At 44.4% G+C, this 72,089-nt stretch overlaps 2 protein-coding genes across 3 annotated transcripts; both read left to right on the top strand.

Annotated features, from left to right (window-relative positions):
• The first annotated feature begins 2,647 nt into the window (after positions 1-2,647).
• Positions 2,648-16,721, top strand: ANKRD66 (ankyrin repeat domain 66). 2 transcript variants are annotated; one of them, XM_073673915.1, is made up of 4 exons: positions 2,648-2,773; positions 6,363-6,521; positions 11,360-11,588; positions 14,414-16,721. In XM_073673915.1, exons 2-4 carry the CDS (start codon positions 6,374-6,376, stop codon positions 14,652-14,654), a joined length of 618 nt encoding a protein of 205 aa, XP_073530016.1. In that variant the 5' UTR covers positions 2,648-2,773; positions 6,363-6,373; the 3' UTR covers positions 14,655-16,721. The 2 variants fall into 2 exon arrangements, with proteins under 2 accessions (XP_073530016.1, XP_073530014.1); XM_073673913.1 differs by having other exon boundaries at positions 11,357-11,588.
• A 9,754-nt stretch (positions 16,722-26,475) lies between these two features.
• Positions 26,476-58,020, top strand: MEP1A (meprin A subunit alpha). The gene is made up of 14 exons (XM_073673912.1): positions 26,476-26,619; positions 26,889-26,913; positions 29,003-29,053; positions 32,671-32,705; positions 43,958-44,036; positions 44,511-44,628; positions 48,864-49,039; positions 49,356-49,577; positions 51,501-51,650; positions 52,464-52,679; positions 52,764-53,237; positions 54,655-54,825; positions 55,403-55,607; positions 57,854-58,020. The coding sequence occupies exons 1-14, from the start codon at positions 26,551-26,553 to the stop codon at positions 57,999-58,001; spliced, it is 2,139 nt and encodes a 712-aa protein (XP_073530013.1). The 5' UTR covers positions 26,476-26,550; the 3' UTR covers positions 58,002-58,020.
• Positions 58,021-72,089: the final 14,069 nt, after the last annotated feature.

Here is a 72,089-nt window from a genome sequence, read left to right as displayed (position 1 = left end):
ATAAGTATTTGATCACCTACCAACCAGCTACAATTCTGGCTCTCACAGACCTGTTAGTTTTTCTCCTACTCCACACTCATTATCTGTATTATTTGCACATGTTTGAATTTGTTACCGGTATAAAAGACACCTGTCCACACACTCAATCAATGACACTCCAACTTCTCCACAATGGCCAAGACCAAAGAGCTGTGTAAGGACAAAATTGTAGACCTGCACAAGGCTGAAATGGGCTACAGGACAATAGGCAAGCAGTTTGGTGAGAAGGCACAGTGATTAGAAAATGGAGGAAACACAAGATTACTGTCAATCTTCCTCTGTCTGGGGCTCCATGGCCGATCTCACATCGTGGGGTAAGGATGATTCTGAGAAAGATTAGGAATCAGCCCAGAACTACACAGAAAGACCTGGTCAATGACCTGAAGAAAGCTGGGACCACAGTCTCAAACATTACCGTTAGAAACACACTATCCACTGTCATGGATTAAAATCCTGCAGGGCATGCAAGGTCCCACTGCTCACGCCAGTACATGTCCATGCCCATTTGAAGTTCGCCAGTGACCATCTGGATAATCCAGAGGAGGCATGGAGGAAGGTCATGTGGTGAGATGAGACCAAAATAGAACTTTTTGGAATCAACTCCACTCGCTGTGTTTGGAGGAAGAAGAAGGATGAGTACAACCTCAAGAACACCGCCCCAACCGTGAAGCATGGTGGAGGAAACTTCATACTTTGGGGGTGCTTTTCTGCAAAGGGGACAGGATGCCTGCACCATATTGAAGGGAGGATGGATGGGGACATATATCGCGAGATTTTGGCCAATAACCTCCTTCCCTCAGTAAGAGCATTGAAGATGGATCATGGCTGGGTCTTCCAGCATGACAGTTAACCTGGCTGTGTGTTTCGGTCATTAATGAGTGGCTACGTAAGAAGCATTTCAAGGTCCTGGAGTGGCCAAACCAGTCTCCAGACCTGAACCCAATAGAAAATATTTGGCAGGAGCTAAAACTCAATGTTGCCCAGCGACAGCCCCAAAACCTGAAAGATCTGGAGAAGATCTTTTTGGAGGAGGGGGCCAAAATCCCTGCTGCAGCGTGAGCAAACTTGTTCAAGAACTACAGGAAACGTCTGACCTCTGTAATTGCAAACAAAGGTTTCTGGACCAAATATTAAGTTCTGTTTTTTTATTATATCAAATACTTATTTCATACAATAAAATGCTAATAAATTATGTAAAATCATGCAATGTGATTTTTTTTTTTTTTTCAAAGATTCTGTCTCTCACAGGTGAAGTGTACCTACGATAAAAATTACAGCCCTCTCCATTCTTTGTAGGTGGGAAAACTTGCAAAATCAGCAGTGTATGAAATACTAATTTTTCTCACTGTATGTGTGCAGAATTATTGGGCAACTATTAGTGTGCCCGGTTGAGTGTGAGCCTTCATGGGCAGAGCCCTCTCCCTCTTGCAAAATGGGCAGTGTATCAAATACTTATTTTCCCCACTGTAGATATTTTCCTAACAAACACAAAACCTCACTTTTTGTTAAACATTCAGGTTTGGAATGACCGACAGGACTGCAGTTGTGCAATAGTAAAATTAATCATCAAAATTACAAATTGCCTAATAATTCTGCAATCAGTGTAAACTCAGTGATGTTACAGTACAGGGAAAATGTAGTGTGATCATAATGTCTGCATTACAGTATCATGATTTATGTATGGTCTATATTAAGCACATCTGTTCCTACTATTGATCAGCTTTTGTAGCCCATATACGTATATAATATGTGAGCCATATCTATAGCTATAAAAATATACACTCACTATGATAGACAAATACCACGGAAGTTGTCACAAGAACGTTTTCAACTTACTGCTATGGTATGTGGTCACAACCTTACATCTGAATTTCTCCTTACAGTTCTTGCATAAACTTCTTATACTGAAATACTGAAGTCATTTCAGGTCATTGCTTCTGGACAGAGAGCGTAAAGGGGCTATCTGCTTTTCTGATAAAAGTCTGCAGTCACTGTATATGCAGTGTTGGCATTGAGCGCGCCACATGACCCCAAATATTTGATTTGCACAGTTTCGGCCACATTCAACTAGACGTGCTCGGCTTCGCTCAATGCACATGTATTGAGTGAGGCCGAGTATGTCTAGTCAGAATGTGACCGGAAGCAGCAAATTCGAATATTTGTGGTCCATGACTGCCCGCTCTCCCCGGCAATACCGGCGAACACTGACATCGCACGGTGTGCACACTGTAAGAAAGTCTGCAGTCACATAGAATTACTTCTTTAAGGCCAGGTTTAATGAAAAAACATTTTTTGCAGAACTGTCTCCACTTTTTTTTTCCACAGGAAAACCCCTTGTGGAGGAGGGGAGTAATTTCAGAAATTTCCTGCCGCATGTAGAATTTTGTCTAACCCCTGTCTAGATAAACTATTAGGGAATTGGGATAGGGTCATCATAGAGGACATTATGTGGACTGCCAGGAAAAATCTGGATGTATAGTCTTATTTCTAATAATCTCGGATTATCTGATCTAGCAGTTACCAAGTTTCCTTAACATGGAAGTTTATGCAATTGTTAACAGAGATTTTCACAAGCACGGAGCAGCAATGAGAGGCGGCAGTCACACAACGGGGAGGAGAGAGTTTCCATGGTGGCCTCCAACAACAAAAGACGCCCTTCCTGAACTTCTGTAATGTTCTCCTCTGAAGATCTGGGTGGAAACATCATAATGCTTCTCTACGACTGCAGGACACAGTAAGGAACAACTTTCGTTGCAAGTTTTCTGAATCACTGTGTTGCTGTATCTATGTAATAATCATCATTCTAATCACCTAGAAACTAGAAAATAGAAACGATTATTGTGTAAGGCTGTGTGCCCATGATGCGTTTTTAATGCGTTTCTGCAGCATTTTTGCAGCTGCAGAAACGCTGCGGAAACGCATTAAAAACGCATGGTAGAAGGGCAGCAATGTTCCCCAATGATAATCCGCATGTGCTGTGCACATGCTGCGGAAATTAATTTCCGCTGCGGATTATCATTGCGGAAAAAAACACAGCACTACCAATTATTTTGCGGAAATGCTGCGTTTTCGCCACCATTGACTTGCATTAGAACGCGCCAATTCCGCAAGACTGCATCTGTACTTGCGTAATTGGCATGTTCTAATGTGCAGATGGTACCCGGGTGTAGAGGAGAGGAGAGTCTCATCCACACCCAGGTACCATTAAAAAATCTGTAAAAAAAAGAATAAAATAAAAATAAATGTATAATAACCTTCCGGCGGCCCGCACTGTGCTGCTCCTTGCTTCCCGGTGGATTGAAGGACCTGCGCTGACGTCAGAGTCATGTGACGGGTCACGCGACGCTGACGTCGGCAGGTCTTTCAATCCACCGCTGTCGGCAAGGGAGAACGGAGTGTAAAGCAGGTGTAAGGCAGCGCTAGTCATCATACTGGGGGATACTCGCTGCACCGGGTCAATTAAAGCACACCAGCCACGTTTTTCAGTTTTCACACTTCAGCAGTTTATTGCACTTCATAACTTCTTATCACACAGTCCATCTTAGAGGCTCACCGGCATATTACACACACAACATTCGGGAGCCTTTCCAGCGACAGACACATCCACTTGGCTCCAGTTACAGCCCTCAGCTAGGCAACAACATAAATGTTCATATAACGCAGTGTTTTTACCTTTGGCGGGTTTTAGCTGCTTCAGGTTTATTCTGCCACTGCTGTGGCCTTTACGGCTTCCCAGATGGGGGTCTCCAGCCCTCGTACCATCCAAGGCTACTGGTATGTTTACACAGCCAACATCCAGCCTCCGCCTTTCAGGCTCTTGCTTTCCAAGCCTCTGGCCCTCCAAGGCTACTGGGATCGCTTACACAGCTAAGGATCCAGCCTCCGCCTTTCAGGCTCCACCAGGCTTCAATAGGCCTCACTAGGCCTCACACTCTAGCGGTGTCCCACACGGGAACAGGCCTCACGCCTTACACACCCTGTCTCAAGACTACCAGGGTTTATATATCCTGTAGTACACACACACAGGACCTGTGCTATGTCACAGTCATGTGACCAGACATTCTGTGTGCACAGTACCTGTCCTATGTCACAGTCATGTGACCAATCACCTGAGGGGGAGGTACATGGTCAGCCAAAACACATCCTGTTCCATTACCGTAATGCCGCAGGTCGCTGCATTACACAGGACACCGGGGGCCATCGGAGGGTAAGTATACATTTATTTTTTTATTTTTAACCACTCTCTCGGGTCACACTATATAAATCCATGCCCTTTGCATGGATTTATATAGTGTGACCTAGTTGTCACAAGCACTTTCCAAGTGATGCTAATCGCTTGGAAAGCACTTGTCAATCCGCATGCGGAAATGTCAGTGAATAACGCTCCATTTCCGCATGTCCCTGGCAGAAAAACACATGTACAATCCGCATGCGTTTTTTTCTGCCAGGGAGATGCAGAAACGCTCAGGAAAAATTCCTGAGCATGTCTGCATCGTGGGCACATAGCCTAAATGGAATTTAAAGTGGGCACTAGGTATATAATTGCTGCGGTCCAAATACTGGGACCCCAGCTCATCATGAGAACAGGGGATCCAAAGCCTGTGTGAGAGGCTCAGTACTGAGCATGTGCGACCTCTGCTCCATTTGCTGCCTACAGGAATGGTGGTCGCACATGCTCATCACCATTCAATGCAGTATTTTTTTTCTCATACTTGTGATCAATGAGGATCTCAGCCTCCACACCCTCATAGATCCATATATCAGTGACATATGCTGTTTATGGAACAACCTTCTTAAATTGTATTTCCTACTGAGTTTTACAAAGCTATGACCCTTTTATAAATGGTTGCTTACGTTGCATCTTCCAACTTAAACGGGTTGTCTGGTTACAAGTATCAGTTCTCTCAATGTCAGATCGGTGGGATCCAACAACCGGCACCTCTATCGATCAGCTGATGCGAGCTTCGACGACGGCCAACGTTAAACAGATTGATCAGAGCTGCATTGCGCAGCTACATATAATGTGTAGCAGTCACTGCTGGGTACTGCAGGTGAACTCCTATTCTCTTGATAATAACCTGTTCTGCAGTACTCAGAAGCGGCTGCTACACACTGAATTGAGCTGCGCGGTGCAGATGTGTTCAGTTCATAAAGTAAGGAAACGTCTGAAACGTCTTCATAAAGTCTGAAACGCGTAAGAAATTCGTTAGTTATACTTTGGATGTACCAGAGGATATCATCTTTTTAACTTTGCTGGAATTAAATCTTATTTTAATTGGGACCTTCAGAAGGACTTTCTTACTTGGATTTACCTGTTGCCATGTTGGGCAGAAGTGGATTCTTCCGTGCCGAAGACTATCATAGTCTTTTGTTGGGTGAGCTGGCTTTGTTCTCACAGCTAAGTTCAGTGTTTACACCTGCCACTGGAGCTCAGAACATCTTATTGGAGGGTAAGCCAGGAGACGGATCCTCGCCAATCTAATATTGCTGGTAAGATATCAACATCTGGTGACCGGACAACCATTTTAAGTTGTTTTTCATTGGCACCAGTGTTGACAGTCCCATGTGCCCACATCATGCATTTTTTTTTATAAAGTTTTAATAGTTCTAGTGGTGGTTAAAAAAAAGCATCCCTCCAGTCATGATGTGGTTAGTAGGTGCATACGACAGCTACCAATGTGCTGGGGCAGGGGTGAAATTCATGTTTTCAGATTGTTGATATTGTTCAACAATTTTGGTTCTCAAGTCCTCAGTCCTTCTCCTCTTTCTGTTCTCCATGCTTAGTGTGGCACACACTGACACACAACACAAAGATTGAGTCAACTTCTCCCCTTTTTATCTGGTGTCAGGTGTGATTTTCATATTTCCCACACCTGTTACTTGCCACAGGTGAGTTTGAACAAACATCACATGAAACAAAGTTGTTTACCCACAAGTTTGGAAAGGTGGCAACAATTTTGTCTGACCCATTTTTGGGGTGGTCTGTGAAATTATGTCCAATTTGCCTTTTTTTTCCAGTTTTTTGTGTTGTTTCAATACACACAAAGGAAATAAACAATATAGTAAAACATGTGTAATTGCAATAATTTTCTGGGAGAAATACTTCAGTTTCTGAAACAATTTCAAGGGTGCAAACACTTTCGGCCATGACTGTTCCCAGAAGAGTGGGAGCTGAGGGACCTACTCCATATTGATGTCTATGGATGGGAGGTCAGAAAAGCTTCTTTAGGTGTAATGTGGAGGGGGCACAATAGTTTTGTCAATATAGTGTATCTCTATGTACTAATGTTTTTATTACATTTATGTTTTCTCTTTACAACCAGAAATTTACAAGATGGCAGACGTCACTGAACTCCACCAAGCGGCTGCTCTCGGGGATTATGATTTGGTCTCTGAAATCTTGAAGAAAGGTCTTCATGACCCAAATCACAAAGATATTGACTGGAACGACAGGACCGCACTGCACTGGGCAGCAGCCAAAGGTAGGTCCACATTATACAGTAGTCCCAAGCACATTAAGGAAATGATGAAACATGGAACTTTACCCTAAACCATCATGGTCCCAGGCTTCAGGATCCCAATAAAGCCATTTTGGTGTCCCCCTCTAACGTTCAGTAGTATGAAAGGAAACTGGCACGTGCAACGAGTCCAGTACATCGATAGGAACACCCTAATAAAATAAACCCCTAGAGGAGAAAAATGATCTGAGGGGGAAAATGATTCTTAATTTTAGCCGCACTGAAGACCCATTTCCTTTTTAACAAGTTATAAAAGTAAGCTTCATTAGGTGTTAGTTAAGTAACACACTCTAAAGTAACAGATATTACGTACTATTATTAGTGTTAGTATTAGCAGTAAAGGGAATCTAAATGAAGGAATAAAAAATTTAGCTGGCACTGTTGTGGGTGTACTGGCAATGTTATAGGGTCACTGTTGTATAAATATTAAGCATGCTCTTTAACATTGTTCTGAGTACACTGATGCTGATATTGTCACGGGGGCACTTTGGTTAACACTGTTTTGAGAGTATTATAATATACATAAAGGAACTGTGGCTGGTAATATGATGGTACTGTTATGGGGACACTACAGCTATTGTAGATGCCTTGTGACTATACTGTTATGGGTGCACTATTGCTAGCATTGCTGTAGTAGCTGATACTGTTATGGGTGCACTATAGCTGGCACTGTTGTAGAAGCTGATACTGTTATGAGTGCACTGTGGCTGGCACTGCTGTAGAAGTTGATACTGTTATGGGTGCACTATGACTGGCACTGGTATAGAAGCTGATACTCTTATGGGTGCACGGTGGTTGGCACTGTCATACAAGCTGATACTGTTATGGGTGCACGGTGGCTGGCACTGTTATAGAAGCTGATACTGTTATGGGTGCACTCTGGCTGGTACTGTTATAGAAGTGGATACTGTTATGGGTGCATTATGTTGTAGAATCTGATACTGTTATGGATACACTAAGACTGGAACTGCTGTAGAAGCTGATACTGTTATGGATTCACTGTGACTTGCACTGTTATAGAAGCTGATACTGTTATGGGTGCACTGTGGCTGGCACTGTTGTAGAAGCCGATACTGTTATGGGTGCAGTATGACTGGCACTGTTGTAGAAGCTGATACTGTTATGGGTGCACTGTGGCTGGCATTGCTGTCGATGTTGATACTATTATGGGTGCACTAACACTGGCACTGTTATAGAAGCTGATACTGTTATGGGTGCACTGTGACTGGCACTGTTATAGAAGCTGATAATGTTATGGGAGCACTGCGGCTGGCACTGTTATAGAAGCTGATACTGTTATGGCTATCCTGTGGCTGGCATTGTTGTAGAAGCTGATACTGTTATGGATGCACTGTGGCTGGCACTGTTATAGAAGCTGATACTGTTATGGCTGCACTGTGGCTGGCACTGTTGTAGAAGCTGATACAGTTATGGGTGCACTGTGGCTGGCACTGTTGTAGAAGCTGATACTGTTTTGGGTGCACTAAGACTGGCACTGTTATAGAAGTTGATACTGTTATAGGTGTACTATGACTGGCACTGTTATAGAAGCTGATACTGTTATGGGTGCACTATAACTGGCACTGTTGTAGAAGCTGATACTGTTATGGCTGCCCTGTGGCTGGCTCTGTTATAGAAGCTGATACTGTTATGGGTGCACTGTGGCTGGCACTGTTGTAGAAGCCGATACTGTTATGGGTGCAGTATGACTGGCACTGTTGTAGAAGCTGATACTGTTATTGGTGCACTGTGGCTGGCATTGCTGTAGAAGCTGATACTGTTATGGGTGCACTGTGGCTGGCACTGTTATAGAAGCTGATACTGTTATGGCTGCCCTGTGGCTGGCTCTGTTATAGAAGCTGATACTGTTATGGGTGCACTGTGGCTGGCACTGTTGTAGAAGCCGATACTGTTATGGGTGCAGTATGACTGGCACTGTTGTAGAAGCTGATACTGTTATGGGTGCACTGTGGCTGGCATTGCTGTAGATGTTGATACTATTATGGGTGCACTAACACTGGCACTGTTATAGAAGCTGATACTGTTATGGGTGCACTGTGACTGGCACTGTTATAGAAGCTGATAATGTTATGGGAGCACTGCGGCTGGCACTGTTATGGCTGCCCTGTGGCTGGCATTGTTGTAGATGCTGATACTGTTATGGCTGCACTGTGGCTGGCACTGTTGTAGAAGCTGATACAGTTATGGGTGCACTGTGGCTGGCACTGTTGTAGAAGCTGATACTGTTATGGCTGCACTGTGGCTGGCACTGTTGTAGAAGCTGATACAGTTATGGCTGCACTGTGGCTGGCACTGTTGTAGAAGCTGATACTGTTATGGCTGCACTGTGGCTGGCACTGTTGTAGAAGCTGATACTGTTTTGGGTGCACTAAGACTGGCACTGGTATAGAAGTTGATACTGTTATAGGTGTACTATGACTGGCACTGTTATAGAAGCTGATACTGTTATGGGTGCACTATAACTGGCACTGTTGTAGAAGCTGATGCTGTTATGGGTGCACTGTGGCTGGCACTGTTATAGAAGCTGATACTGTTATGGCTGCCCTGTGGCTGGCACTGTTATAGAAGCTGATACTGTTATGGGTGCACTAAAACTGGCACTGTTGTAGAAGCTGATACGATTATGGGTGCACTAAGACTGGCACTGTTATAGAAGCTGATACTGTTATGGGTGCACTCTGACTGGCACTGTTATAGAATCTGATACTGTTATGGGTGCACTGTGGCTGGCACTGTTATAGAAGCTGATACTGTTATGGGTGCACTATAACTGGCACTGTTGTAGAAGCTGATACTGTTATGGGTGCACTGTGGCTGGCATTGCTATAGATGTTGATACTATTATGGGTGCACTAACACTGGCACTGTTATAGAAGCTGATACTGTTATGGGTGAACTGTGACTGGCACTGTTATAGAAGCTGATAATGTTATGGGAGCACTGCGGCTGGCACTGTTATAGAAGCTGATACTGTTATGGCTGCCCTGTGGCTGGCACTGTTGTAGAAGCTGATACAGTTATGGATGCACTGTGGCTGGCACTGTTATAGAAGCTGATATTGTTATGGCTGCACTGTGGCTGGCACTGTTGTAGAAGCTGATACAGTTATGGATGCACTGTGGCTGGCACTGTTGTAGAAGCTGATACAGTTATGGGTGCACTGTGGCTGGCATTGCTATAGATGTTGATACTATTATGGGTGCACTAACACTGGCACTGTTATAGAAGCTGATACTGTTATGGGTGCACTGTGACTGGCACTGTTATAGAAGCTGATAATGTTATGGGAGCACTGCGGCTGGCACTGTTATAGAAGCTGATACTGTTATGGCTGCCCTGTGGCTGGCACTGTTGTAGAAGCTGATACTGTTATGGATGCACTGTGGCTGGCACTGTTATAGAAGCTGATATTGTTATGGCTGCACTGTGGCTGGCACTGTTGTAGAAGCTGATACAGTTATGGATGCACTGTGGCTGGCACTGTTGTAGAAGCTGATACTGTTTTGGGTGCACTAAGACTGGCACTGTTATAGAAGTTGATACTGTTATAGGTGTACTATGACTGGCACTGTTATAGAAGCTGATACTGTTATGGGTGCACTATAACTGGCACTGTTGTAGAAGCTGATACTGTTATGGGTGCACTGTGGCTGGCACTGTCATAGAAGCTGATACTGTTATGGCTGCCCTGTGGCTGGCACTGTTATAGAAGCTGATACTGTTATGGGTGCACTGTTGCTGGCACTGTTGTAGAAGCTGATACTGTTATGGCTGCCCTGTGGCTGGCACTGTTGTAGAAGCTGATACTGTTATGGGTGCACTAAGACTGGCACTGTTATAGAAGCTGATACTGTTATGGGTGCACTATGACTGGCACTGTTATAGAAGCTGATACTGTTATGGCTGCACTGTGGCTGGCACTGTTATAGAAGCTGATACTGTTATGGGTGCACTATAACTGGCACTGTTGTAGAAGCTGATACTGTTATGGCTGCACTGTGGCTGGCATTGCTGTAGATGTTGATACTATTATGAGTGCACTAACACTGGCACTGTTATAGAAGCTGATACTGTTATGGGTGCCCTGTGGCTGGCACTGTTATAGAATCTGATAATGTTATGGGTGCACTAACACTGGTACTGTTATAGAAGCTGATACTGTTATGGCTGCACTGTGGCTGGCACTGTTATAGAAGCTGATACTGTTATGGGCGCACTGTGGCTGGCACTGTTATAGAAGCTGATACTGTTATGGGTGCACCGTGGCTGGCACTGTTGTAGAAGCTGATACTGTTATGGGTGCAGTATGACTGGCACTGTTATAGAAGCTGATACTGTTATGGGTGCAGTATGACTGGCACTGTTATAGAAGCTGATACTGTTATGGGCACACTGTGGCTGGCACTGTTATAGAAGCTGATACTGTTATGGGTGCCCTGTGGCTGGCACTGTTATAGAATCTGATAATGTTATGGGTGCACTAACACTGGTACTGTTATAGAAGCTGATACTGTTATGGGCGCACTGTAGCTGGCATTGGTATGGGGTATTCTGACTGTAATGTTATGGGGACCCTATAGCTGACGCTGTTATGGGGCACTCTGGTTGTCATTATATTATAGACTGAGCAGGAATTATAGTGATACATCTGAGGGCAAGGCTGTATAAAATTCATGTGCACGCACCATTTCTACCTTCTCCATATAGTAATTTCTTAGAGTTTTGTCCAAGAATCAGACATTACCATTCCCTCTTTGAATGCCCTTCCTTGCTTCCAGCAGGGCAGTCGGACACAGTGAAGCTATTAGTGGATTATGGGGCCCGGCCCTGTCTGAGGACGGACATCGGATGGACACCTGCACATTTTGCTGCAGAATCAGGAAAGCTAAGCGTCCTCCGTACCCTTCACTCCTTACATGCACCTATCGATGCCACTTCTTTTCATGGAGACTCGCCCAGGAGAATCGCAGAGATTTACGGCCACAAAGACTGCGTGAAGTTTCTGGAGACGTAAGTGAGCATGTCTCCCAGCATGTCTTTGGAGCTCATGTTAAAAGGTGACACCTCCTGGACTCCTAGTAAAATAGGCAAGTGTCCTGGAGGTGGCACTTCTCTTGTCCTGCTGTTTTATCCATATATTGTCAAACAATAATCTTGAGATTGGGTCAGCCCTGGGGTCAGGGGGCATCTTTGTCGGAGGTAACGGATGATGGTTTCTCAGTTATTCTCTTTAGGATCTGAATTAATTTTGGGGTTTTGGGCGATGGCCACTACAAATGATGCAAAGGCATTAGGTCGGGGACCTGATATACATACAGAGCACCATGTATGTTGCCATTAACCCTTTGGAGACATCTGCCGTACATGTATGGCCCACTGCTTGTGTGGAACGGGCTTTAGAGCTCCATATTGCGAGCGCCACCTGTGATACACAGTAGGCACCTGAGAGTACCTGCTTCGATCAGCGTTAGCTCCATTTTCAACAGTTTAACCTTTCAATGGAACTCTTATGTGTGACAGTGGCATTTACAATTTTTCCAACATGGCATCTCCATGGCGTCCCCTCTCAACGTATGCGAAGTGAAGGCCCCCATGTCTTCCATTTTAGTACTCCAATGAAGCCCAGCCTGTAGTTGGGCTTCATACAAGGTCTTCATTTTTTCAGTACAGTGCAATACTACAGTATAGCTGTGTATTATATGGGGTAACCAAGCGATCGCAGGTATAAGTCCCCTAAAACTGTAAAGAAGATTTTTTAACCCCTTTCACCATTTTCCATTTTTGCGATTTTTTTTTTTTCCTCTCCTTCTTACCAGAGCCATAACTTTTTTATTTTTCTGTCAATATGGCCACATTAAGGCTTTTTTTTTTGCGGGACGAGTTGTACTTTTGAATGACACCATTGATTTTACCATATTGTGTACTGAAAAATGGGGGGAAAAAATCCAAGTGCTGTGAAATTGCAAAAAAAAAGTGCAATATCACAATTGTTTTAAGGGTCGTTTTTTTTTTTTTTTTTTTTTATCATGTTCACTGAATGCTAAAACTGACCTTCCATTATCATTCTCCAGGTCATTACGAGTTCGTAGATACTAAACATCTATAGGTTCTTTTTTATTTAAGTGGTGAAAAAAAAATCCAAAGTTTGTTAAAAAAAAAAGTTGCCATTTTCCGAGACCCGTAGTGTCTCCATTTTTCGGGATATGGGGCTTGGTGAGAGCTTATTTTTGCACGCCGGACTGAAGTTTTTATTCATACTATTTTGGGATAGATACGATCTTTTGATCCCCTGTTATTCCATTTTTTTGCAATGTTACAGCGACCAAAAAAACCTAATTCTGGCGTTTTGATTTTTTTTCTCATTATGCCGTTTACCGATCGGATTAATTCTATTTACACATTGATGGATCTGGCGATTCTGAATGCGGCGATCCCAAATATGTGTACAGTGGGTGCAGAAAGTATTCAGACCCCTTTAAATTGTTCACTCTTTCTTTCATTGCAGCCATTTGGTAAATTCTAAAAAGTTCATTTTTTTTCTCATTAAAGTACACTCTGCACCCCATCTTGACTGAAAAAAAAACAGACATGGAGAATTTTTTGCAAATTTATTAAAAAAGAAAAAAAAACTGAAATCTCACATGGTCATAAGTATTCAGAACCTTTTCTCAGTATTGAGTAGAAGTCCGCTTTTGAGCTAGTACAGCCATGAGTCTTCTTAAGAATGATGCAACAAGTTTTTCACACCTAGATCAGCTAATCCGATCACCTGTCACGTCCCCGGAAACTAGCGGGCTCATGCCTGGAGCCCGCGATGAACAGAGAGACCCGACATGTGCTGTACGTATATGGCAGATGTTGGAAAGGGGTTAAGTATATATAAAACTCTCCAAAATGTAAGAGATTAAATAATCCATCTACCCACAAACATAAATGTCAAAATGTAAAAAATCTAAGAAAGTAATAAGGTAAAGTAATTTTGTATTGATACGTGCTGAAAGTGAAGCTGACAAGTACCACGTGCCTCCCAAACTGGGCGCGGTAACATGATTAGTGGGACAACTAGTCTGGGGAAACCAATGCCCCACTTATACTGGGCAATGGGCTTGTTAGGCAAAGTGTTAACATAAGAATAAGCACATGGTGGCGGATTAGGGTAAATGGGGGAGCTATCGGGTTCCCTATTGCCCTAACTAGTAAAATATCCAAATATGTATCTTGTGCAGTTGAACATCAAAATAGATTAAAAAAAAAAAAAAAACAAGACGGGCCCTCAACCCGCTGGATCTACTAAAAATTAAATAAGCTTATAGCTCTCAGAATATGGGACTAAAACCCATTTATACAGTATAAAATGTTGGTATCACTAAGTCTGTACTGACCTGTTTAAAAAAGTTACAAGAGGTTATTTTTTACCCCAATGTTGAAAAAAACTAAATCTTAAAAAAAAATATATATATATATATATTTTTTCAATTCCATCCCACTTGGAATTTTTTTTTTCAAATTTTAGGTACTTTATTTGGTAAAATAAATGAAAAAAAAATGAAATAAAAAAAATGGCTCTTAAAAGGCAAGGAGGTTAAAAAAAACAAAATAAAATTGGCTGTGTCTCCAGGGGGTTAATATGTCCCTGATATTGGTGCTGTACATGGCTTCTTTTTTTTTGGGGGGAGTATTGCAGTTTTCAATATTGTGTCTATTGTGTTGTACATCCCTGCTGTATTTGGCGGATGCGATGGACAATGCTGGAAAAGGGAATGGAGCAAATCTGAAAATGTATGCAATATTTTGTCTTTTAGAGGTATTTTAATGAATGTGATTGGATTTTTCAGGGCTGAAGTAGAATGCAGAGATCACCGTCTGGCGGCAGCACTGGAGGATAACCCCTTGGATGAGATGGATGAAGATTGGGAGGCCAAGAAGTCAGAGCTTCGAACATCTCAGCTCAGGCCAAAAAATAAACCTTTCAGGACTAATCAAGAAAAACATTCCTTAAAGTCAATGATTATCCAGCAAGAAGCAGCAAGAAAATCATTACATTCCTCATATGTGCGAAGGAAAGCAAAGTCATGAAGGCAATGCATCCATTATATTGATACTTGCTTTCCTGCTCTTCTCCACCAGATGGAGACATCATACAGATTTTGTGTCTCTGGGCTGTATACAAAGATCAGTACACAAGTAGATTCAGCTACATATAGGGCCAGATACCACAGCCACTACTGCACCCACTACAGTTATTGTCCTACTAACCACAGCACATGAGGCTCTCTATATACCTTATATATTACCAGGAGGTGATGCAGTCACATTTCTTCCACAATTCTTGTGTAAATTATCATGTGGATATGTATTGGCAAGTTATTATTCTTTATCTTTCCGTGTCATTATTCTGTACCCAAACTTCACTGTGTCATTGTCCTGTACCCCAAGTGTCAGTGCCATTACCTGTACCCCGAGTGTTAGTGTCATTATCCTATACCCCGAGTATCAGTGCCATTATCCTGTACCCCGAGTATCAGTGTCATTATCCTGTACCCCGAGTGTCAGTGTCATTATCCTGCACTCCGAGTGTCAGTGTCATTATCCTGTACCCTGAGTGTTAGTGTCATTATCCTGTACCCCGAGTATCAGTGTCATTATTCTGCACCCCGAGGTTCAGTGTCATCATCCAGTACCCCAAGTGTCAGTGTCATCATCCTGTACCCTGAGTGTCAGTGTCATTATCCTGTACCCCGAGTGTCAGTGTCCTCCTGTATCCCAGTTGTCAGTGTAATTATCTTGTATCCCCAAGTGTCAGTGCGTTTTTATTCTGGATCATACTGTAGGTGTACATGCCACCTACACTCATACACTTATGCCGGTGCCTCTGCATGGCTTCCCCTTCCCCCTCCATGCAGGGACGCCAACATACTGCCGCAGCCGCATTGTCACCTCTCAACGCTCGGCACATCCTCGCACTGTGTTCCTGGTGGTGTGCCTAGTGTGCGCGCTCCCATGTTCTTAAAGGGGCAGTGCGCGCATTTAGTATAAAAGGCACCCTCCCCAGAAGGGAGGTGCTGAAGCAATTTCAGTTGTTAGGTCCCCTGGTCTGTGTGTGACCAGTACCTGAACCCGAACCCCTGTGTCATTGTGTGGCCAGGGACTGAATCTTGGAACTGCATCTGGCGGTATGTGAATCCGAAACCACATCGGCGGTACCTGAACTTTGAAGCCACTCCAGTAGTACCTGAACCAGTTCCCGAGACCTGTATGTCTCAACATGTATGTATCAAGACTGTTATAGCAGTCTCCGAATACAGCCCTGACTGTGTCGCTGTGTCAGTATCCGTATCCTGCCTGAAGAGTAGTCTGAACGGAGCCAGAGTCCAGTCTGTGTCTGTGTACCTGAGCCCTGAAGTCAGCTGCTGCAGTACTGGGGACTGCCTAGGTGTGGTACCTGGTGGCTACCTGCAGCTCAAGAGTGACTCCGCCATCAGGAGCTCCAGTGAACACCAGGTAACCACTTAGCTACGCCCCTCCTAGGTAAGCCTGGCACCATGGCACAGTAGGTCCATCAGCCACATATGCCACCTGCTTGAGTGACATTTAACAATAAAAAGAGCATAAAATGAAGGTAAAGACTAAGTCATAATGTAATGCAATCAAACCCCTATACTCTTCATTCCATGTACACTAACATATCGGAGTTACATTGATTTGGTGGTGGAACCAGTGGTGCGGCCAATTCTCCAAAGTGATCCAAGAACAATTTTTCAACATGACAACACCAGGCCACTCGTTGCTCGTGATGTTGTGAGCAGCCTGCATGGCTTAAATGTGCTCCCATGGCCTGCAACATCCCTGGGCTTGTCTCCCATCGAGTACATCTGGGATTTCATTGGGCAGCAATTACAAAAGGAGCTGCCAGCAGCGGATCTTGATGACTTGCCCAAGTGCATTAAATGCTGCAGAACATTCCTCAGACAATCATTAATAACCTCATTGATAGCAGCCAAGGCTGTAAGTGCCGGGATTTCTGCACGTGGGGCTCATACTCGACGCGGAATAAATCGAGATTTTTTAAAAATTTTGTTTCCATTTTTCCATTATCAGTAACATGTCTATCCGTCCTGAGATTTCTATAAATACAGAACTTTTTCTTGTGTTGCAATTTCAATGCTGGAAAAGATCGAAAGGGAGTGGGTGACGAGGAATTTGGTAGCCACAGAGACTTGATAAAAATGGATAAACTTGTTTCTGAAAAACACCAAAGCGTAAATGTATATAGACAGAGTCTCCTCAAATTAACAACCAAACTGAAAAATTAGACCCTTAAAAATTCACTTTTATTTATATTCTTTAAAAACCATATAGGACTCAAATTCTTGAAAACATAAATGAGTACAACACACAACAACGAGTATAGAGCCAGGGAGCACAACACAGGTCTAACAGGTCCCTCGTTCTCCCTACCATCTCTACTTTCCTGGCAGCGGAGGTTGGCACCCTAATTTGTACTGCGTGGCGCCTTCGCTCAACGTTGGTGTCCCTTATAAAGCCTGTTTGCCCCTAACCGTACTAAGCAACATGTTACAGACAGCAAAAGAGGAATGAAAGAAGGGATATACAAATGCTAAATTGCCCTGATAGATTTTGATGCGCTTTTCTAAGTGGGTCTCTTAAATAGTGTGATCATACCCAAATTTCTTATAATGGCAGGAAACGTGCCTGCGGTATAATAATATTTCTACCCACACTTCTTAGGGGCAACAAAAAAGAGGGGGAAAGAAAAACTGTGACTAAGATATGATAAACTCACATGTGATTCTCAATAAGGATAGAACCTCAGCAATGATATATAAACAATGTCCTCATATTGAATTGTCACTGATCATGCACTCATCTCAATTGCTCCCCTCAGATCACATATTGTCACACCGTAAATGGCGAAACCGGGAAATGGCTGAGTGTTGGGACCCGCACCTGTCCCTGCCACACTAGAGGGGCCCTGACTTTCCCTTATCTCAGGGTACCTCTGATGGTGAGGAGGCCTGAGCCGCCAGCGTCTCCTTAACTAATGCGCAAGCCCTGATAATGACACCCTCTCTTCCCAGGGATGAAGACAGTACAAAAGAATGATACTGTGACAAGACAGGGAAATACAGACAGGGTAAACAGAAATAGCAGTCACATGAAATGCTCACTCAGCCACAGAGGAAACACAAGGGAGTTAAGGAGGGGAAACCAAAAAGGAGAGAATGCAAGTAAACACGCAGCAACCATGATAGCTAAGTAAACCTCCAAGCTCCTAAACACAACGCTGCTCCTTCACTCTCCAAGTCAGGCAGAAGAACTGATCACTGACACCCCAGGAAGTCAGAGCCGAGTCTATATAGAAGAAAAGAGTAGTTAACCCAAATCAGCTGATTGACCAGAATCTCAGGAAAACCCAGCAACCCAGATTAACTCCTGCACTGCTGCAAAAAGCAGTAAGTTAATAAACTGGAGAGGCGCTTCGGCCCAGTATGTCTGAACTATGCCCAGAACGCTGCAGTTCTCTGGAACCTCTCTGTCGCAGTAACCCCGTGACACATATACACTGTGTTGGTGAAATCACCATATAGAAAGACAACAATGTCTATGCAAATATCCCAAGTCATTCAATAGAATAGAAAAGACACTTATCAAAGTTTTGCCAAATCCGGATTTTTACATATAACAACCATCAATGTGGTATTATAAAAGAGAAGATAACACTTATTGTTTTTTGTCCCTCAATGGTGGTCCCAACGTGTTTCCCCCTGCAATATACAGGGTTCCTCAGGGGACTGATAGGAGATACTGATCCATCTCTATGCACACAGCATCTTATGCCACGTGGAGATGGATCAGTATTAGAAAAGAGCATCAAAATCTATCAGGGCAATTTAGCATTTGTAGATCCCTTCTTCCATTCCTCTTTTGCTTTCTGCAGCATGTTGCTTAGTACAGATAGGGGACAACAAAGTTTATAAGGGACACCAACGTTGAGCGGGGGCGCCACGCAGTACAAATTAGGGTGCCAACCTCCGCTGCCAGGACGGGAGAGATGGTACGGAGAACCGGGGACCTGTTAGGTCTGTGTTGTGCTCCCTGGCTATACGTTGATTAATCCTTATTACCTTACCCACCTGGCATTTAATTGTTCCCCGATTATACGGAACCCTTATTACACTATCTGTACTCATTGTTGCAATATGTATGTTTTAAAGAATTTATGAGTCCTATATGCTTATTAAAGAATATTAATAAAAGTGAATTTTTAAGGGTATAGTTTTTCAGTTTGGTTGTTAAACTTGTTTCTGGACATATTTTCTAAGAAATCCCTTTGGGCATGAACCTTTGAGTTGATATTATCCGGTAGCCTGCAGGAGTATGGGCGTCCTGCGGGCTCATCTCTCAGTTGATACGTTTTATCGTAGCTTCTAGTACATTGATTTTTTGCTTGTATCCCTGGTAGATGACATGTATATGATGACCACAGAGAGGAGCACTGATATCTTCATGTGCCGGGCTTATCAAGTCTTAAATTCTCCCTAATGTGTAATATTCTCTTCTTCTACTTAATAAAGGACACCGTATATTTAGGTCTTTTCGCTTTCATTAATCCCCCTCCTTCGATGCTGCAATACAACCTGCTGAACTCATAGCTGCAGATCATAGTGCAAACGCATATAATAGACCTTAATTATTAACCCTTATGATTTCACACGTGAATTCCAGCGCTGTGTTTTGAACGTAGTGACCTCTCCGGTTTCCTCAGGACATAAACAGAAAGTTAGGTGAGTACGTGCTCTTTATAGGTTTGTGGGGTCCTTCAGATGCCACAATTCAGTAGCCTCCATGTCAGGCCAAGTTGTGTAGTGTTTCATGTCCAGGGGCGAGTGATGCTTTACAGTGCATGATGGCCTACTATATCAATGAAGCTCGAGAGGGAATGGCAAGTGAAAGGGAATGCTAGAAAATAAAGCATTGACCTCTAGGTATCAGAGGAAGGGAAAATAAGCATATGTAGGGTAAGAGGATGGTTTCATTTCAGTACCTCCTACGTGTTTTCAGCAGTTTGCTTGTTACACACTTGTCCCAGGTATCCCGGGCTCCGTCTCCTTCCCCCAGGTCTGTTGCCCTCTGCTGTTTTCCTCGTCAGGTTTTGAAAGTTGCCTGGAGTGGATCAATGACATCATCTCCCTAGACCTATTTAAAGGGGTTGTCCCACAAACAAAGTATCTTTTTCTCTGAAGAGGCAATTTGCATAATCAATAGATCTTGGAATAATAATAACTTCAACAATTGGATGTTTTTAAAAAAAATGTTCCTGTGCTGAGATAATCTTATAAATGTGCCCCTGCTGTGTACTGTGTAATGACTGTGTCTGACCGTCCAGGAACATGGTCTGATCATACCACAGCTCCTGGGAAGGGGAGGAAGCAAAAGAGTATACAGACATTACAGCTAGATTAAGGATCTTGCTAACGAATACCAGAGACTGCAGTTGGTTTCTCTCGAACCTGTATTGTAATTTTCAGGGATGAAAGACCAGTTTAGGGTGTTTAGGTAGAACTCTAGGCTATTTTTCAACCTGTGACCCCGGTCGTCTGGGAATGAGTCCCAGCAGGTGGGAATAATAATGTCATTACTGCAAGGGATAGTAATATATAGAAAACCATAGCACTGCCGGGTGGGTGCTCAAGTAGGGTCCAAAACCCTTGCAGTAATTTAGTAAGCAAAACTTGGCACTCCAATTGAGTAATTTAAATACATTTTTTATTCTTCAGTGCAGCACAGGTGAGAAAAACAAAGACGTTTCAGTCGGCGAGACCTTCACTAGCATGTGCATGATGGCATCTGCTGGACAAGCGGTGGATACCGCGTTCTATGCCTCCTTGCCTCCTGTACTACTTTCTTTAAGGGACGTTTCCCACTTTGATTGAGACACTGCGTCCTCACTCTCCTTTATCTATACAATCTGCACATGCTGATGAAGGTCTCGCCGACCGAAACGTCTTTGTTTTTCTCACCTGTGCTGCACTGAAGAATAAAAAATGTATTTAAATTACTCAATTTGAGTGCCAAGTTTTGCTTACTAAATTACTGCAAGGGGGTCCTCAGACATGGGCATTTTCTTTGTTCCCCCAAGCCCCACATCGGTCTTGTAGTATTTGGTGTCTATGTGGTGGTAATATGTAATCTGGTCATGGTGTGGTGGTATTTGTCCCTTGAAAGTGGTATTATTCTGTCACTATGTGGTGGTAATATGAGGTCTGGTCATGGTGTGGCAGTATTTGTTCCTTGTATGTGGTATTATTCGGTCACTATGTGGTGGTAATATGTGATCTGGTGATGGTGTGTTGGTATTAGTCCCTTTTGTATGTGGTATTATTGGTGTTGGTATAGTGGATTGTGCTTTGTATGGCGGTCATTTGTTCTCTTTGATAGTAACTAGGAGAAGAATATTTCCTTTAGGCCTCGGCCCCACTATCAGTATTCGGTCAGTATTTTTTCTCAGGAATGGCAGCCAAAACCAGGAGTGGGTGATAAATGCAGAATTGGTGACTTGTTTTTATTATACATTTTCTCTGATTGTTCCTCACCTAGTTTTGGCTCCCACTCCTGAGAAAAACATACTGACCAAATACTGACTCCGGGGGACTTACAATCTTGTCTGCATCAAGGAGGAGGATGAGTGGAAAATGGCCTTAAATGGCCCAAGGGTCATTATGAGTATTGTGTCATGCCCTTTGGTCTCTGTAACACTCCAGCAGTGTTTCAGACACTTGTAAATTATATTTTCCGTGATCTTAATGGTATTTGAGTTATTGTTCACATCGATGATATCCTCATCTTCTCCATGGACCTGGCTGCGCATAGGGACCATGTGTGCACCATCCTGAAAAGGTTAGAGGATTTATATAAAAAAAGAAAATGTGTTTTCGAAGTGCAGGAGTTGGGGTTCCTGGGACTCATTCTGTCCCCCACGGGGTTTCGGATGCACTCCTAGAAGGTGAGGGTGGTGTTGGAATGGGCACAACCAGTTAACCTCAAAGGATTGCAGCATGTTTTGGGGTCTGCCAATTATTACCGGAGGTTTATTACAAGTTTTTCCAAGGTGGTGAAACCCCTCGCGTATTGTCACCCATAAGGGGCAACACGTGTCTAATTGGGGACTGGAGGCCATTAAGGCCTTTAATACGCTTAAGAAGCCCTTTTCCTTTGCTCCAGTTTTGGTCTAGCCTGATGTCAATAAGCCTTTTATAGTGGAAGTGGATGCCACTGAGGTAGGAGTGGGAGCGGTCCTCTCCCAGGGTTCCACCACTCTAACGCATTTTTTTCTCATAAATTCTCTCCTCCAGAGCTAAATTATGACATCGGCAATCGTGAACTTCTTGCCATAAAGTTAGCTCTGGAAGAGTGGAGGCATCTCCTTGAGGGAGGTAAACACCCATTCACGGTGCTTACTGACCATAAGAATCAGTTTTTTTAGGGAATGCTAAGAGACTGAACTCGAGACCAGCCCAATGGGCCTTGTTTTTTTTACCAGATTCAGTTTTTAGATCTCTTACCTCCCTGGGACCAAGAATGTTTGGGCAGATACTCTCTCTCTGAGTCTTTGTCCTAGTGAGTCTGAAATTACGGAAACTGATTTCATTCTTCCTAGAGGCATTGTAGTCTCTTCTGTCAATTTAGCTTGGGAGAGGGTAAAGGCTCAGGGGATGGCTCCATCCAGCACACCTCATGGAAAATGATTTGTTCTGGTGCAGTTATGGTTGGGCTTATTCAGAGATTTTCATGACTCGGTCACATCGGACCACCCGGGCATTAAGGGGACTTGTTACCTGTTGAGCAGAAAGTATTGGTGGCCATCCTTGGGTAAGGATGTTGAAGCTTATGTTAAGGAATGCGAGATCTGTGCCAGGAACAAGGTGCCTTGCGTGGCCCCGGCAGGGAAACTTCTCCCTTTGCCCATTCTTGTACGTGCTTGGTCCCACATATCCATGGACTTCATTATTGGTCTCCCTGACTCCAAGGGTATAACTATTGTTATTGTAGACTGATTTTCTAAACAATGCCATTTGGTTTCTTTTGGCTCAGTTGCCCAGTGCGCAGGACTTAGTAGATTTGTTGCTTGTTCAGGTGGCAAGATTACATGGGGTTCCTATGAATATTGTTTCCGATCGTGGGTCCCAGTTTGTCTCCAGATTCTGGAGGGCTTTCTGTAAACACCTTCGTTCGGAACTCTCGTTTTCATCTTCATACCATCCTCAAACTAATGGGCAAACGAAGCGAACCAACCAACCAGTGTCTTGAATCCTGTCTAAGATCTTATTGTTCCCATACTCAGCATTATTGGGGATCATAGTTAGCCTTGGCAGAGTTTGCCCTAAACAATAAACACCGCGAGAGCTTGGGAATGTCTCCTTTTTTCTGTAATCTAGGATTCCATCCTAGGTCTCCTTGTTTTGATGGCGGGGTTGATGTACTTCAGCGTTCTCTGCTACTATCTACCACCTCCGGAAGGTTTGGGAGGAAGCCCTTATCCATCTCAAAAAAGCAGGAGGGACCATGAAGAGGCAGGCCGATATGCGCCATCAGCCATGTTTCAAACTCACCTTGGGGGACAGAGTTTGGGTGTCTACTAAGAATCTCAAGATTAAGCTACCATCTCCTAAACTCGCACCCAGGTTTATAGGACCATACCCCATTATTGAGGTTGTCAATAAGGTGGCTTTTTGGGTAGGTGTGCCTTCCTCCACTAGGATTCCCAATGTTTTTCACAATTATTAAAGAAGGTTACCCCGCTTGTGACCCAGGATCCTCCTCCTATTCTGGTAGATAATAATGAGGAATATGAAATAGAAAGTATCGTGGACTCTCGTAGAGTTCGGAACTCCATTCAGTATTTCATTCATTGGAAGGGGTACAGTCCTGAGGAGAGGTCCTGGGTCTCGAGAGGTAACATAGATGCCAATCATCTCTTCGCTGAGTTCCTTTAAGAGGTTTCCGCACAAGGTGGGTGGTGAAACAGGCCAGATGGTCCTTATTTTTCTCTAGATTCAATTTTTTTAACATGTTCAGGCTGGGGTTCAAGAATGTGAGGGCTGATGCCTTATCATGCAGCTTTGATTCAGTTTCTTCTCCAGAACCTCCTTCCTCCATTCTTCCTCAGGGTATTGTGGTTTCAATGGTATCCTCGGAGTTGGAAGAGGAGATCCATAGAGTCCAATCGTTGGCTCCTTCTACTACTCAAGGGTCCAAAATATTTGTGCCTGTGTGCCTGTTGCAGGAGTTTCATGATTTTGTCTTGAGTGGTCACCCTCAAAGCTGTGGCTAGACTCTTACGGTGGCCATTTATGATTAATGATATTAAAGATTTTGTATCCGCTTGTGAAGATTGTGCATGTGATGCGCCCCCTGGGCCGTGGGGTACCCGGATCCAGGCCTGTAGACGCTGGGGGTTGTAGTCACTGTGGCGGTGACCTGGTCCGTGACCCAGGGCGGTCAAACCAGGGTAGTAGTCTATGTGTACAAATGTTAATGTCCGACTAAGCCACCTGTGGAATGCGGTTATTGTTAACCGCCGCTGCGGAGCAGTCCGCTGAAGCTGGTGGTATGTGCAGCAAGGTGATGTGACTTCCCACAGGAGGAGTGTAGCTTCAGGGCCGTGTGACTGGATGATGGTGGTGATTGTGCAGGGCATTCTAGTGCTGTGAGTGCTGTCGCCGCAAGGAACACAGAGACAAGATCTTTACTCACTGTTGTTGCAGTTCAGATTACAGGTACCAAGCAATCTTCCCCCGTCGTGCTGTGCGTACTCAGTGAGGGGTTCAGTCCACCCTCAGGTATTTCCAGAGCACTTATCAGGACCCCGTTCTGTGTACCTTCCTCTGGCCTCTACCTGCACCTCACACCCAGCGCCACTTCTATCCGGTACCCTCGGGCCTTGGGTCCTATGTGGCTACCTTCTTAGTGCGACTGGTGTGGACTTATGGCTACAGCACTTGAAACACTGCAGCCTCCGGTTCCTAGTTGAGCATTTGCTGTTTCTCTACTAGTTGAGGGACCTGGTTCCCTGTTCTGGCCTGACCCCTCTACCTCCTGGTAGCAGCGGGCGTACGGGTGGCCTTCTGCACGGCCCGTACCCCTAGGGTCCCTTCTCTCCTCATTCCTGGAGCCGTCCTGCTCCCTCTCCTCTCTCCCAGGCTCATGCCTCTTGACTTGGCCCACCTGTAGAGCAGAGCTCATACAGAGCCTCTGCTCCCTGACTTCTCCTCAGTCTGTCTGACTGGAACTCCACACTGAACTAAGATGGCTACTCTGTTTTATACTACCTGACAAGTGCTCCTCGGATCTACGTCCTCCACCCCATCCACTACATAGTTCCCCCTCTCTAGGTGGTTCCCCCCACTCCAGCCAGGGACCAGGGACTGTGCTCTCCCGTAGGAGCAATCTCTCCCTGTCCCCTGGCAATGTGGTGTAGTGAATGCAGGTGTTAGGGTCCTGAGCTGTACTCCTTCCTTACCTGAGAGTGAGATACCACACCTCTGGGTGAGATGCAATACCTCTGTGGCGACCGAACCCTCAGGGGCGCCACACATGCGCTAAAGTCTGTCCGACTGGTGAATTTGCTCCATTGCCAATTTCAGAAACACCATGGACTCGTTTGTCCATGAATTTCATCATTTATTTGCCATTGTCTGGAGGGAAAACTGTTATTTGGATGGTAGTTGACCGATTCAGTAAACAGGCTCATTTTGTTCCGTTATCTGGGTTACCGAATGCTGAAACACTTTACAGATTATTTATCAATTATGTGTTGAAATTGCATGGAATCCCTCTGAGCATTGCATCTCATAGGGGGGTGCAATTTGTTTCCAAATTCTGAAGAGCGTTTTATGGGAAACTGTGGCTTGATTTGTCATTTTCATCTGCTTACCACCCTGAAACCAACGGTTAGACAAAAAGGAATCATCGATCAAATTTTAAGGTGTTTCATTGTGGCTCAGCTGGAGGACTGGTCCTCATTTTTACCTCTTGCTGAGCTGTCCTTTAACAGTCGGATCAATCAGTCCACTGAAACCTCACTTTTTTTTTAAATTATGTTTTTCATCTCCATTTTGGTGAATGTTCTAGGATGAGTTCTGAGTGTCCTGGAGTAGAGGTTGCTATACAGAAATTTGTTTGGTAGGAGGTTCAGAAAAATATTGGGGTGCCGCAGCTTTGCCAAAAATGGAAGGCCGAATCGCCAATAGGAAACAGGTCCCATCTTCACAGTAGGTTATAAGGTTTGACTATCATCCAAAAACATTAAACTGAAAGTACCCTCAGCAAAGTTGGGTCCAAGATTTATTGGCCTGTATGAGATTCTGGAGGTAGTTAATCTTTTGGCCTTTAGATTAAGACTTCCTCCAAAGCTTCCATCCCAAATGTGTTCCACAAATCCCTGTTAAAGGAGTTTTTCCCGTCAGCGTTGTCTGCCTTGTCTCCGCCTCCTCCGGTTTCTGTCGATGGAGGTTTGGAGTACGAGGTGCAGAGGATCGTGGATTCTTTAAACACAACCAGCTTTTAGGGGTAAATGGGCATCATAAAAACACTATGAAAAAAGTGCAATTTTTCTACAAAACTAAAATTCTAAATGAAGTCCCACTGGTAGAATATCTGCACCGCTGCTTTAAACACCACGATAACGTGAGGGTTAATAAGATAAATGGATACCCAAGGAAAGAATAAAAGTTAGTAATGCGCTCATTCCTGAGGATCTCTGAGCATTAGTGATTAGTTTATGGCCAATTTCAAGATAAAGGAAACTTCTTATCATCTCAGCTACAAGTAACATATCTGTGATAATAGTTATACTAGTTAACGTGAACTTGGAAAATTGTGCAAAGTTCAAACATCACATATAAGTTGTGCGGAGGGGACGTTGTCAGCGAGCATTCTCCTCGTATCCATCATGGTGTCCCGGGCACCTCTGGGGCTCCTCTGCCTCGTAGCCATCATTGCCTGCTCTAATGCCTACATAGTAAGTAATCCTGACTGCAGCCCTTTATCACTGTTTGTGGCTCTTTAATGCTAGAAAAACTACAAGTCCCAGCCTTTTCTGTCATTTGGAGGCTACAATGGCCTACTGAAACTTGAGTGTCCACCATACTTTGATATCTACACACAGTATAATATTACATGGAAGAGCAGTTGAAGGGTTGTCGAAATTAGTAGGATGCAGAGATTTATGGTGACACATGGAGTTACCTTTAGTGTAATCACATTATTTTGGTGATTTTTATTTTATAGGTTCCCCATCCGCCTCAAGAAACTGGTAAGAGGAAACCTGAAAATATTTCTTTTGTTCTGATGCACCTACATAAAATTCTTCTTTATATGATTTACCCTAAATCCCCCAATTTTCACTTTTATACTTTTTTTGTTCCCTTCTTCCAAGAGTGAACTTTTTTTTTATCTCTCAATTGACATAGCCGTACGAGGGCTTGTTTTTTTGTGGGACAAGTTGTAATTTTGAATGACAAACTTAATTTGACAATACAACGTACTGGAAAATAGGGAGAAAAAAAGTAAAATGGGGTAAAAACAACGCAATTCTGCTATTATTTTTTGTTTTTATGGTATTCATTGTGCAAAATGATTCTCCGGGTCGGTATGATTACGGCAATACCAAATTTGTATAGATTATTTTTTATTTAAAGGGATTTTCCAATGAACAAAGTTAATTTGAATCAACATTTGAATCAATAGATCTTGGAATAATAATAACTTCCACAATTCGATGTGCTTAAATAAAATGTTCCTGTGCTGAGATAATCTTATAAATGTGCCCCTGCTGTGTACTGTGTAATGGCTGTGTCTGACCATACAGGAACACGGTCTGATCATACCACAGCTCCTGAGCAGGGGAGGAAGCAAAAGAGTATACAGACATTACAGCAGGGGATCACAGCTGATTCTTTGTGTTAGGTAAAACATTTGACTGCCTGTTTTTAGACAATGTTTTACTTCAAAGAAAGAATCAGCTGTGACCCCCTGCTTCCTCCCCTGCCCAGGAGCTGTGGTATGATCAGACCATGTTCCTGCACGGTCAGACACAGCCATTACACAGTACACAGCAGGGGCACATTTATAAGATTATCTCAGCACAGGAACACTTTTTTTAAATACATCCAATTGTGGAACTTATTATTATTCCAACATCTATTAATTAAAATTAACTTTTGTTCGTGGGAAAACCCCTTTAAGTAGTGAATAACAAAAAAAATCAGAAATTCGGAAAGAAGGAATGTTTATGATGCCATTTTCTGAAACTTGTTTTGATGGAGCTGACGTTTTTATTGATATAATTCTCAGTTAAATACATTTTGATCTCCTTTGTTGCAGTTTTTTAGGGATGTGCTTTTTATTTCCAGCTTTTCAATATTTTTTCTTTTTATGTTTTTTATAGTTTAGGTATATTAATTTAATATTTTGATAGATCAGACTTTTACACCAAATATGGTTATTTTTTTATTTATTTATTTTTCCTTTATTTTTAATGGATCAAAAGTGGGGGTGATTGAAATTTTTACATTTAATGTTTTATATCTTTTTTAAAACTTTTTTTTTATTTATTTTTTTACTTTATTATTTTAGCTTCCATAGGGAACGTGAATCTGTAATCATTTGATCAACTATTCCTTATAATGTAATACAGTATTAGTGCAATAAATAGACAAAATTACCTTTTCCTATGAAGCCCAGCCACAGAGATGATAGCCATGTGGAGCCCCCAGGCTGCCATGACAATTTATAGGCTCCCCGCAATTAGGTGTATTCGGGTGTCGGGATCCGGTGCTCGAATGCTTTGACAACGGCATTTACATGGTCAAACTGCAGCAATCAGAGCCAGCTTGGGTCACTGCGGGGTATGGTGCAGGCTCAGCACCAGAGCCATCTCCGTACATGGGGACCTGACATAGGAGCACTATTACTTCTTATGTCGGGATGGAGTTAAAGGGGTTTTCTGGTTTCGAAAACCCATTCAAAAATATTAAATAATTTATTTAATTGTCACTGTGTAATACCTTTTTGTTCCTGTGGTGGTGCTGCAGGAAAATCTATCACTTTCCGAAAGGTTCTTTAAAATGATCGCTATGGTTAGGACGCCTATGAATATTTCAGTAATTCCTCTTCTTCTGTTAATGTGAACGAGATGAAAAATGATAATAATCTGCCTAATAGATACTAAAATCAATACATCCGTAGATGCTAAAGGGGGCACAACATTTACAAAAGTGATTAGCGAATAAAGGACTAATCGTCCACATCTGTAAAGTTACAAAACTTTGTATGCAAAATTCAAATGAAATGTCGATAAATTTCCATTTATAAATGGTGAAACTTTCTATTATCTGTAACAGGAGACCAAGGCGAGGCTGGAGGATTCATAGATATCCCTGACATCAACAAGGGTACGTCACATGTAATGGGGTACATTACTTATAACTGTCCTAAAAGTACACAGCACAAGACGGACAGGTAGAAAGTGTGACAAGTGTATCACATTGTCTATCATGTATAGTAAGATGGACCGATCTTCTATTCTTTCCACCACATTTTGGCTGCCTCAATTTGCATCCAAATAGTGGAGAACAAACTTATAAAATCACTACTCCTCATCTATATCTATCTATCTGTTATCTATCATCTATCTATCTATTATCTATCTATCTGTTATCTATCATCTATCTATTTATCTATCTATCCATATACTGTATCTATATATTATCTATCAATTATCTATCTATTATCTATCAATTATCTATCTATTATCTATCTATCTATCTAATTATCTATCTATCTATTATTTATCTATTATCTGTCTGTCTATCTATCATCTATCTATATTATCTATCTTTCATCTATCTATTATCTATCTATTTATTTTATATCTATCTATCTATCTGTATATCTATTATCTATCTATCTATTATCTATCTATCATCTATCTATATTATCTATCTATCTATTATCTATCTATCATCTATCTATCATATATCTAGTTATCTATCCATATATCTATATATTATCTATTTGTATATCTGACTCGCTCCCTGGGCTGTGGGGCAATAGGGGAACGATGGGGGTAGTAGTGGCGACCCGGTCTGTGGCTCAGGGTGGTCAGACCAGTGGTAGTCCCTTTATAAGTTTTAAGTGATGTCCGACTACGCCACCCGTGGATTGCGGCTATTAGGAACCGCCGCTGCAAGGCAGACCGCTGGGGCTGATGATGTATGCAGCTGGGATGGTGTGACTCCCCACGGGAAGAGTGCGGCCCCAGGGCAGTGTAGTGGATGGTGGGAGTGATGGTGGTGAGAGTCCCAGTACCGGTAGTGCCGGAGGAGCGAAAAAGCACACAGACAACGTACTGCAGTCCAGGGTCTTTACTCACGGTTAATATCCAAGTCACTTCAGCTGGCAATGACTGCCCGAGCCGTGCTGCGTCCACCAGGTGAGGGGCTCGGTCAACTCCCAGGCAGCTCGGAAGCATGGCCCAGGACCCCCTTCAATCCTTCCTCTGGCCTGCCTTACCAGTGACCCACTTTTGTCCAGCTGCCGCGGACTTGTGCGGGTAAACGTGGATCCCGTTCCCCGCTGTTCTATATGGTGCCTTCCTAGCAGGTTTAATGAGGTGTCGCACCAATAAATGATCACGACCTCCGGTCTTTGGCTGAGTGTAGTTTCTCCTCCACCAACTTGGGATCCGGCACCCTTAATCTGCCTGACCCTTCACCCTGTATTCTCGTTGGTTCTTAGGGTCCCTTCTTCCTTCTTGTTCCTGAGCCCTTCTGTTTCTTTCTCTTCTTTTCCCTTCTCTGTTCCTCCTTCTTCTCCTTTCTCGTGGAGCTGGGCTGAGAGAAAACCACAGCTCCCCTTCACCTCCTCTCTCTCTCCACTCCACTCTCTTCCTCGGCCTCTCCCTAGGCACACTCTGGAGTAGAGCTCCTACAGAGCCTCTACTCCCTGTCTTCTCCTCTCTCTGCACAGACAGACTGTCCTGAACTGACTGACTGTCCTAAGATGGTGCCCACCTTTTATACCTCCCTCTAGCCATGAGCCCAGGTGACCAGCAACCAATGGGCTACTACCTACGCTCAGGAACCAACCCCTATCTGCTCCTACATCACCGGGTATTCCTCCCCCTCCCCACTCCAGACAGGGACATGGTCTGTCGTACCTGCATTTCTGTCTAATGGGAGTACCGTTGAGCTGTCCCCCGGAAATGGGGTGTGTGTGATTATATATACAGTGCCTACAAGTAGTATTCAACCCCCTGCAGATTTAGCTGGTTTGATAAGATGCAAATAAGTTAGAGCCTTCAAACTGCAAACGAGAGTAGGTTTTATGAACAGAAGCATAAATCTTACAAACCAAAAAGTTATGTTGCTCAGTTGAATTTTAGTAAATTTTAAACATAAAAGTGTGGGTCAATTATTATACAACCCCTATGTTTAATATTTTGTGGAATAACCCTTGTTTGCAATTACAGCTAATAGTCGTCTTTTATAAGACCTGATCAGGCCGGCACAGGTCTGTGGAGTTATCTTGGCTCACTCCTCCATGCAGATCTTCTCCAAGTTATCTAGGTTCTTTGGGTGTCTCATGTGGACTTTATTCTTGAGCTCCTTCTACAAGTTTTCAATTGGGTTAAGGTCAGGAGACTGACTAGGCCACTCCAACACCTTGACTTTTTCCCTATTGAACCAGGCCTTGGTTTTCTTGGCTGTGTGCTTTGGGTCGTTGTCTTGTTGGAAGATGAAATTACGACCCATCTTAAGATCCTTGATGGAGGAGCGGAGGTTCTTGGCCAAAATCTCCAGGTAGGCCGTGCTATCCATCTTCCCATGGATGCGGACCAGATGGCCAGGCCCCTTGGCAGAGAAACAGCCCCACAGCATGATGCTGCCACCACCATGCTTGACTGTAGGGATGGTATTCTTGGGGTCGTATGCAGTGCCATCCAGTCTCCAAACGTAACGTGTGTGGTTGGCACCAAAGATCTCGATCTTGGTCTCATCAGACCATAGAACCTTGAACCAGTCTGTCTCAGAGTCCTCCAAGTGATCATGAGCAAACTGTAGACGAGCCTTGACATGACGCTTTGAAAGTAAAGGTACCTTACGGGCTCGTCTGGAACGGAGACCATTGCGGTGGAGTACGTTACTTATGGTATTGACTGAAACCAATGTCCCCACTGCCATGAGATCTTCCCGGAGCTCCTTCCTTGTTGTCCTTGGGTTAGCCTTGACTCTTCGGACAAGCCTGGCCTCGGCGCGGGAGGACACTTTCAAAGGCTGTCCTGGCCGTGGAAGGCTAACAGTAGTTCCATAAGCCTTCCACTTACGGATGATGCTCCCAACAGTGGAGACAGGTAGGCCCAACTCCTTGGAAAGGGTTTTGTACCCCTTGCCAGCCTTGTGACCCTCCACGATCTTGTCTCTGATGGCCTTGGAATGCTCCTTTGTCTTTCCCATGTTGACCATGTCTGAGTGCTGTTCACAAGTTTGGGGAGGGTCTTAAATAGTCAGAAAAGGCTGGCAAAAGAGATCTTTAATCCACACATGTGAAGCTCATTATTCTTGGTGCCTGAACTACTTCTTAATACTTTAGGGGGACCAAACAGAATTCTTGTGGTTTGAGGGGTTGAATAATAAATGACACTCTGAATTAACTTTTTACGTTTTAAAAAAAAAACAAAAAAAAAACAAAAACAAAATTTGCTGCAGTGCATTTCCCACTTCCAGGCTGATCTACAGTACAAATGTCACAATGCCAAGTTAATTCCGCATGTGTCAACCAGCTAAATCTGCAGGGGGTTGAATACTACTTGTAGGCACTGTATATATAAAGCATACATAAAGTGAATTCAGAGCTGTCTCCCATGATCTGCTTATACCCAGCACTGTGACAGTAACAAGGAGTTATTCTCTACCTCTGGAGACGCTAAACAAATACTCTGATATACTGGACTTTTCCATCATTATCTGTGTTTTCTAACTATATAGTTTATTATTTTTATAATTTATAGACCAAGACCTGTTCCAGGGAGACATCAAGCTTGCGGTGAGGACTACAATTTGTTATTAATGGGCAATGTGATTGTGGTGGTAATAAGTAGAGTCCATAAAGACCAGACTTGCTCCTCTGACCTCCATCTTTAGATTGGGGGAGAAGGGTTACAGGGGTGCACATACTGTGTTTGAATAGAGAGTAAAATGGATCTGGTTTCTCCGTGTCATATACTATGCACAACTTAAAGCTCAACTGATCTGTCAGCAGATCAAAGTGGGCAGTTTTTGCTTTTATTTTATTCCCACTACTCATCTGAGGATTCCTTCCTTTAATCCACCGTACGGTTCCAGAGATATTTAGTCTTTGCAAGAGGCCTGTCTCACAAGATCCTCTTGGGTGCGTCTTTAGACTGACCGCATTATTATCCTATGAGCACCACTACCTTAGTAAAGATCATAAAAATTAGCACTAAATATAAAGGTCCATATCTCTGGAATCTGGATGTAAAAAAACACATAAGATAGAATAGTCAGGAGACAACAGGAATAAAATAAGAGCAAAAACTTGCCACTTTTGACCACTCTTTCAGTATGAGAAAGTAGGTAGGTTACAACAGCCATTTGCAGTACGGTAGCTATCATATAGTCACTTTACTCAAGCTCCACACAAGTGCACTGTGACTTTTATTATCCCCGCCTTCTTTGGCTTCTCTTATTTTACTCTAGTATTTATTTTGATTTATTTTATTCACTTATATAGCGCCATTAATTCCGCAGAGCTTTACAGACATTATCAACACTTTCCCCATCGGGGCTCACAATCTAAATTCCTTATCAGGATGTCTTTGGAGTGTAGGAAGAAACCGGAGAACCCGGAGGAAGCCCACGAGAAAAACATGCAAACTCAGTATCATATACAGTATATGGATATATACAGTGGGGAAAAAAGTATTTAGTCAGCCACTAATTGTGCAAGTTCTCCTACTTAAAAAGATGAGAGAGGCCTTTTTGCCTTGACTTCATAGGTAGTCCTCAACTATGAGAGACAAAATGAGAAAACCAATCCTGAAAATCACATTGTCTGATTTGGAAAGAATTTTTTTAAAAATTTTTGTGGAAAATAAGTATTTGGTCAATTACAAAAGTTCATCTCAATACTTTGTTATATATCCTTTGTTGGCAATGACAGAGGTCAAACGTTTTCTGTAAGTCGTCACAAGGTTGGCACACACTGTTGCTGGTATGTTGGCCCATTCCTCCATGCAGATCTCCTCTAGAGCAGTGATGTTTTGGGGCTGTCGCTGGGAACACGGACTTTCAACTCCCTCCAAAGGTTTTCTATAGGGTTTAGATCTGGAGACTAGCTAGGCCACGCCAGGACCTTGAAATGCTTCTTACGAAGTCACTCCTTCGTTGCCCAGGTGGGGTGCTTGAAATGCTGGGAAGACTGAATCTGCAATAGGCAAGCAGCTTGGTGTGAAGAAATCAACCGTGGGAACAATAATTAGAAAATGGAAGAGATGCAAGACCACTGATAATCTCCCTCGATCTGGGGCTCCACACAAGATCTCACCCCGTGGAGTCAAAATGATCTCAAGAATGGTGAACAAAAATCTCAGAACTACACGGGGGTACCTAGTGAATGACCTGCAGAAAGCTGGGACCAACGTTACACAGGCTACCATCAGTAACACACTACACTGCAAAGGGCTCAGATCCAGCAGTGCCAGACATGTCTCCCTGCTTAAGCCATTACATGTCTGGGCCCGTCTGAAGTTTGCTAGAGTGCATTTGGATGATCCAGAAGAGTATTCGGAGAATGTCATATGGTCAGATGAAACCAAAGTTGAACTGTTTGGTAGAAACACAACTCGTCCTGTTTGGAGGAGAAAGAATGCTGAGTTGCTTCCAAAGAACACCATACCTACTGTGAAGCATGGGGGTGGCAACATCATGCTTTGGGGCTGTTTCTCTGCCAAGGGACCAGGACGACTGATTCGTGTACATGAAAGAATGAATGGGGCCATGTATCGTGAGATTTTGTGTGCAATCCTCCTTCCATCAGCAATGGCATTGAAGAAGAAACGTGGCTGGGTCTTTCAGCATGACAATGATCCCAAGCACACCGCCAGGGCAACGAAGTAGTGGCTTCGTAAGAAACATTTCAAGATCCTGGAGTGGCCTAGCCAGTCTCCAGATCTAAACCCTATAGAAAACCTTTGTATGCAGCAGGGGCGTACATAGGAATCATGGGACCCCATAGCAGAAGTTCTAATTGCCCCCCCCCCCCAAAAAAAAAAGTAAATAATTGTCGGGGTCACAGAAGAGCAGATCTCACAACTTTCCAGCCTTTACACAGTAATTTTCCTCCTGCTGAAGTCCTAGATTCATCTTTCATTGCCCCATAAAGTGTGATGCCAACAATGCTAACAAAAGTGTCCTCAAACACAGTATGATACCCCCATGGTGAATTCCTCCACATTCACAGTATAATGACCCTATTGTACCCCACTTCAACTCCCAAGGCAAAGTATGGTGACCCCAACACAGTATGATTCCCCAACTGTGACCCCCACACAGCCCTCCATGCAGAATAATGGGCCTACATACAATATAATGGCCCCACACCTCTCTACACTCCACAGAGTATAATGCACTTGCCATGGTCCTCCATACAATATAAGGCACTCGCCATGATCCTCCATACAGTATAATGCACTCTCCATGATCCTCCATACAGTATAATGCACTCACCATGGTCCTCCATACAGTATAAGACACTTGCCATGGTCCTCCACACAGTATAATGCACTCGCCATGGTCCTCCACACAGTATAAGACACTCACCATGGTCCTCCACACAGTATAAGACACTCGCCATGGTCCTCAACACACTATAAGACACTCGCCATGGTCCTCAACACACTATAATGCACTCACCATGGTCCTCCACACAGTATAATGCACTCGCCATGGTCCTCCACGCAGTATAATGCACTCGCCATGGTCCTCCATGCAGTATAATGCACTCGCCATGGTCCTCCATGCAGTATAATGCTCTCCCCGTGGTCCTGTATGCAGTATAATGCACTCGCCATGGTCCTCTACACAGTATAATGCACTCGCCATGGTCCTCCACATGGTATAAGACACTTGCCATGGTCCTCTACACAATATAATGCACTCGCCATGGTCCTCCACACGGTATAAGACACTCGCCATGGTCCTCCTCACGGTATAAAACACTCGCCATGTTCCTCCACACAGTGTAACACACTCGTCATGGTCCTCCACATGGTATAAGACACTTGCCATGGTCCTTCACACAGTATAATGCACTCGCCATGGTCCTCCATACAGTATAATGCACTCGCCATGGTCCTCCACGTAGTATAATGCACTCGCCATGGTCCTCCACGCAGTATAATGCACTCACCATGGTTGTCTATGCAGTATAATGCAGCCCCCCATGGTCCTCCACACAGTATAATGCACTCACCATGGTCCTCCATACAGTATAATGCACTCGCCATGGTCCTCCACGCAGTATAATGCACTCGCCATGGTCCTCCATGCAGTATAATGCACTCGCCATGGTCGTCTACGCAGTATAATGCAGCCCCCCATGGTCCTCCACACAGTATAATGCACTCCCCATGGTCCTCCACGCAGTATAATGCACTCCCAATGGTCCTCAACACAGTATAATGCACCCCATGGTCCTGTACGCAGTATAATGCAGCCCCCCATAGGGTAAAATGCAGCTTCCCCCCACCATAGGGTAAAATGCAGCCCCCAGTCCTCCAGTTTTATCAGTACTCACTGATTTATAAATTGTTAGAACCCTCCAGTTAGTTTTTGCTATCTTGTGTTTTGCGGTCACGTGACCATCTGCCTTTATATTCCAGCTCCTCCCTTTTGGCTGTGCTGGACTTCAGTGTTTGTCTGTCTTTCTAGCCAGGTGCTTCGGTGCCTTTCTCTGTCTAGTTCGCTTGGTCCTCTGGGACCTCTAGTACTTTTTGTCAGTTTGTCTTTTTGTGTTCTGCAACAACTTCTCTGTTTAGGAGGTGTCCCATTTTTGTCCCAGTCCTTAGTTCTTTTAGGGACCCCTCCCTTTATTCTATAGGTCTTCGTTCAGACTAGCCGAGGACTAAGGCGGGTCTGTTCACTAGGAACAGGCAGCCCGCTACATCGTAGGGATTCAGCTTAGTCTTACTGTAGGGACAGCTTTCCCCTATCTTTCCTTAGTACATGTTGCAGATCATAACATAAATAAATACATGCTTACCGCTCCTCGTTCCCTGCTGCTTCAGTCTCTGCAGCGCGTCTCTGTCATCACCTCAGCAGCTGCCAGCTCCACTGTCTGACAGAGCGTGGAGCGTCATCACGCCGCTGCGTCAGACGCAGAGGAGGAATGATGGGAGAGAGCGTGTCACATGACGTTCCCTCCTCCATCATTGCTATCAACCAGGGTCGTGGGCCCCGGGCGATAGAGTCTCAGTGGGCCCTTTAATACATACCAACATTCATGATGCACAGATACGGCAGAGAAATATAGGTATACAACACAGGGCCCAGCCTGCCCCTCATCCTTCATATAAGCAGGCATGCACACACACAGTACGCAGACACGCACACACACAGTACACAGACACGCACACACACAATATGCAGACATGCACACACACAGTACGCAGACACGCACACACACAGTACGCAGACATGCAAACACACAGTACGCAGACATGCACACACACAGTACGCAGACACGCACACACAGTACGCAGACACGCACACACACAGTATGCAGACACGCACACACAGTACGCAGACCTGCACACACACACAGTACGCAGACATGCACACACACAGTATGCAGACACGTGCACACACAGTACACAGACATGCGCACACACACAGTATGCAGACATGCACACACACAGTACGCAGACACACACACACAGTACGCAGACACACACACAGTATGCAGACATGCACACACACAGTACACACACATGCACACACACAGTACGCAGACATGCACACACACAGTACGCAGACACGCGCACACACAGTACACAGACATGTGCACACACACAGTACACAGACATGCGCACACACACACAGTACGCAGACATGCACACACACAGTACGCACACATGCACGCACACAGTATGCAGACATGCACACACACAGTACTCAGACATGCACACAGAGTACGCAGACATGCGCACACACACAATACGCTGACATACACACACACAGTACGCAGACATGCACACACACGGTACGCAGACATGCACACACACAGTACACAGACACACGCACACACAGTACGCAGACATGCGCACACACAGTACGCAGACATGCACACACAGTATGCAAACATGCAGACACACAGTATGCACACATACAGTATGCAGACATGCACACACACAGTACACAGACATGCACACACACAGTACACAGACACACGCACACACAGTACGCAGACATGCACACACACAGTATGCAAACATGCACCCACACAGTACGCAGACATGCACATACACAGTATGCAGACATGCACACACACAGTATGCAGACATGCACACAGAGTACGCAGACATGCACACACAGTATGCAGACATGCGCACACACAGTACGCAGACATGCACACACAGTATGCAAACATGCAGACACACAGTATGCACACATACAGTATGCAGACATGCACACACACAGTACGCAGACATGCACACACACAGTACACAGACACACGCACACACAGTACGCAGACATGCACACACACAGTATGCAAACATGCACACACACAGTACGCAGACATGCACACACACAGTATGCAGACATGCACACACACAGTACGCAGACATGCACACAAACAGAGTACGCAGACATGCACACACAGTATGCAGACATGCGCACACACACAGTACGCTGACATGCACACACACGGTACGCAGACATGCACACACACGGTACGCAGACATGCACGCACTTGGTACGCAGACATGCATGCATATGGTACGCAGACATGCACGCACTTGGTACGCAGACATGCATGCACATGGTAAGCAGACATGCACGCACACGGTACGCAGACATGCACGAACACGGTAAGCAGACATGCACGCACACGGTAAGCAGACATGCACGCACACGGTAAGCAGACATGCACGCACATGGTAAGCAGACATGCACATGGTACACAGATATGCACATACACAAACAGATACACAGATAAGTACACATACAGACATACGTACATATTTGAACACATTCTTAAAAACACATAAAACAGACATAAATATATATATACACAGTCATACACACTGACATACACACAAGACACATTAGAAATATATTTAATATTGGGATAGGGGAATCTGGCGACAAGCCTCACTCACCTGCACCTTGGCCTGTGTCCTGTCCAGCTGTGCAGGGCCGCCGGCTTGTCTGATGGCCATAACAGGCCCTGGACCATCAGAGGGGCCCACTTGCCATTGGGGCCCACACCGCTTCCCCAGCATCTACGCAGGGAGGACCTCCGGCGGTGTTTGATTGCCGGCACTTCATCAGGGCCCCCCTCCTGCTCCACCGGCGCTGCTTAATTGACGGCACTTCATCAGGGCCCCCCTCGGGGCCTCCCTTCGTCAGGACCCCCCCTCGGGGCTTCCCTTCATCAGTGCCCCCCTCGGGGCCTTCCTTCATCAGGGCCCCCCTCCTGCACCCCTCACTCCGCTGCTTGATTGCCGCCGCTGCCCCCGGCACTGTTTTCAGGCGTGGCCGCGCGCAGTGCGCTGTGCGGCTGTGTCTGCTAGTAATGATGGCAGGGGCGACACAAGGACAATTAAAGGTGCAGTGTCGCCCCTGCCGTGTTATTACTACAATACACAGCCGCACAGCGCACTGCGCGCGGCCATGCCTGAAGACAGTGCCGGTGGGCGGCGGCAGCAATCAAGCAGCTAAGCGGGGAGTGCAGGAGGGGGGCGACTGCTATGGGGCCCCCCCAGCTCACGGGCCCCATAGCAGTCGCGTGGATTGCCGCCATTGGCGGTACGCCACTGGTATGGAGTTGAAAGTCTGTGTTGCCCAGCGACAGCCCCAAAACATCACTGCTCTAGAGGAGATCTGCATGGAGGAATGGGCCAACATACCAGCAACAGTGTGTGCCAACCTTGTGAAGACTTACAGAAAACGTTTGACCTCTGTCATTGCCAACAAAGGATATATAACAAAGTATTGAGATGAACTTTTGTAATTGACCAAATACTTGTTTTCCACCAAAATTTGAAAAAAAATTCTTTCCAAATCAGACAATGTGATTTTCAGGATTTTGTTTTTTCATTTTGTCTCTCATAGTTGAGGTCCCTCTCATCTTTTTAAGTGGGAGAGCTTGCACAATTGGTGGCTGACTACAGTAAATACTTTTTTTCCCCACTGTAAAATAGGACTAGGAATTTATCTCTTTGTTTTGCCATTTTTCCTTACCGGGGCTCTCCGGGAATACAAAAAAAGAAATAACTAAAGGGAATCTTAACAAATACATTTATAAATACCTTTAATTAGCAATTTTAGCTCATTTTTGTTTAGGGAGGTAAACATTAAAGAATTAATATGGTCACTGTCTTGTTACACAGAAAGAAACCTGTCCTAGAATATTAGCACAGAAACTTGTGAGCATGTGCCGTAGGAATATTCCTGATATGACTTAGAGATAACCTATAACAGTGTGAGCAGCCTTTTCATACCTTAATAGCCCTGGTATCTCCAGTATTAGATCATATAGACAGGGTAGACATCAGTGTGAGCCGCCTCTTCTTATTTCAGCACTCCTTGTATCTCCAGCATAATATCAGATAGACATGGTGAACAGCAGTGTGAGGAGCCTCTTCTTACTTCAGCACTCCTGGTATCTCCAGTATTAGATCATATAGACAGGGTGTGTACAGCAGTGTTAGCTGCCTCTTCTTACCTCAACACCTTTGGTATCTCCAGTATTATATCAGATAGAGTGTACAGCAGTGTGAGCAGCCTCTTACCTCAGCACCCCTGGTATCTCCAGTATTAGCTCAGAAAGACATGGTAGACAGCAGTGTGAGCAGCCTCTTCTTACCTCAGCACTCCTTGTATCTCCAGCATTATATCAGATACACATGGTGGACAGCAGTGTGAGCAGCCTCTTCTTACCTCAGCATCCCTGGTATCTCCAGTATTAGCTCAGACAGACATGGTGGACAGCAGTGTGAGCAGCCTCTACTTACATCAGCACCCCTGGTATCTCCAGTATTAGCTCAGAAAGACATGGTGGACAGCAGTGTGAGCAGCCTCTTCTTACCTCTGCACCCCTGGTATCTCCATTATTAGACCAGATACACATGGTGGACAGCAGTGTGAGCAGCCTCTTCTTACTGCTGCACCCCTGGTATCTCCATTATTAGATCAGATAGACAGGGTTGACAGCAGTGTGAGCAGCCTCTTCTTACCCCAGAACCCCTGGTATCGCCAATATTAGATCATCAAAAAGAGCCAGCTTTTTTGAATCCCAAATGGATACCTGTTATATATGTGCTCACTCATCACCTTTTTCCGATGTGGTTGAAACCTAGCCCACGTTAGTCAATGAAAAAACTGGGTAGGTGGGATTTCAAATACATGAGTGAGTTTTGGTTGCATCTGCTGCCTAAAACGGTCAGTTTACCGCCAGTGAGAGCTATATAGTGACTATGTGGCTGTCACTGGGGTGTCTTTGGTTCGGGTTGGTTGGGTGGCTGCGTCCTTATATAGCAACGTGCACTCACAAGAAGTTGAGTTTGCTATAAGAAATCCCAATATAAAATACCGCTTTTATATTTTACTGACTCTAAAACTTTATTTAATTTCATATCAGCCTAAGCTAATAATTGGAACTTTTTTTTTTATAAAATAAGTATATAACACCGGAGCTGGAGAAAGGACTACATAGAGGAATAATAAGAAATGGACCATTAATGACATCAAATCTATAAATACACAAGTTTATAAAATTATAAAAAGAAGTCTACATGCCGCCCAGAGGATCGGGGAGCATCGCGCTTATTTATTTATTTTTTTTCAATAATTTATTTTCCGCTGTTACACTTGGCAATCAGTAATCTCAGTAATAGATGGTATGGGTCAACTGAATTGTGGTGAAGTGTGCTGGAGAGCCATTTCGGAGAAGGTGGCCAGCCGGTGTATTTTTGGCTAATTGTCATTGTGACGTATTTATACAGGGAGAGCTTGATTTTGAATTTGCTATTAGTTGTTCCTTTCACAACTTATCCCACATTTCTTATACAGAAATGTATATCTTGAACTAACTGGGCCCCAATGCAAAGCCTGCAACAAGGCCTCCCAAGATGGCGTCAGCCATTCTTCCAGCATCTTTTCAGTTGTTCTGTGTCTCACAAATGTTCTTCTGTGTGATCCAAACACCTCAAACTTTGATTCGTCTGTCCATAAAACTTTTTTCCAATCTTCCTCTGTCCAATGTCTGTGTTCTTTTGCCCATATTAATCTTTTTCTTTGCCACTTTGCCCTGAAGGCCAGCACCCCAGAGTCGCCTCTTCACTGTAGACATTGACACTGGCGTTTTGCGTGTACTATTGAATGAAGCTGCCAATTGAGGAGCTGTGAGGCGTCAATTTCTCACACTAGAGACTCTAATGTACTTGTCTTGTTGCTCAGTTGTGCAGCGGGGCCTCCCACTTCTCTTTCTACTCTGGTTAGAGCCTGTTTGTGCTCTCCTCTGAAGGGAGTAGTACACACCGTTGAAGGAAATCTTCAGTTTCTTGGCAATTTCTCGCATGGAATAGCCTTCATTTCTAAGAACAAGAATAGACTGTCGAGTTTCACATGAAAGTTCTCTTTTTCTGGCCATTTTGAGAGTTTCATAGAACAAACAAATGTAATGCTCCAGATTCTCAACTAGCTCAAAGGAAGGTCAGTTTTATAGTTTCTCAAATCAGCCAAACCGTTTTCAGCTGGGCTAACATACTTGTGCATGGGTTTTCTAGGGTTTTCTAAACATCTATATCCTTCTTACACAGTTAGCAAACACAATGTACCATTAAAACACTGCAGTGGTGGTTGCTGGAAATGGGCCTCTATACACCTATGTAGATATTGCAATAAAAACAAGACGTTTGCAGCTAGAATAGTCATTTACCACATTAACAATGTATAGAGTGTATTTCTGATTCATTTAATGTTAGCTTCATTGAAAAAAAATGTGCTTTTCTTTAAAAAATAATGACATTTCTAAATGACCCCAAACCTTTGAACGGTAGTGTATGTAAGCACTGTGTGGCAGTATTTTTTGGGCACTGTAGTTTGCTGTATTTTTAGAATATGTGAGCGATGTATGGTATTTGGGCACTGTATATTGATAATATCTGAGCACTATATGATACTATTTATTTGGGCACTATATAGTCATAACGTTAGAGAACTATAAAGTGGTATTTATTTGGACACTATGTAGCGTTAATATGTAAGCACTGTATGCAGTATTTGTGCACTGTATTTTGATATGTGAGCACAGTATGGTATTATTTATTTGGGCACTGTATAGTGATAATATATGAACACTGTATGGTTGTATTTATTTGGGCACGGTATATTTATAACATGTAAGTACTGTAAAGTAGTATTTGAGCACTGTATTGTATTAATGTGGAAGCACTGTACGCAGTATTTGTGCCTTGTATTTTGATAATATGTGAGCACTGTATGGTAGTATTTATTTGGGCACTTGATTGTGACATTTTGAGAACACTATATAGTCGTATTTATTGGGGCTCTGTGTGGCACTAATATTTAGGCACTTTATAATATATATATATATATATATATATATATATTATAACACTGTATAGTTTTTCTTTTTTTAAACAACTTTATTTTTTTTTGCTATAGAATGGCACTCTTATGTGGGCACCATCCTTTATACCTTGTATAATGTAGCACTGTATAATATCTTATTTGTATATAAATTGTTGGCGGGGGAGCTAAGAGAATAAGCCTCACACGGTACCGTGCCTCCTTAGTCAGGTCGTGACCCAAGTGCAACCTTTTTCTCTGCACCCCATGTATTGCAGGCCTGCTTATAGACCAACGTATTCTGCACCACGTATCACTCTCATCCTCCCTGCGGAGGTCACGCTAGAATCTCAGATAATTGCACAGTGTGTGCCCTTATGGAAACACGGGGGGCTACATTCATGAGCTGACATGTGGTGCTTTCATAGCCGGGCACAGAACATTTGTGTTTTCTGTCTGCAGAAAAGTGACCGAAATGCTCTGCGTAATGAAAACGCCCGGTGGAAGTTTCCTATTCCGTATATATTGGCTGATAACTTAGGTAATATCAATGCACAATCTGTCTATGTATGTATGTATGTATGTATCTATCTACTGTATATATCTATCTATCTATCAATCATCTATCTTTCTATCTATCATCTATCATCTATCTATTATCTATCTATCATCTATCTATCTATCTATCATCTATCTATCATCTATTATCTATCTATCATCTATCTATCATCTATCTATATCTATTATCTATCTATCTATCATCTATTATCTATCTATCATCTATTATCTATCTATCAATCATCTGTCTTTCTATCTATCATCTATTATCTATCTATCATCTATCTATCATCTATCAATCATCTGTCTTTCTATCTATCTATCATCTATTATCTATCTCTCTATCTCATATCTATCATATATCTTTCTATCCATCCATCCATCCATCCATCCATTCATAAAACTTTTAAATTCATCTACTAACCAATCTGTATTTGATTTTCGTTGATGATTTTAGACCTGAACGCTAAGGGAGCCATTCTTAAAGGATTTGAGTTTTTCCGTCTGAAATCTTGTGTGGATTTTAAACCTTATGCAGGAGATTCCACTTTTCTACATTTTCAGAAATTTGGAGGGTAAGTCACAAACCATATAGATGTCTATGCATAATAATTTATAATTAGTTTTTTTAAAAAAAACTCATAGTTCCATACAGTTCAACCTGAGAATAGGGCCAGATTGTACAAAATTCTGCCGCGTGCAACAATAAAAATTTTCCAATATATTATCTGTATTAATAATGCAAATTGCCTCTTCAGAGAGGAAGAGAACATGAACTCTCATGATACCTATTCGAAGTTGCAATCCTAAAAATCAATATCAACCCTTTAAGAGCCTTGCCACTTGACTTCTTAGGATAAGAAGCAAAACCAAAATCTCAATTTTCATACATGGTGTTTCGGGGTGTTTACCCCTCATAAGTGCAAAGCAGGAGATCTGACAGGGGGTCTATGGGGAAACGTTTCTATTTGTGGAGGGTGCTAAGATGGTGTAAGGAGACTTATAGGCCATGCAATGTTTGTCTGGGAATTTAAATATGGAATTCAGAAAGGAAAGGAACTCTAGCGCCACATTTAATGTCTAATGTTCCCCCTTAGAAGCACTTAAGGTCTCTCCTAGCCAAATTAGATCTCCTACTTTGCACTGATGAGGGATAAACACCCTGAAACATTTGACTGCAAATGGGGAATTAGATTTAGCTTCTAATCCTAAATCATATGGCAACGCTTATTAGAAGGTCAATATAGACTTTTAGGAAAGCAACATCCAATAGATGGCAGTAACGTTCCTTTCTTCTTCCTCTCTATCCCTGTTCAGCCCTTTTAAGTCTATGTATTGATCTGAGAACTTTGGCATTATGCTTGGTTTGTGCTAACTTGTAAACTCAGATTTTTGTCAGATAACCTGTATGAAACAGTTAACAGGGAGTTTATAAAAATCTGATGTGTTAGGCCGAGTGAGATAAAGAACGGCCTCACGCCTCCATTTCACTCCATTTATAGTGCAAGTTGAGCTTAGAGCTAAAGATTGAGACAGACTTGTTGCTAGGGCCAGTTCTGACATTCTAAAAGAAGTGTATCCATAGCAACCAGTTTGAATCAAATGTATCCAATAAACTGGTTGGTTAACACAAAGCTGGATTGGTGCACTCAAGCCTGTGTTATTAAAATGATTTTTTTTTCTAAAAATATATTTAAGGATCCTGTATATAATGTACTAAAATATACTAAATATTTTTTTCCTGTGCATGAAGCCTTAATTTATTTTGGTTTAGCCCTCCGCGGTCCCATTGACCATCCTAGAGTCCAGTTATCTTTACAACCTCTGCCATCCTCTGGAGGAGGCTGCCATTCTGAATTCTTGGCTAATAAATTAATTAAAGCAATTTTCATTTGTAATCAACTTTATTGGAACCCTTGATTGTTCATTATGAATCAGCCAATATCTTCAGAAACAAGCGGCTATGGAACGGCTGGGTGTCTTTAGAATATTTCAATAGCACGTTCAAATATATTCTGCAAGAAAGTTGATCTGTCATCGTACAGTCAGTCATTTCACAAAATAAATATAGAAGATACATAGTATATAACATGTGTAACGTGGCACGGGACGGTAGCCGTGGGTGAGGTGCCTGTCTCTTGCACCCCGACACGTTACATGAAGGTGGGGGTCCTGGCTGGGTGTGTGGACTTGTGCTGTGGGAGCGCTACGTCTTTGCAGGTCGCATGTTCCGATGATGTTGGCTGGCCAGGAACAGATTTTTGATAGCTCAATGAGGGAGACCAACAGTCAAAAATAAACTTTTTACTCAACGACAACTTGGTAGGGATTATATACTGTAGATAGCGGATACACAACTTGAACATTTCCTTTTAGAATACGGAGCATATTCCACATACAGTTTCAATTCCTTTCTCTCCATTAACTTGTCCTCTATCCTCAACGTTCCTCTTTACTTCGCCACAACCCAGCTCAGTATTACAGTCCAGTTAGCAAGAGTCCTATTCTCAATCTGCGGTTCCGCATCTTCTTTCACCTCTATGGAACTATACTACCAGTATGGCCAGTACTTATCTTCTCTGTCACTGACGCTTTGGAACTCTCGCCCGGGGTACCCTTTTCCTCTTACGTATTCTGTCCTGTTTAGGCCCACTACTGGGTTGTAAACTCTATGCCGTACCGCTAGGCGTCCTGACCCAGGACACATTTCCGCTCAATCACTCTGTTCCTTCAGTAACTTCTCTTCTTACTCTCTGCTAGGATCTCGCTATCCTCCTTCTCTGTCTCCTCTCTTGTTAGAGACACCCACGTCATGCTGTACTGCTCACATTAGACCTCAGGTCTTTTGTCTATGCACAAGAGGCCCTTTCTGACGTTCTGACAGGATCTTTCTCTCTCTCTTCAGTTTATCCATTCCCACTCTAGGCTAGTCCCAATCATTAACTCCTGATGTCCCTACCATCAAACAACACAGTTAAAAACCTCGAAATACAAAATAAAGGGTTAAGTATGCACTGTTAGAGAATATGCCGCCTACTTCCTAAAGAGAAACAGAAGATAGATGCAGGAAAAGACCCCCAAAAAGCAGAGAAATAAACCCTAGCTGGTCTTTAACTCACTGGCTTAAACTACAGCAGTATGGCTGGACATCCAAGTGAGAGATCACCAGCAGAAAATACCGCAGGGGAAAAGTATATAAAGCATCACCCAAAAGGTGATAGGCGCAGACAAATGGGAAATTAAAATACCTGTTACCCTAAAAAGACTGAAGCAAGAGTAATAGAAGCTAAAAACCCAGAGAAAATGTGTATCTGATATGGCTCAATGGACAAAGAAGCCGACCACAAAGCACAGGCTCCAGGGTTTGAACCCAGATTCATGACAGCAGTCCTATTCAATGATGGACAGTATTTCCTGTATGACTATGCATGCAAAGAGAGAGCTGTGAATTGCCAAAAAGGTTCGCCCAGTGGACTCATAAGCATACAAACAGGGATTTCAATGAATACAATGCAAGTTATACTGAATCTTCTTCAAAAATTTGTCTATTATTCTGCTCAGCTTCTCCTTCTCTATACCTTGCCCTCCACAGATCTGACTGCATGTGCTACGTGACAGGTTCCATTTAACCATCCATGTGTACTTTTCGATCTGTGCTTTGGGTCACTACTCTGCTGTAGGACCCATTTTGTAGTTTTGATGCACATCTCACTCTGTAATGCACTGATAATCCTCAGTTTTCATTGTTCCTGTAACATGTTCAAGGCCTCCAGTACCAGAGGCATCATAGCAACTCCCGAACTTTATGGGTCCCCCACCATCTATCACCTTAAGTAGGGGGCAATTTTATTTTTATACTTCATTTCATGAATAAGCATGGTGCTGAAATACGTTGCCATAGAAATTTAGTTTGGTTGAATCTGTCCAATGAACATTTTCCCAGAAGAATGAAGTTTTATCAATAACTTTTGGCAAAGTTTTTTGTGCCCTTCTTTAAGCAGTAAGGTTGTTCTTGACCCTCACACAAAGAGCCCTGTTTTATTTAATGCACGGGTTGAAACAATCACTCCAGATGTCTCCATCTCAGTTTGATGTTCTATTGATGTTGTATTTGGTATTTTTTGCCACATTTGTAACCAACTTTAGTAGGGTTCTCTCATCACTTTCCCTGTTTCCACCGCATTCTGGAAGGGTTCTTGACTGTTACATGAGTAGTAAGTCTCCTGATAACATTTGAGTTCTCGCATCTCTTTTCCTTTTTCCACCACATTCTAGAAGGTTCTTGACTTTTCCAAGAGTAGCAAACATCTTAATAACATTTTGAACTCTTGATGCCAAGTTCTTTGTATCCTTTAGACTGCTTGTGCTTGGTGTGCTTGGTGATAATAACAATTCAGGTCTGCACGGTTGTTCTCTAATTTTTGCCACTGAGAATAAGGAACAGGGAATAAAACTGCCCAGTCTAAGCATGAAAGCCACCATCCATAGGATAATTGTAAATTAAATCATATGAGCACTGACAAGGTGGGAACAGGCGAGACTAATATCTAAATTTTCCTTTGTTTCAAATTGAACAGCGTGTGCCATTATTTGTGTCCTGGAATTGTTTTCAATTTTATAACCTTTTTTCCTGAGTAGGTATTTTGTATTATATTTTTTGTCCAGTTTTTTCCTGTATCAATCAAGTTTCTATCTATCCAAGCAGGAGATATTTTACATGGTGTACATAATATTCAGGGGTGCCGATAATGTTCACCACAACTGTATTATGTGACTTTATTTGTACTCAGTTTATTTTTTTCTCTTAAAGTTGTTGGTCCTATGTTGGAGACTTTGGTACGGGTCAGAACCTCTCCATAGATAGTGGTTGTGACCATAAAGCCATTGTGGAACACGAGATTCTTCACGCTCTGGGATTCTATCACGAGCAGTCAAGAAGTGACCGAGATGACTACGTGCAAATCTGGTGGGATGAGATCACCGACGGTTAGTTTTTGCCAGTTCTTCTCTCCAGTGCGCAAATTATATCAGTGATTTTGGGTTCTTAGACAAAGGGATCTTCTATCAATCAAACTATGGAGTCCAGATTGTAACCCAAAGGTCGATTTAAAGCAATAAATTATATTCTGTTGTCAGAACCTTTACAAAAGAGGTTCTTCATCAGCAGCAATCTATATTATACATTTCTTGTGCCATTTGTAGCGGAACGTCATAATGTATAATTGTCAACTTCTGTTCCTCGATACGTGGGTGCAGATCATCATACACACAGAGATAGTTTCATGTTGAATACTTTTCACAGGCATGGCGCACAACTTCAACACGTATGATGACACTTATATAACGGATCTGAACACTCCTTATGACTACGAGTCTGTCATGCATTATGGTCCATACTCCTTCAACAAAAACGCCGGAGTCCCAACCATCACCGCTAAGATCACCGCATTTAATAATATCATCGGACAACGTCTTGACTTTTCCGCCATAGACTTGGAACGTCTGAACAGGATGTACAACTGCAGTACGTATAACCAGCAAACCAGCACCTAAATATAAGCTATGTATGTCCATGACTTTATAGCCGAGGGTTGGATTGGAGGAGAGGACAAAGGGGTATTTGGCCCATGGTCACTATTCCACCATCCTCACTCTATCAGCATTGATGTTAAGACTGTCCTGAATTTTGGGAATCAATTCTGACAAATTTAGATATGTCCCAGTCTGAAATAAGGGTCAAGGATTATATAAATCCCACCCCAAAGTGGGCGTTCTCATTCAGCTTGGAACACAGTCAGAGCTGCCCTTGGGTTGAACTTAAATATCCCCTTCCTGCTAAACCATAGCTTGGCAAATATGTATGAGGCACGTATAGACCCATCACTGGACCCAACTGAAGAAATTGAGTAAATGCCCATTCTGCTCCATTATCAGCCCCTGCCAAAAAGAGGTTTTGGAAACAGAGAAACAATTGCTAATTTCTTCTTGGCTGCCATTGTTCGTTTCTTATTATGGGTTGCTCCTCTTTTCCATTGTTAGTGATGAGGTCTATTTAAGATGGATACTATAACCACACCACCAACAGTCTACTCCTATCCTAAAATACTCTGATGGGTGGGGTACGAAGGAGGGTTGCCGGAGTTTGGGCTGCGCTGCTCTGGAGTGTTGGGACACTGGTGAGACAGTTACATATAGTTGCACTATTTAGGTATCACTGGGTTTCTTGCCTTCTGAGAAAAAGCTAATTTGCACTTTTTTCCCATGGAGCATTGCCAATTAGACTCCATTCAGAACGTGTCTTCTTAATGAGAAGAAGTCCCAACCATAGATGATAAGTCTGACGCATAATCCTACAGTTTTGATCCAAAGGAAGGCAAAAACCCTGAGCAGACAGATACTAATTGCATATGTGATAGTACAAAAAGAAAAATTACATCAACTCACCCTTGTCCAAAATTGGAATTTCCTGCTCGGACCACACCTTTGGCCCAGGTGGATAGTCGAAATAACAAAAGGATTTAATATGTCTAAGATAAGGACATTTAAAAAATCTATCATGTAGTGCTTACTTTATTCCCGCTGCTCCCCTGAGTTTTCTAATTTTTTTTATAATCTGCAATACGGTTCCAGTGATATGGATTCTTTTATTTAGTGCAAATTTTTATTATTTTTACCAAGGGGGAGTGGAGTGGCTCACAGGATTATTGGGGGGTGGGGTGGGGCATGTATTTAGGCAGCTTTGCCTTCTTGGTAAAGACCATCTAAAATTAGCACTAAATACAAAGACCCATAAAACCTCTAGAACCCTATGATGGATTTTAAAAAAAAAACAACCAAAAAAACAGAATACTAAAGGTACAAAGGGGAACAGCGGGAGTAAAATAAAAGTAAAAACCAGACACTTTTGACCTGGCCACATGTTGTATTTAAAAAGGATCACAAAGTACGGCTGAAAAACTGCTGCATGTTTCAAGCTTTGTCCACATTCTCATTCATGGAAACGGAAGCAATTTTTCAGCCGTCATTTATGAAGCATTGAGGATTAATAAAATTGACGTTTTAATTTCCCCATGATGGACGCATCATATTCAGATGCTAATTCCTCCAATAGGCGAAATCTTTTCTTATCGACTCCCTGGATATATATATATCTTTTTAGAAGGCATCCAGGCCCCTATTGATCATGGCTAATGATTGAACCATCACAACATTGTATGGTACAGGGTTCCATGTCCTCTTCTAGAAAATAAAAAAGACCTACAAGGTTCCATGTCTCACTGCTCTTACAGTGAGAATGCCAATGGCCTCATATTGAGGTGGTTGATTGGGTTAGGAGGTAAAATGGCCCACCAAAATAAATGTTAAGTTTAAGGAATGAAGCAATTGTTCCTCCATTGGATGCATTTTTCCCAATATTATCAGTTGATTCCAGTGTTTTTTTTTACAGCCGCACCGCTCATCCTTCTGGATCAATGTTCCTTTGAGTTTATTAACATTTGTGGAATGGTGCAATCAACCACCGATGATGCGGACTGGAGCCACGAGTTGGGTTCTTCAGGTTCATTTAGCGATCACACGCTAAACGGTCGATGCAGAGGTACGATATTCCAACTGCTGAGTCTTACATAACCAGGAGGTCAACCTTTATCCAAAAGCCACATGTCTTGACTTATCAGCAGGTATAAACACAAGTTGTACACTCATTGCTCATCTCAAGGGTCAATTACCTTGTTTACTGCTGAGATAATTAAAAGAAGAATGCAGAACATGAATTTTTACCGCTTCTGGACTATGGACGCAGCATATTGTAAATAAAAGATTTGACAGCTTATGGGAAAATCTAGAGGCAAAATTCAATAGGAGAACATATGATGTAAATTAGCATCGAGTCCTGCAGAGCGAGAGCTCCACTGTGTAGCGGTTCTCCTCTCTGGACAATAGAGGAGCCACCAAGTGACTTGAGGATGGGACAAACCCAAAACCAAATTCAGAAGACTAAAATTATCTGGTGTTTAAAACTACACCCATCATATGGGACACTCCTTAAATAATTTTTCCCATCTATTGGGGTCCAACTGATGAGACCCCACCAACCCACATAATCGGCTATGACATGCCACGTTATTCTTGGCCAGGCGCTGTACTCAGCTATGTCATTGTATTCTAACAAGGAAAGTTCAGAGATCCATTCTTGTGATCAGTGGAGCCCTAGCCAGGAATAACCTTGTAGAATAACCCTTTAATATTACTTAAAGGGGCCAAATATTACATCAATGTATCATCAACGAAGGTCTGACCTGACCTTTAGGACCCCTGAGATCACCAAGTCTTGTAATACTGGTTACCCCTACACATATAATATAATTTTATTTTATTCATTATTTTTTTACTTTTTTTTTTTTTTTTACAGATTCAGGTTACTTTATGTACTTTAATACCAACGTTGGACTCATTGGCCATACAGCTGTCCTGGAGTCCCGCATTCTGTATCCGAAAAGAACGGAGCAGTGCTTGCAGTTTTTTTACCGGATGGATGGAAGCCCCCAGGATAAGCTAACCATCTGGCTCCGCTTAGATGACGGCACTGGAGAAGTTAGGAGGTTGAAGAAAATCCACACGATTTCCGGTAAAGTATTGACATTCATGGATAAATTAGGTGGAGTTGGTCGTGATCCATTGAAGTTATGATCATATTTGTGTCCCAATCCAGGTGACAATGACCAGAACTGGAAGATCGCGCATGTGACCCTGAACGCAAATGTAAAATTCCGCTACTTGTTCCAAGGTGTTCAAGGTGATAATAAAACCACCAGTGGTGGTATTCTTATCGATGACATCACACTCTCAGAACTCCCCTGTCCCAATGCCGTGTGGACTATCAGAAACTACAGCCAGGTCCTTGCTGACACCATCAAAGGAGACCGGCTTCCCAGTCCTTGTTTCACTAGCCCCGAAGGCTATAGATATGGAATTGGTCTGTATCCCCATGGGCAAAACGCATCCACTTACACCGGATACACTGGGATATCATTCCACCTGTGCAGTGGGGAAGATGATGCAGTCTTACAATGGCCGGTGTTAAACCGTCAGGCTATTATAACACTCTTGGATCAAGATCCAGATCTGCGTCTAAGGATGTCTTCTAGCCGAAGCTTCACAACATTAGCAGACCATATATTATCTCGTAAGTATTGTGCGTTACAAACTATACATAGACTTCGATACTACATAAATGTAGTCAGCGTTAAATTTCTAATCTAATGCTGTTACAGTAAAGAATCCTTTTGCGGTTCATTGGTGAATCCTATTGTGGGTCATTCCTACTGTATCGAAACAAAAGAATTATACCTTGGCAGATCTTTTTATCTTTGACCATCGATAACATTTGCACAGTATTTAGGTTACCCATAAATCTAAACTACTTAAAACCTCCTAATACCACAGTGATCAATGATTGTGGTTTGCCCTGATGAAGAGGTATAATTATCTCGAAACGCGTTGACAAATAAAATCAGATGCATACTGCTTTTGGCCTCTTACCGTATATTGGTTCTTCGGCAGCACGGGTTTACATCCACTTCACCTCCAAGTAAGTGTCTAAACCCTTTACAGGCTTGCTATATAATTGATATCATTTTGGGCCCTAAACTTTACATTTTATGTCGGTACCTCTGAATCCTTTTTCATACATTTTATCATTTTAAGGCCTTTACAGCAGCTTCCTGGCATTGGTTCTACGTATTGGTTTATAATCCACTAAGTCCATTTTCTTGTTTGTTTCACACAATTTTATCTAACTTTAAGGGATTGTCCAATTTATAAAACACATTCTAATATACTTTATCAGTGAATTCAGAGTTAAAGTGGTTTTCTCAGCTTTATTCTTCAGGAGCACTTTGCTTCCCAGCCTCTGATCCCTGCTTGCCAGGGAGCAGTGTGCTTCTGATTGAAAGTTTGTAGCAGCGGCTTGGTTGAGTTTCTGATCTGAATTGTGCTCTCTCCGATGCTGCTACAGGCAGTTTTGACTTTGCAGGATCGCAGAATGTAGGGTCACTGAAGATGTCCAGCTTCAGAGCAATGCTTACAAGCTCTAAAGTAAAGAGTTTGTAAGCGCTGAACTCTTTGCCTAGGAGACCGGCCACCACAGATTGACTGCAAAGTTGACTGATAACCTAGCCAACTAGCAGTACACTAGAATATTAAAAATGCCTCCGGATATTATTTTTAATAAAATTACAAAATTGCTTGTTTTTTCAATTTTAACCATTTACGAAGAAGCATCTTTAATAGAGAGCGTCCTCTATTCAGCATTGTCATCTCTTGGCCAAAATAGAGAGCGATTACAAAGACTGACTATTGCTCTTGAGGACCCGTCCTATCCTGCATTACAAAGCCATCCCTGAATAAACTCTGTGTAATACTTCATATCTCCTGTGGGGGCACTGCAGGAAAATTGAACACTTATTACTCATTTTTTGCAATCGGTGTATTATCAATTGTGAAATATTGGCTGGAGTTTCGTCGATATTTGCAAATGCGACAAATAAACCCTCTAAGATGGCAAGTCTTCTCTGACCGCTCACTTCTTTCCTTCTCAATAGCATCAAACATTTCCCGATGGGAGAGACCTTCCATTACCGGCACTTGGGATCCGACTTGCAACTGCTTCAGGACCACAGACTATGGCTGGTATACGTTCATCACTCACTTCAATTTACGGCGCAGGAGTTTTCTGAAAAATGATGATCTGATCGTGTTTGTGGATTTTGTGGGTATGTGAATATTAGTATGCATCATCTGAGAAGTAAATCAGTATAAAAATATAACTAATATGTACTAAAGCTACTAGAAAAAAGGATGTTCAAGACTTACTGTTCTCTAGATTACTGTGCACAAACCAGTAAGTGTAATATTCTCTTATCTCCTTCCCTCGGTGGCAATTTTTCATTTTTCTTCGCTTTTTCCTCCCCTTCTTACAAAAGCTGCAACTTGTTTTATTTTTCCATTGACAAAGTCATCTAAGAGCTTTGTTTGTTTTTTTTTGCTGGATGAGCTGTAATTTTGACTGACACCATTGCATTTACCACCATTTAATATACTGAAAACTAAGAAATAAAAATATGTGGGATTTTGGACAATAGTGGATTTCTTTTAAAAAAAATTGCTCCATATGCACCATTGTTGCTCTGATTTGTTTTACAGCATTCAAAGTGTGGTTAAAAAAAAGACTTGGTACCATGATTCTCCAGATCAGTACGATTGCAGCCGTACCAAATTTATATATATTTTGTCTTTATAAAAAAGTTGATGGGTTTATGTTACTAAGTGTAATGCCAATATGTTCTACAGATCTCACCCACCTTATAAAGACAGAAGTTCCCATCCAACCTTCTACAACTTTGGCAGAGGAAGAGGAGATACAAGGGAGGCATAAACGTTCTTTGGAGAACCCCTGGGATGACTACAAAGTCCAAGCAATGGCCACCCAATGTGATGATAACCTGTGTCTGAACGGAGGAGTCTGTGTGATGGAGGGAAGCAGAGCAAGCTGCAGGTACAATATATCATGGATGTAGCATATAAAAGACATAAACTTACCGTGCTATAGATTGATATAGCTGTCAGCGCCAGTAGCATGGACCTCAATGGTGATGTCTCTGCAAGCAAATTTCTCGAATTGAATAGATTGAGGAACTTACTAAGTAAAAACTCCTTATATCGGGTCACATATCTATTGACCAGGAAGGATTGGCCAGAAAAGTGGAAGACAACCAAAAAGCCAGGGTCTTACAGCTGAACAATAATGGTCACAGGCCACTTAAAAGCCTCAATAGGTCTGATAGAAATAAGCTGCTGAAGGCTCATTCTAACCAAGGAGTCACGGGGACTGAGACATGCCCAAAGTCCTGAAAATCGGGCAGCCAAAGGGTTGGGCTTAGGTAAGGTTAGTCACTTCGGAAGAGGGTAGATGTTCCCTGGTAAAGGTTTAAACTGTCCTGCAAATTGGAATGTAGATATTGGTAATTGCATTCTTGTAGTTAGTCCACATCTCTAGGGTCCCAGTACGGTTAAAAGAAAACTCTACAGAGTCAGACTGTCCCACCAGAGTAATAGAATATCTTCTGTAAGCACAATACTAGTCCCCTAATATTAGGACCTAAATGATCGAGCTGTTTGTAATGAGGTGATTTCCAAATAACCTCGTAGACTTTATATGATGTGTCCTCAACATTTTTTTTCTTGGTGGGAACCAAAGAACCTCAGGCGAAGGTTGAAACCTAAAAGTGGAGTTTCTCTGTCTACACATTCACCAGGGAGTCCATCAGATTTTCCAATAAGTAATTTTGGGCTTTATTTTATCCTCACAAGTCATCACCAAGATGGGCAGTGTGTCACATTATTTGGTTTCCTTAATATTGCCGAGACCTAGAGGTGGAGAGAAGGTGGCAGCTCGTTAGATGAATGTCTTTTGGAACTTCTGATTCATGGCGGGACCGGATGGATGACCATCCAATCTTTAACCGTAAACCACCTAAGCTTTACCCTGATCGAATATATTGGGCATTTTGCATTTCAACCTTTAGTTCTCATGAGATCACATGAATTTAAAGTTTTCAGTGGTCTAGAGGAATATCTGTCAGCGGAACGAGTGTGTACAGTCATTTCTGGTAACATATTGTTGCCAGCATTTCACAACATCAACTGTTCTGTGCGTGTGATTCATGACTCCTCACAGCGTGCACAGTGTGCACTATCAGGATTCTCCAGTGTAAGGAGAAGGCAGTCAATGTACCGCAAATATGCAATATCCATACTTACAGACACATTGTGACTAGACTGTATCCGGCCTCTCTCAATCCACTTGTATTGAGAGAGGCCGCTCACTTCTAGTCGGCATGTGAGTCCTGACAGCGAGCACTGTGCACGCTGTGAGGATTCACAAGTCTGCAGTCACATACAGTGAGTGCAGATTGGAATCCCAAGCCTGGACAACCCCTTTAAAAGATAGAAACATACATGTGTTTCAGAGCTGGAGTAGTATACCTGAGGTAGGAGCTAGTCCACCTCTGAAATGCGTGGTTTTTATCTTTTAAACATTTTTTAATTACCCATTTTATGCTTTTGGGCAGCGCTTCTTTGAATCCTGCCTTTTTTGGTGTGCATTGTTTTCTCAAAGCCATCATGGTACCACATGGACCAATACAACATAAACAGAGCAGCAGTATTTTCCCGTAAGAGTTGTCCTACGAACCATAATTCATCTCAAAAGACCACTGTAAATATAAATAAGAAAACAAATAGCAAAGAAATTTAATATAGAAATAGCAGAAAAATACTACAAGAAAGAAGCGGCCAGGGTATGTAACATTGGATAGTAATAAAGTTATACCATAGATGAAGTTCCAAAAAAAATGTCCATATGGGTCAAGTTAGTTCCTTTGGTCATTGCTGGTAGAGACCAGCTTCCTCAGAGGGCGGTGTCCAGTCCTGCAGTGATGTGTTCCCCTCTTCCATCTGCTCCCTATATCTTGCTAGTGTATTAGGCGGCAGATAGATATGTATATGACTGCAGGACCAGACTATGCAGGATACGTCTGTAGTCTGTTACCGTGGAGGAGACCAACAGTTCTTCTTAGGAACAGTAGAAACAAAACAGAAAATATTTGCAAAGTTGCATTTTTTTAGATTTTAGATTACTTAAAATAATAATAAAGATGCAAAATGAACTGTGACTTTCACAATTTTTGGAAAGAGCTCTCTTTTCCCCATGTAGTACATTAATATCTTTTTATACTGTAGGTGTGCTTCCAGCCAGGCCTTCATGTACACCGGAGAACGTTGTGAAACTACACGGTTACAGGGAAATGTTATTGGGATGATGATCGGAGGAGCGGCCGGGACCATCGCTATGACTATAGCTGTCCTCGCTGTAACTGGCAGAAAATAAATGCAGCGTATATCTGAAATATACTCTATATACTCACACACCAGTGTCTTCCCCTGTATGTAAATAAAGGAATCCACCATTAATGGATCACTTATGTAATGTATTCTGTTATACGATGCTGCACCTAAAGGGCTGGAAACTTTTATAGTTTATTTGTAGGACTATAGGGCTTTTTTTAGGCTTAAAAGGGGAAGAAGGCTTTGCCACTCGATCAATGTGTTATATAGTTCTCAATAGAGATGAGCGAACCCGAACTGTAAAATTTGGGGTTCCTACCGGACACCTAGTGTCAGGTGCTGAACTCCGAACACGGGCTTCTCCTGGAAGTCCATTTTACAGTTCAGGAGTCTGGGGAGAAGAGCGTTAGAGAGAGGAGAGAGAGGGAGCAGGGAGAGAGAGGTAGGAGAGAGAGGGAGGAGAGAGATAGAGGGAGGAGAGAGATCGAGGGAGGAGAGAGAAAGATGGAGGAGAAAGAGCAAGGGTGAGAGAGGAGAGAGAGAGGAGAGTGTGAGAGAAATGGAGGAGAAGGCGAGGGAGAGAGATGGAGGAGAGAGAGAGATGGAGGAGAGAGAGATGAAGGAGAGAGAGCAAGGGCGGAAAGAGAGAGGGAGGAGAGAGAGAGAAAAGGAGCGAGAGGGAGGAGGGAGAGTGAGATTTTTCCATCTCAAAAGTTGGAGTTCACAATGATTTCAATGGGGTCCCGGTACTGGATCAAGTTCGGGTACAGTTTTGGTACCCGAACCAAACTTTGGACTAAAGTTCAGTTGGGTACCAAAACCTGAACTTCCACGGGTCTGCTCATCCCTTGTCATGCTAGGTATGGGAAGAACCCAGCGTATGACAACGGGAAAAGGGGGAAAGCCCAGCAACTAAGGAAAGGGGGAGTGGAGACCCCTAAGCAGATGTAACAAAACCATGACTCCCTTATCGTCCCTAAATAGGTTCTGCACTTATCGCCAAGCAGGATACCTAAAGCCCCCGTCTCACATAGCGATATCGCTAGCGAGATCGCTGCTGTGTCACGGTTTTGGTGACTCACCAGCGATGTCGCTATGTGTGACACTTTGCAACGATCAGGCCCCTGCTGTGAGGTTGCTGATCGCTGCAAAGTGTCCTGGACCATTTTTTGGTCGTTGGCCTCCCGCTGGCCAGCACACATCGCTGTGTGTGACCAGCGGGACCAACGATCTGGCTGGTAACCATGGTAAATATCGGGTTACTAGGGGCACGCGCGCACTTAGTAACCCGCTGTTTACCATGGATACCACTCTGCTACGGTGCGCGGAGGCTCCCGCGCACCGTAGCAGAGTGGTATCCATGGTAAACAGCGGGTTACTAGGGGCACACGCGCACTTAGTAACAAGATGTTTACCATAGTTACCAGCCTGCTCCTGCTTAAGCAGCAGGCTGGTAACGGGAGCAGGACATCGTGGAACGATTCTTTCCACGATGTCGCTGCTCCCCTCATCGCTGGTGAGCCTGCCTGTTTGACAGCTCACCAGCGATGTATTAGCGATGCAGCAACGATCCCTGACAGGTCGTATCGTTGTCGGGATCGCTGCTGCATCGCTTAGTGTGACGGGGCCTTTAGCCCTGGCTGACCCTAGAGCTAGGCCCTAGGTAGGGAGGGGGAGGAGTGAGCACTAGTCAGCCCCACTGCAACTAAAGACAAACAAGGGAAACAGACAAGGTGATACACTTAGCTTTAAGGAGACACTAGAGAGATCACGACTACAATCCACAACGGAATTCCAAGAAGAATCTAGCCGACTGCTAGAACTCCAGACCTGAACAGAGTAATTTACTCTATCACCAGCAACTCTCTTGAGAAACTGAGTATATTTAAAGATCCAGAAAGGGTGTGTTAATTAGCAGCAGAAGGTGGAGATCACTGCTGGAGCCTAGAGAGGGAGGGATGATGAAAGGATCAAGAAGGTGTCTGCAAGGTCAAGCGCAGCAACCTTCTACAGCTGGATCCAGAATGACTGTCTGTCAAACCTGACACACTCGTGACATCCCTAGTTCCTAATCCTTTAACTGGTTGGGATGCAATACTACATTTCACCTCTAGTGGCCACTAGTTAAAAATTTGATTACCTGTCACAATCACAATAATAGTCGATCATTAGTGATCCAGTTCTCAATCTACGTCCCATTCGTTTACACAGTCTGTAAAATTGCCCTCCAGGAGGAGACTAGTATCTTTGTTCTGCCTACCACTGTTCTCCTACACATGTGCAGACTTCCATTTCTTAAGGGGACTTATTGTTGGATGTCAGTTGATGTTGAACCCCACCGGTGCAGAGGTCATTATAGTAAACCTGGAAAACCCCTACAATGCATTAAGTTTATGGCTGCTAATTGTCATCATGTAGTTGATGGGGAAATATAACAGGTACAGTCTAGGGGTACGGGAGACATTTGAGCTGATAAAAGCTGAGTGTGCATGGTGATAGATAGCGGCTCTGTAAGACTAAACTTACCTTGTGGCCGGAGTCTGTAGAGCAGAGTTACTGTACATGTCCAGACTCTCTGTCCGGGTCTATGCAAAAGTATGAAAAGTGATATAGCAATGTGAAATTCGAGCCAACACTCCCTTTATTCCATAAAAGTCAGCACTTTATTTAATCCATATAAACACAACCAAATTTAAGTGGCTTCGTACAAAAACAGCACATGAAAAATGTACAAATGTCATCAGCAAAACGTACTTCAACCAGACGGCAACGCGTTTCTGAGCTCTACGTTTCTTAGTTTGAGCCTATAAAATTCCACAATACTTAACACAGGATATCTGAGTTCGCAGATTCGTAACACTCACATTAAGATGTGCAGAGACAAAATATATAGATAAAACCTGTAAAAACCACAATGTGAATAATGTGGGTAAGCCAACCATACAATAAAGTAAAAACAGGAGCCAAGCCTGTAAGTGCGGGGATTTCTGTGCTTGGGGCTCATACTCTGACGCACCCCCTGGGCCGTGAGGTACTCGGCAGCCGGGCCGGTGGGTGCTGGGGGAGATGTCACAGTGGCGGTGACCCGGTCCGTGACCCAGGGCGGTCAATAAAAAGGAGGATATTTATATGGTTTTTGTATTTTTAAAGTTCGTGATGTGGCGCCCCTGAGGGTTCGGTCGCCACAGAGGTACTGCATCTCACCCAGAAGTGCGGTATCTCACTCTCAGGTAAGGAAGGAGTACAGCTCAGGACCCTAACACCTGCATCCAACACACCACTCCAGGCCAGCAGGAGGGGCAAGATGCCTCCCACGTACTTGCTGAGCCCCCTTTCCTGGCTGGAGTGGGGGGAACCCAGAGAGGGGGGAACCATGTAGTGGGTGTGGGTGGAGAGAAGCAGCTTAGGGGAGCACATGACAGGGAAAGTATAAATAGGAAGCCATCTTAGCAAGTGAAGAGCAGTCAGAGGAGGAGAAGTGGAAGGAGCAGAGGCTCGGCAGGAGCTCTGCTTCAGAGGCGGGTCTAGCCTGTGAGGCCCAGGACTGAGAGGAGAGAGAGGAGCAGGAAGGGCTCCAGAAGGATAGAGGGGATCCTAGGGGTACGGGCAGTGCTGGAGGCCACCCGTATGCCCGAATCTGCAAGAACGTGGAAGGATCAAGCTGCAGAGGGGACCGGCCCCTTAACTAGTCAAGATACTGCAAGTCTAACTAGCAACCGGAGGTGGCTCTACTTTCAGGATTCAGTTGCCCACCACCACAGTTAATACTCGCCGAAAAGGTGGCCACAGATGGTCCAGGGGACTGCAGGTCGCCCGCCAAGACCCGAGGCCACAGGATTGGGACACTGACTGTGAGGCGCAGGGCAGGAGGGAGAGAGCCAGCGCAGGAAGACGACTGAGGAAGGCACATAGAAAGGGGTCCTGTTAAGTACTCTGGAAATACCTGAGGGTGGACTGAACCCCTCTCTGAGTAAGCGCAGCACGCCGAGTGAAGTTACACTGGTACCTGTAACTTGAACTGCAACAACCGTGAGTAAAGACCCTGGGACTGCACTATACTGATTCTGTGGTTATTACTGACACCCTGCACAACCACCATCATCCACACACTGCCCTGAAGCTAACTCTTCCTGTGGGGAGTTGTACCATCATTGCTGCAAAAAAACACCAGCTTCATAGGACTGTTCCGCAGCGGCGGCCTCCATTAGCCGCATTCCACACGTGGCGTAGTCGGACATTAAAACCTATACATATACATTCCCCTTGGATTGATCGCCCTGGGTCACGGACCGGGTCACCGCCAGTGACTACAACTCCCAGCATCTACCGGCCCGGCACAGGGTACCCCACGGCCCAGGGGGCACGTCAACTTTGGCGTAGTCGGCAGGATATGCAACCCACCCGTTATCAGCGGGTATTGTGCGCCTAGAGACTGTTTTTACTTTACTGAATGTGGCGTCCGCCCCAGAAGAACGGAGCCCGCCCCAAACAGCAGTGGTCATGTATGCGAGTGTGTCCATCAAAGTGGGGGGGCTGACCCTGAAAGTGACCGACAGCAGATTGCCATGGGACCGCAACAAACTGCCTTGGGACCGCCCCCAAAAGGGGAGAGGGGAGAAGAAAACTGGGAGACAGGGTGTGGTCTGGATCAGTCTGGACAGACCGCACCCAGTAGGAAAGATGGAGGACTGAAGCACCAGAGTCCCAGTCAGCGGCCTGCTGCATCCTGAAGCGCCCTACACCCTGGAGGAGCTTGTGGCTAAGCTGCCCCGGGAGGACTCGGAGTTCCTCCGCTCCGGGATGGAGGACCTGGACCGGAGGATGGAGAGGGCCCAGCGAGACGCCATCGCCGGGTGGAAACGGGAGATGGAGCAGCGAATGGCGGACCAGCAGCCCAACGACGCTGCCAAGCACCGGCAGCGACCCAGCCTTGGCGGATCCGGACCAGCGCCAGGAGGCGACGTGTGATGTAGGAGAGGCCGCGGGAGCAGGTAGGAGGGGTCTCCCTGTCCCGGGTGCTGAAAGTGTCGACCAACTCTTGGGCCCCCTGGTGGAGCCGCTGACCCCGGGCGCTACCAGCACCAGCCCGCTTCTAACCCCGCAGCAAAGCCCTCCGACCCTGGGTACCACCAGCGGCAGCCCACTCCTGATCCCGCCGCAAGGCCCTCAAATACCGGGCGCGCCCACCCTAGACGTTTCCCAAGCCCTGGAACCGCTACCTCCGGGCACCGGCAAAGTCAACCAGCTTCTGGGTCCCCTGCAGGAGCTGTCTCCCCCGACAGCCGACTGGGTGTACCAACGTCGCCGGTGGGACTGGTCCGCAGAGGTAGAGGATCAGCGGCCCTCACTCCTGCCCGCTCCGCAGCCCGCCGCCGTCTCCCAAATACCGGAAGACGAGGCCCAGGTTGAGTGGGACCACTCTGTGGAGGACCTGATGGGGTTCTCCCAGGAGACCAAGGCAGCCGCAGCCCGCAGGAAAGAGTATTGCTGCAGAGAGCTGGCCCAGTTGGAGAAAGAGCGGCAGCTTCGGCGGGTGCGCTGGGAAAAATTAGAAGCCCGGAATATGGAGGAGAAGACCCGGGCCTGAAGGGCCAACAAAGCCACCCACGGTCCCAGGGAAGAAGGGACCGTGGTAAAGTTTAATTTGGAGGCCGGACGGGGGTTCATCCGGGACCTGCAAACAGCCATTGACTTGTTTGTAAATAGGAGGGACGTGGAGTCTCACCTGAAAGCAGGTCACCCTGATTGGGACATCTACCCCGGAGACATAGTTTCCTATACCCATCACCGAGGAGTAAGGGGCTGGTATGCCTTGATCGTCCACAAGGTGGAGGAAGAGAGTCATTTCTACCTCTGCAGCGATGATGACCCGGCTGGGCCAGCCTTTTGTGGACAAGAGCTTCCCCGGAGGGAGCACTCCTATTAAAGACTGTATGCAGTCACCCGGACAGATGCAGCAGAGACATTGCAAGCTGAAGTTTGTGTGTTTGTTTAACAGTTTACTTAGTTACCCGGGAGGGTCCAAAAACTGACTGGCTGAGGACTGGGAGCAGCCAAAAACATTCCCTGTAAATAGTTGCACCTCTTGAGGTGCCCCCTATTGGTTTTATATTTACAACCAAAGACCACTGAACAAAAACCCATTTGAGATGGCCGAAGACGTGGTCCAACACCTGGATTATCTATGCCCTGTAGCCACCCCAGGGCCTACGTTGAGGGTTTTCGGACGGGTCCCTCATGCTACTCATGCTGCACCTTCACTAGCTTATTATACTGTTCTTCTTGCCTTTCCCTTACTCTGTTTAGACTGTCTTCGACACAGGCCTGTACTTTCCTGTACTGCTCTTGCCGATTTGTGTCCCAGTCTTCAGTGGACATGTCTGCATCAGGTTCTACCACACCGAGTTCAAGGTCCATGGGCAATTTTCCGGGTCTTGCTCTCATGAGGTACGCTGGAGTACAATTAGTAGGACTCACAGGTATGTGATTGTACAGATCTACCAGGTCAGGTAGTTTGTCTGGCCACTGGTTCCTTTCTTCCAAAGGTAAGGTCTTCAACAGGTCTATGACGATGTTGTTAATTTTCTCGCACATACCGTTGGTTTGAGGGTGATACGACGTAGTCCGGATCTTCTTGCACCCATACAGGTGACAGAATTCTTTGAATAGCTCAGCTTCAAAGGCAGGGCCTTGATCTGTTACCACCTTGTCCGGATATCCATGGGGCCTGCAGAAGTAACCTTGGAACGTTCTTGCTGCAGTTTCTGCTGTCAGATCCTTGACAGGGGCTACCACCAGGAACCGGGAATAGTGATTCACCATGGTCAGTGCATAGGATAAGCCTGATCTGCTGGGTGACCGCTTCACGTGATCCAGAGCGACAATCTCCAGGGGTTGGGTTGTTTTGATGGACTGTGAGGGTGCTTTCTGGCTGCTGTAGTCTTTCCTTCTGAGGCTACAGGGCCCACAATTCCGGCACCACCTTTCTATGGAGCTCCGCATTCCAACCCAATAGAACCGGTCCTTCAGCAGGGTTTCCAGCTTCTTCCAGCCAAAGTGACCTGCTTGATCGTGGTAGGCCTCTAACACCATCTGGATGTCTGTCCTGGGTACTACAATCTGCCACACCATTTCATGGGTTCTGGGGTTGACATACCTTCTGCACAGCTTTTCTCTGTAGATGAACAGCCGGCTTCTCTCATTCCACAGTTGCTTGGCTTGTGGAGCAGCATCCTTCTCCAGGTGAGAACCTTCTTGGGTTATCAGTCCTTTGATGAGGCTGACAACCGGGTCACTGTCCTGGGTCTCCTTCCAGCTGTGATGAGGTAAAGGGTTTAGTGTCTTACCACGACATCTTCTGGAGGTGCGCTGCTCTTGGACCATTCCATTTCTGTGGAAAGCTGGTAGTTCAATTTCTTCGAGATCGTCCACTTCATCCTCGGTGTCCGACTGGTGGGACATTCTTGACAGGGCATCAGCATTGGTATTCTTGTGACCTGCCCGGTACTTGATTGTGAACTGATAATTTGACAATCTGGCCACCCAACGCTGTTCCATGGCTCCCAACCTGGCTGTCTCCAGGTGTGTCAAGGGATTGTTATCAGTAAAGGCCGTAAATTTAGTTGAGGCTAGGTAGTGCTTGAATCTCTCAGTGATAGCCCAGACCAAGGCCAGGAACTCCAGCTTGAAGGAACTGTAATTATCCAGGTTCCTCTCAGTAGGGCGAAGCTTTCTGCTGGCATAGGCAATTACCTTCTCTCTGCCGTTTTGCTTCTGGGACAACACAGCTCCCAGTCCCTCGTTGCTGGCGTCGGTGTACAACAGGAAAGGCTGGCTGTAGTCGGGGTAAGCCAGGATTTCTTCACCAGTTAGGACTTCCTTCATTAATGCAAAGGACTCAGCCTGTCCTTTGCCCCACTGGAATGGGGGACTTTTACCTCTCTTGGACTGTCCTACTAGGAGGTCTTGTAAAGGTGCTGCCTTTTTGGTGTAGTACTTAATGAACCTCCTGTAGTACCCGACCAGTCCCAGAAATTGAGGTACTTCCTTGATGTTTCTCGGTTTAGGCCACTTCTGGATGGCAGTGACCTTCTCCGGGTCTGGTGCTACTCCTTTTGAGCTGACTATGTGTCCAAGGTACTGAACCTTCTGTTTGAGCATGAGGCACTTGGAAGGCTTTAGTTTCATCCCATGCCTCAAGTACCTCCGCCAGGTGCTTTAGATGGTCTTCATACATCCTTGAGTACACGATAACGTCATCCAGGTATAACAGCACTGTCTCAAAGTTCCGGTGTCCCAAGCAACACTTCATCAACCTCTGGAACATTCCGGGTGCGTTGCAGAGTCAAAATGGCATGCTGTTGAACTCGCATAATCCCATCGGGGGGGCAAAGGGTATGCATCTTTATGTGTTATTCGATTGTCTATAATCTACACACATCCTCATGCTACCGTCCTTCTTCCTGACCAGGACCAAGGGAGCTGCCCAGGGGCTACAGCTATCCCTTACTACCCCTGCCTTTTTCATGTCATGCAACATTTCTTTCTCTTTCTGGTAATGTGCTGGTGGTATGGGTCTGTAATGCTCCTTAATGGGTGGATGGTTACCTATGGGTATGTGGTGTTGTACCCCTTTGACCCTTCCAAAATCAAGTGTTTACTAAACACCTGTTCATATTCCTGAACCACCCTATAGACACCGTGTTTTTGATGGACAGGAGTGTCATCAGTCCCAACATGGAGCTGTTGACACCAATCCTCCAGCTGAGCTTCGGAGTAATTATCCTCCACCGTGTCGGGTGGGGTCAAGGGTTCCACTGTGTGTATGGCATCATTATTCACAGTATACAACCTGGCAACAGTGGCATATCGTGGCAATTTAACTTCCTCCCCCCCATAGTTTAGGAGGCGTACGGGCACCCTTCCATTGCGCACATCAACTACCCCTCTAGCAGTTAGGAGTGTAGGTCTGTGTTCCGAGTTGACGGGCTCTACTACCGCCTGGTAGTTCTGTCCCCTGAGACCTATTGCTGCCCTACACCAAATCAGCATTTCACTTAGGGGGGAATCACAATGGGTATCGGGTCTGTCACCAGTACATTACCAATTTCACCACCTGTTAATTTTACCTGTTGCTGGTACAGGAGGGCTCGAATTTCTTTCTGGAGCACCTTCCTCTGCCCTGGTCTGGCAGTGTCAGCAATCTGTTGGAGTAAAAGCAACACTTCTCCCAAACAGTTACCAACAATATTTGTACCAAGTATCATATATAAGTCTGTATCACCGGGGTTAGACTCTACTACAATCAGTCCTTGGTCCTTTAGTTCTGCTCTTCCCACCTTCACTGTCACATACTTAACCCCGACTAGTTTAAGGGGAAGGCCATTGGAGGCATACACAGAGAGGTTAGGGTTTGGCGGGTGGAGTTCACCTATGGACCAGTACCTTTTGTAGAGGACATCAGGCATGATGGTTACCTGTGATCCGGTGTCCAGTAGGGCAGGTGTTGCGATGCCATCCAGCACAATGGACAGGAAAGGTCTTCCTCCCACGAACCGGTTGAACCAGCTTGATGGGCCTGGTCGGTCTACTCCTGGGTGTCAGCCCTCAGCCTCAGGGTTTGCCCATTTAAAGGACAGGTCCGTGTGCTGAGGCCTGCCTTGTGGCAACGGTAGCAGATGAATGGCGTTGTCCTCCTTCTTCTCCTCATCCAGGGGACATCCTCAGGACTGTCGGCGAGTAGGATCCTTCCATCCACCTCGGGCTCCTCCGTGCAAGGCACTCAGGACAGTGGTCAGAGTCTTACTTAGCTGACGCATTTCAGAGCGCAGGCTGCCCAGCTCGCTAGGGGGAGCTGCCTGCACTTTTGCCTCAGCCGCTAATGAAGGAGTAGTGGGTGCTGCGGGCACTGGGGTGGCCCCACCCTGGTAACGTTGGATAGCAGTATCTGATGTTTCCAGGGGCTGCAGACCCTTTATAGCCATGTTCTTCAGGGAGTCAAAGGTGGCATCTGGATGATCTAAGGCCCACCACCGTACAGTTCTGCTCTCCTCCTGGGACCTCAACCCCCGGATGAATTGTTCTGTCAGAATTTTCTTCTAATCATGTATGCTGGCTGGACTAACCTGTTTCAGGGCCCGCAGGGCCTCTTCTAAGCGCCAGGCGTAGTCCCAGATACTGTCCTCATGTTTCTGGGTACAGTGATAGAACCTCATCCGGAGATCTGTCTCAGTGCGGTTTTCAAAGACAGTTTGTAGTTTCTTGAATAGAATGGATACTGATTACTGGTCCTCGACTGGCCAGGTTTCAACTTCCCGCTCTGCAGCACCAGTCAATTGTCCCAGCACAACAGCGGCTTTCTGTTTACTAGTCATTGAGTACATGTCCAGTACACCGCATATTTTCCTTTTGAACCCAGACAGGGTGTCTGGTTTACCATCATACTGGGAAAGCCATTTCGCTCCAAGGATGTATGGCAGGGCCATGGGTATGACTGGAATTGCGACCCCTGCTGGTGGGGCGGCTGCTTCTGCCTGAGCAGCGCCGGGCGCGAGTTGAGCATCGGGAGCGTTAACCGGTGCTCCAGCGTTTTGCTGGTCGTCAGCCATGGTTGCACCCCCCTAGTGAACCGTGGCCTACCTTCTTTGCTTTAATCAGGTAGGCCACAGCTCTGCAGGCGACGGTCTCCTTCCAGGACCTTGCATCTCCCTCGCGGCTGACGTCAGGGCGTGCGCTTGACGACAGTCTCCTTCCAGGACCTGACGCTTCATGGTTTGGCATCGAGGCGCGAGGAGGGGCCTGGGCTTCGCATGCTAATAAACAGTCACGCCACTCTGGTTCCAGCGGTTACGCCCCTCTTCTTCCCACGCGGCGACGCTGTAATGGCGGCAATGTTCCCCACAGTTTAAACATAGTTCAATTATGGCACACAGTATCCGGTGGCAACGGGCACGAAATCCTTTTCGTTGCAACGGGCACGAAATCCTGTTCGTGATGCCAAGGTTGACGCGCCCCCTGGGCCATGGGGTACTCGGCAGCCGGGCCGGTGGATGCTGGGGGAGATGTCACAGTGGCGGTGACCTGGTCCGTGACCCAGGGCGGTCAATAAAAAGGGGGATATTTATATGGTTTTTGTATTTTTAAAGTTCGTGACGCCACCTGTGGTTTCTGGTAATAGGTACCAGCGCTGCGGCAGACCTCTGGGGCAGTTGATAGGGCAGCTGGGTTGGAACGGCTCCCCACAGGTGGAGCGGGCCTCAGGGCAGTGTGGATGAAAGGGATGTAGGTGAGAGGTGGCCAGGTCGGATCTCGGGGAATGACGTACACGCACACAGGAGATTCACTTCAGTACCTTTACTGGTGTGGTTAACAGGTACGGTCCAGGGTACTCGGTAGGAAGGGTGCACTTCTGGACTCTCCCCAGTGAGAGGGTATAAGGCCTCCTGGTCCATTTCTTCCTTTCTCTGATGCTTCTGACCTGCCTGGAGCTAGGCCTAGCTTCTACACTGTTTCACTTTCTCACCTGTCGGCTTGGTAGTAGGACTTTTCTCTGGCTACCATGATCCCTGGACGCTGGGCCCTTCGTGGTTCCTAGCCCTGTAAATGGGTTTAGCTTCAGGTTGACCAGGGACCTGTAGTCCTCCTGGTATGCCTGTAATCCCTACTGGGTGTAAAGGACCCTGTAGGCGCGGACCCTTTGTCCGGTTAATGTTCTGGGGTGAGCCTATGATGCTCCTCTGCCCCCTTAACCCCTCTCTGCTTGCCTCCGGCCACACTTGGGGCCGCTCAGGCTTCAGCCCGTGCTGTAGGTCTTGGCTTGCCTCAGCACAGCAGCCAGCGTGCTGCTACTTCACTGACCTTCTAGCGTCAGCACACTGTCTGACTACCTAACTCCACCCTCCAGTATATATATCTCTAACAGGGCTCCCTCTGGTGGTATGAGGTGGAAGGGTAGAGGTGTCTGTATGTAGTGAGGGCCTCTTGTGGCCGTCCATGCACCCTTTTGGGTTCTGCGGTACCTGTGAACAGCAGGGTGCCACAAATCGATACTGGATAAATTGAGATGTGAAAATGTTGTATCCATTTTTTCATCATTTGCAGATCACTAACACGTCTCTCCGTCCTGTGATTTCCATAGTTCCATGACTTTTCCTTCTTAGTGTTGCAATTTCAATGTTGAGGATTGTAGTTATGCTCAGTGTTCTAGTATTAAAGTAAATAATCCGACCTCTGATTCAGATTTATGGGATGGGAGGTATTTAATATTAAAATCCAAAAAGCCTCCCTCTGGGCCGGACTGGGCCTGAAATCCAGCCCCTGCACTTGAAGCACACAGGCCCATGCTGCTCTCCCACACCCACAAGATTGGGGTCTTTATTGAAAATATGACCCTGCCTCACATTGGAGAAAATCTATACATACTAATACCAATAATGCCACTATACAAGGGTTAAAAATTATAGAGATGGGCGAACCCGAACAGTAAAGTTCAGGGTCCGTACCGAACTTCCTGAGGAAGTCTGTGTTACTGTTCCAGTTCAGCACCCTGAGCTGACAGCTCGGGAAACAGACTAAATGAAAAAGTGGGCACCACTGAGTAACATCGAGGTCAACCTAATGCATATATTGAAAATATCAAGAAAGAAAAAAGGAAAGAATATGCAATATACAGGGACCTCTAGAAATTTAGTATAACACATTTTATTGATACAAAAATTATATTCAAGCAAAAGGACAGAATAAAAACATTTAAAAAGCCCAAAGGCTGAGAAGAACTAACCCCACAAGCTCATAATAAAGCTGTGGTAACCCTAATCCACAAAATGGCACAGACATATAAACACCTAGATATTTATCCCAATGTGCACACTATAATGAAATACATATGCATCACAATAAACAGCTGTCTGCTGGGAAATAAGGGAGTAGCTTGTAAAAGGATTATTATTGGGTCACTGCAGATAATAAACACTTCATGTCTAACCCAATAGGGACACATAGCTAAGTCCAAAAAGACATGTGAAACATTAGATGACAAATATATGTCAGAAAAGTACAATGCCCAAATAAAAGTGAATGCTTCAAGAAGCCATACACAAAATAAATGGGGGCGAATACAACAGCCCAAGAAGAATGGGCATCGTGATCGCATACAACCTGTCCCTATGGTCTAAGCTGTGAAAAAGGGGGTAAAACATTCTCCCTTGAGGAAGCCGCACATTGTGCAGCAATACGCGTGGGGTTTTACCCCCTTTTCCACAACTTAGACCGTAGGCACAGGTTGTATGCAATTGCTCTGGCCATTCTTCTTGGGCTATTGTATTCGCCTGTGCTCAAAGTAAAAACAAAAAAAAAGTTCAAATTATTAAATAAATGTTGAAATAAAAATTAAAAAAAAAAACAATTATACTCATCTTAGTACCTAATCCTTGAATTCCTTGTCCCCTGTAAAAAATTTAAAATAAAAAAACACCATAATACTCACCTTAACGCCTAATCCCCAAAGCCCATGTCACCTGTCAAAAAGAAAAAATAATAAACCATTATAATCACCTATCTTCTGTAATCCATACTGTCCCACGACGACATAGATCAGTCACACCAACAGCTGGCTACACACTGACAGGAGCGTAATCCCTCCTGCCGTGTATATCACTGAGCTGCCTTGAAACAGTTCACAGGAGTTCATCAGCTGATGAGCTCCAGTGATCTCACTTTTGGCACTGCTGCAGCATGAGAAAGTTCTCACACTACAGCAGTGCTGTAAGTGAGGTCAACTGATGAACTCCTGTGAACTCTCTCACCACAGTTCAACGTTATACACTGCCTGTGTCAGTGTGTAGCCGGTTGTCCTGTAGAGTAGGTACATTAGTGAATGCTGATGTGACTGCTCTACAAGACATCTGAATTGATGTAGGACACTATGGTTTCTTTCTACTTCGAACAGATGAGGGATATGGTTGTTTTTATTTTTGTTTTTTTTACAGGTGACAATGGCTTATCGTTTACCGACTAGTTTATAGGGTAGACCCCAGAAAAAAACTGACGTAGAGTCCCCCTATACATTCTGACGAGTAAAGGCTAAACAAACAGCTGTGGGCTTATATTAATAGACTAGGAAGGGGCCACTAGG

Source organism: Phyllobates terribilis, unplaced genomic scaffold (genome assembly GCF_046119375.1).
Source record: "Phyllobates terribilis strain yellow unplaced genomic scaffold, ASM4611937v1 Scaffold_3__8_contigs__length_932513732, whole genome shotgun sequence".
Lineage (NCBI taxonomy): Eukaryota > Metazoa > Chordata > Amphibia > Anura > Dendrobatidae > Phyllobates > Phyllobates terribilis.
The sequence above is the reverse complement of the archived record's forward strand: the minus strand, read 5'-3'. Positions and strand labels throughout refer to the sequence as shown.

Bases quoted from the DNA above. Each gene is read 5' to 3' on its own strand.
- MEP1A (XM_073673912.1), top strand. From the start codon at position 26,551: ATGGTGTCCCGGGCACCTCTGGGGCTCCTCTGCCTCGTAGCCATCATT. The intron at 44,629-48,863 runs GTAAGTCACAAA...TTTCTCTTAAAG, and splicing joins CATTTTCAGAAATTTGGAGG to TTGTTGGTCCTATGTTGGAG. The intron at 52,680-52,763 runs GTAAAGTATTGA...GTCCCAATCCAG, and splicing joins GAAAATCCACACGATTTCCG to GTGACAATGACCAGAACTGG.
- ANKRD66 (XM_073673913.1), top strand. From the start codon at position 6,374: ATGGCAGACGTCACTGAACTCCACCAAGCGGCTGCTCTCGGGGATTAT. The intron at 6,522-11,356 runs GTAGGTCCACAT...CCTTGCTTCCAG, and splicing joins GCACTGGGCAGCAGCCAAAG to CAGGGCAGTCGGACACAGTG. The intron at 11,589-14,413 runs GTAAGTGAGCAT...TGGATTTTTCAG, and splicing joins TGCGTGAAGTTTCTGGAGAC to GGCTGAAGTAGAATGCAGAG.